This window comes from Benincasa hispida, chromosome 1 (assembly GCF_027475165.1).
Source record: "Benincasa hispida cultivar pf3 chromosome 1, pf3_genome.v1.1, whole genome shotgun sequence".
Classification (NCBI taxonomy): Eukaryota; Viridiplantae; Streptophyta; class Magnoliopsida; order Cucurbitales; family Cucurbitaceae; genus Benincasa; species Benincasa hispida.
The window spans coordinates 9812180-9883519 of NC_143478.1; the positions used below are offsets into that span (position 1 = coordinate 9812180).

The 71340-nt window shown below is 35.0% G+C and overlaps 6 protein-coding genes across 9 annotated transcripts; 4 read left to right on the forward strand and 2 right to left on the reverse strand.

Annotated features, from left to right (window-relative positions):
• Positions 1-12739: 12739 nt before the first annotated feature.
• Positions 12740-15323, forward strand: LOC120070259 (uncharacterized). The gene is made up of 6 exons (XM_039022153.2): positions 12740-12989; positions 13241-13400; positions 13963-14015; positions 14224-14452; positions 14551-14597; positions 14916-15323. The coding sequence occupies exons 1-6, from the start codon at positions 12947-12949 to the stop codon at positions 15116-15118; spliced, it is 735 nt and encodes a 244-aa protein (XP_038878081.1). The 5' UTR covers positions 12740-12946; the 3' UTR covers positions 15119-15323.
• A 92-nt stretch (positions 15324-15415) lies between these two features.
• LOC120070258 (Cytochrome b561/ferric reductase transmembrane with DOMON related domain-containing protein) lies at positions 15416-18153 on the reverse strand. Of its 2 annotated transcripts, none has more exons than XM_039022151.2 (5): positions 17887-18153; positions 17027-17423; positions 16643-16938; positions 15854-16159; positions 15416-15750 (listed from the first exon to the last, which is right to left on the reverse strand). In XM_039022151.2, exons 1-4 carry the CDS (start codon positions 18151-18153, stop codon positions 15884-15886), a joined length of 1236 nt encoding a protein of 411 aa, XP_038878079.1. In that variant the 3' UTR covers positions 15416-15750; positions 15854-15883. The 2 variants fall into 2 exon arrangements, with proteins under 2 accessions (XP_038878079.1, XP_038878080.1); XM_039022152.2 differs by having other exon boundaries at positions 15646-15768.
• A 1872-nt stretch (positions 18154-20025) lies between these two features.
• LOC120070908 (Acid phosphatase/vanadium-dependent haloperoxidase-related protein) lies at positions 20026-22824 on the forward strand. 2 transcript variants are annotated; one of them, XM_039022818.2, is made up of 3 exons: positions 20090-21150; positions 21240-21292; positions 22516-22824. In XM_039022818.2, the coding sequence occupies exons 1-3, from the start codon at positions 20458-20460 to the stop codon at positions 22559-22561; spliced, it is 792 nt and encodes a 263-aa protein (XP_038878746.1). In that variant the 5' UTR covers positions 20090-20457; the 3' UTR covers positions 22562-22824. The 2 variants fall into 2 exon arrangements, with proteins under 2 accessions (XP_038878736.1, XP_038878746.1); XM_039022808.2 differs by lacking the exon at positions 21240-21292 and having other exon boundaries at positions 20026-21150.
• A 1768-nt stretch (positions 22825-24592) lies between these two features.
• Positions 24593-26903, forward strand: LOC120070179 (calcineurin B-like protein 7). 2 transcript variants are annotated; one of them, XM_039022038.2, is made up of 8 exons: positions 24599-24796; positions 24882-24964; positions 25028-25087; positions 25198-25306; positions 25789-25841; positions 25968-26048; positions 26130-26242; positions 26439-26903. In XM_039022038.2, the coding sequence occupies exons 1-8, from the start codon at positions 24703-24705 to the stop codon at positions 26503-26505; spliced, it is 660 nt and encodes a 219-aa protein (XP_038877966.1). In that variant the 5' UTR covers positions 24599-24702; the 3' UTR covers positions 26506-26903. The 2 variants fall into 2 exon arrangements, with proteins under 2 accessions (XP_090172722.1, XP_038877966.1); XM_090316596.1 differs by having other exon boundaries at positions 24593-24796; positions 24882-25087.
• LOC120070178 (uncharacterized) lies at positions 26783-32612 on the reverse strand. Its single transcript, XM_039022032.2, has 5 exons — positions 30151-32612; positions 29451-30070; positions 29069-29278; positions 27416-27630; positions 26783-27323 (listed from the first exon to the last, which is right to left on the reverse strand). The coding sequence occupies exons 1-5, from the start codon at positions 32450-32452 to the stop codon at positions 27281-27283; spliced, it is 3390 nt and encodes a 1129-aa protein (XP_038877960.1). The 5' UTR covers positions 32453-32612; the 3' UTR covers positions 26783-27280.
• Positions 32613-41034: 8422 nt separating this feature from the next.
• On the forward strand, positions 41035-42873 carry CYP703A2 (cytochrome P450, family 703, subfamily A, polypeptide 2). Its single transcript, XM_039022162.2, has 2 exons — positions 41035-42127; positions 42223-42873. The coding sequence occupies exons 1-2, from the start codon at positions 41213-41215 to the stop codon at positions 42871-42873; spliced, it is 1566 nt and encodes a 521-aa protein (XP_038878090.1). The 5' UTR covers positions 41035-41212.
• Positions 42874-71340: the final 28467 nt, after the last annotated feature.

A 71340-nucleotide genomic window follows, 5' to 3' on the forward strand; every position in this document is an offset into this window, starting at 1 on the left:
AAGCATGTAGCAAACCACCGGGAGGTGTGCGTTGCATGAGTGTGTAAGAAAACCTTATTTGCCTAGTGTGAAGCTTTAGCAACGTCTGTCTATAGGCAGACGCAATGCTTGTCTATGAGTAAAGTCAGAAACAAACAACTGCCCAGGAGGGTAAGTGGTTGGTCGCGTTAAGCAATGTAAGCAAGTATTCACTAGAGATAGGAATAATCTTACGTCAACCAAGTTTATGTGGTTACCTTGTCTTATGAGCGCATCATTCATCATTTAGGCATACTTGGAAGAGTAGTCTAAAATCCACATCTAAGACTCAAGAGAGCGGATTGGAACACATAAGCAAGAATGGGGAACTTAGGAATAAGCTCCGTTTGCTTTTACACAGTGTGTGCACCCTACGGAGAGAACATTGCATGCGTTTAAGAAGTAAGATACGGTGACGGTATGCGGTCATCTCGACCCTTTTGCATACACATCGCATACGTCCTAGAAATAGGCTTAAGTGTGTGTAGCATGATCGCATAGCTTGCATTGGCTGAAGTTGTCCTTGCGGTCACTCTTAAGGGTTGTGATGAAGACATCCTTACATTTTATCTATTTACCATCCATTTACTATGCGTCAAAATTTTCGTGTCTCTACCTCTCATTCATATTCTCATTGTGTTGTCTGTTAGTTAGGAGTAGGAGTAGTTGTAGCATAAAACCCCTCCATTATTCTTTTATTCATCCGCCGCAAACACATTATCGCATAGCATCTAGCTACCCTGAGTTTGACCTCGGATCACCCAAGAAACTTGTGTTCGCATTATACTTGGTGTGAGCACAAGAAAATTTGTGACAGGAATGCATAGTCATCGCATACATTTGTTAACACATAGTTCATTCCAACGCATGACCACCAACGCATGATAATCAACACATAACCTAAGACATGCATCGCATATTGGCGCCGTTAATTTTAGTCATCAAGTCTTTGACGGCTAATTTTTCGTCACCAAATTTTTGGCGCCGTTACCGGGGACTTGGCAGCTAATTGTTTGTTGAGTTTTGTGTCTCTGTAGTCAACCTTTTTATCTTGGGAGTATTGTAGCTTATGCGACCAGGTTGCAACCAATATTGAAGTGTAGGCGATGTGCCAAAAGCCAATATTGAACCTGAGGTAGAAGGGCAATCAGTCACATATGCTGAAGGTAATTCTAAGCGCATGACGGCCACATGCGCCCACCAATTTCCAAAAGTTCCAATGGTCAGGGCGAGTCCCTTGACCCAAGCAGTTGAGAGCAATCTCTTACATGGAAGACTCCTTGTGGTGACAACACTCCAATTTTTCCAGGGACGTCTTTCACTCTATCTTTATCTTGCTTTCTTAGTTTAGTTTATTTTTATTGTTATTTTGGATATATGGTTGCTTCCTTGGTTGTGGTGCATTTGCTCTTTGTAGGTGCGACAATAAGTCTCCTCGGTGCGTATTACAGCGGAAGAATTCCCTTCATCCTTCAACGCATGGCTTCGATCGCATGAATTCCAATGCATAATCATATGCGTTATTCCGCCTAAGGTCCTTTCTTGTTATCCTTTATGCATTATCCTTTTTGAAATTCTCCTTGTCTGATTGCGTTCCTTTGTGGTGCATCTATGATGGTACATATAATTCACCACATCCACTAACTAACATCACAAGGCTCACCTTACTTTTAATAGCTTCTTCAAATTTTGAAAGTCTTAAGTTTTATTTTGTGCAAACCTTTGCTCCAACATTTATTACCACATTCCTGTTAAATTTGTTTTTAGCTTTGCGGTGAGAACGTTGCCAACCTCTAAGTTTGGGGGGTGGCAGCGGTCTCGGAGAATCGCATTCATTACATTGCGATCATTTCTATAGGAAAAAAAAAAAAGAAGAAATTTTGAGGATAACAACTCCACTGTCAACGCAATGGGGAACCCATGTTGATAAGAGTTAAGTTGTGAAAGGCACTTACCCGTAGTTGGATGTCCGCATGACACATGTGGGGGTAAGCCAAAACGAATGTAAGTCACCAGGATCAACGCATAAGTGCAACTCCTCCATCTAGCGCAAGCCAAATCAAGCAAGACAAGAGTTGAGTTGAATTTGGAACGCAGCCGAGGTTGGATGCTCGCATGACACACGTGGGGGTAAGCCAAAACGAAGAGCGTAATTAAATTCAACGCCGCAATTGAATAAGTAATCACAAAGTTTTGAATTGTTCTGAACGAATGCATTTTCAAAAGCTAAACGCAAAGTTGCGGTGAATGAATAAAAAGTTTTTAAACGAAGGCTTACCAGATCTAAACTTAGAAAAGATCTTTTTAAAGAAGCAGCGGAAGTGGAGGAGAGCATTGCGACGATGGTTAGAGGAGCAAGGAAATTATATTCTGAGAGGCTGGTCATCGCAAAGGAAAGCCTGACGGTAAGTTAGAATTTCTTGAGTATAACGCATGCTTGAGGACAAGCATGATTCTAAGTTTGAGGGTGTGATGACATGCAGAAATACACGTCATCTTAGGCCTTTATTTAGAATTATGAGGGTTGTTAAGCAGAATATGCGACAATTATGTTAGGAATTCATGAGAAAATGAGTTTGCGGCGTTCTGCATTGAGAATCTCGGCTAACCCATTATTATGCGTTATTATGCATTCAATTGTCTATTTTTGTAGCTAATGCAGGAAGTGGACGCAGACGAGCAAGCCAGACTACCGCATAGACGACCGCATGCGGAGAAATTCTCCATCGCAAACGCAGACGCATATGATCAATGCATGGGTGTTGCGGTAATCAACTGCATGCGTCCATTGCATAGGAGTTGCGATCGTCACGCGATTGCGGTCATCGTGTAGAAGTTGCGGTAATCACGCGAATGCAGTCATTTCAAGATTGCGGCTACACGATAACGCATAATAGTGGGATGACCGCAAGGTTGGTGGAATGAACGCATCAACGCATATCTCGGAAAAATCAAAAGATCATGTTGACATTTCACCTACCACGCCGTTAGAAGCAGAGATTCAGAAAAGGAATAACACGCCGAGAATGTCAGAATCAGAGCAGTTCATTAATGTTGTCGGCGATCAAGCTCTATAAATAGAGGTTGTTGAGCAGAATTGCAAATCATCCAAGTTTCGGTCTTCGGGTGGATCCTTGTGATCCAGATAAACACGTTAGAAGAAAGCTTGAGAGTTCATCATCTCCCTCATCCATTCCAAGTTACGACCGGAGCCATCAACGGAGTTAGATCTCGAGAGAGTTAGCTCCACCGCCCATCTATGGCACCACTGGTAGCCTTCACACACATCTGCTGGAAGCAAGACATTGCTTCCAGGTGGTCCTTTCATTTTCTCCTTTTCTTATATTGTATTGTATTACATTTTGGATTAAGAAATTAATACATTGTGTGTTCAATGCATTTTTATGTTTCCTTCGATTCCATCTCCATCTTTCTTTACTTACCATCCTTAACTTTCATTGCATCACTTAGTGAGATTGCTAGAGTATCGCATACTTAGTCATACAGATTAGAGATATGAAGGATGTAGCAAACTACTGGGAGGTGTGTGTTGCATGAGTGTGTGAGAAAACCTTATTTGCCTAGTGTGAAGCTGTAGCAACGCCTGCCTATAGGCGAACACAATGCTTGTCTATAAGTAAAGTCAGTAACAACCAACTGCCCGGGAGGGTAAGTGGTTGGTCGTGTTAAGCAATGTAAAAAAGTATTCACTAGAGATAGGAATAATCTTACATCAGCCAAGTTTATGTGGTTACCTTGTCTTATGAGCACATCATTCATCATTTAGGCATACTTGGAAGAGTAGTTTAAAATCCAAATCTAAGACTCGAGAGAGCGGATTGGAATACATAAGCAAGAATGGGGAACTTAGGAATAAGCTCTGTTTGCTTTTACACAGCGTGTGCACCCTACGGAAAGGACATTGCATGCGTCTAAGAAGTAGGATACGGTTGTGGTATACGGTCATCTCGACTCTTTTGCATACACATCGCATACGTCCTAGAAATAGGCTCAAGTGTGTTTAGCATGATTGTATAGCTTGCGTTGGCTGAGGTTGCCCTTGCGGTCACTTTAAAGGTTGCGATGAAGACATCCTCACATTTTATCTATTTACCATCCATTTACTACGCGTCAACAGTTGTCGTGTCTCTACCTCTCATTCATATTCTCATTGCATTGTTTGTTAGTTAGGAGTAGGAGTAGTTATAGCATAAAACCCCTCCATTATTCTTTTATTCATCCGCCGTAAACACATTACCGCATAGCATCTAGCTACAAGTCCTTGAGTTCGACTTCGGATCATTCGAGAAACTTGCGTTCGCGTTATACTTGGCGTAAGCACAAGAAAACTTGTGACAGGAACGCATGGTCATCACATACATTCGTTAACGCATAGTTCATTCCAACGCATGACCACTGACGCATGATAATCAACGCATAGCCTACGACATGCATCGCATATTGCATTCACTTAATTTTAGTCATCAAGTCTTTGACGGCTAATTTTTCGTCACCAGTGGATTAATAGGTCCACATGTATTACCTTGAATTTGTTCTAAAAATGTAGGGGATTCAATTCCCAGTTTAATTGGTGATGGTCTAATTATCAATTTTCCTTGAGCGCAAGCATCACATGATAATGCATTAGATTGAAGAATCTTATGTGTCACACCCCCTCCCAAATTATCTTCCAAATCCGCAAAGGCATGTGAAGATCGCAGTCGTCAACTCTCTTATGATAACTACGGTCCAAACTGTTCCTGTGAACCTGTCTCTTTAGTACCTTTTAAACCTTATTGGCAATTCATAATCTTAACATCCTACCACAATCTCATCAACATTTAACTATACTTATATATATATTGCTAAATAGTTATCAAACCAACATACATTAATAAATTCTAGAAACTAAGTTTAATATAACAACAATTTGACACAAGTTCTACCCCTTTCCCCATGACATGTACAGACAAGACAAGGGTCTAAATATAGCAAAGTGGACTATCTAAACTTCAAAATGCTTGAAAGATCCTAAGTAGTGACTAACTGACAAATCTTCTAGACTTCAGGATATTGACCACTACTTGAGGAGAGAAAACATTTTAAAGAATGAGTTTAAAATGTCCAGTAAGTGACTATTTTAAGAAACATGCTTTCATACAAGAACAACATAAACAATGCTTTCCATAAAATATTTAAAAAACATCTACAGTGTTTAAGATTAAAGCTGGAAAAGTAAAAGCATGGCACATAAAAATCCTGAAATGAAACTCATCATCATTTCCTGCAAAGTGCCCCTACTCCTTTGACTAACCATATGGGAGAGCCATTTTACTCAATCCTTAATAACCTTAGTTGAGAGAAAGCCCTTTTCCTTGATCTCATCAACGTCAATAACATAGATCTTACGTGCATGTAGAACTGACTAAGATCTTGTCTACCTTACCATACCTTCGGTAGCGAGGATCTCCCTGTAACTGAGTACCTTATCATACCTTCGATACCAATGTCCAGGAGTAGATTTTGCATACTAAGCATAAAACATTTTACTTTACATGAATCTTTATCATAAAATAGTATATACTCAACATGTTATAGGAAATCCTTGAAAAGCTTAGTTTCATGCATAAACATAGCGTAAAGCTTAGTTGGAATGCATGGAAGTTATATTTAAAGTCTGTTGTTAAACTATACTCATGCATTCAACATCAATTTTCAATACTTAAGTCATGCATTAAGAAAATCAAGTTAAAACTAACTATGTGTTGCAAACTCATTAGTGAAACACCCAGTAAACTTTTGAAAGCTAGTCATTCACTATCTTTGAGTTACTTCCTCAATGGGTTGTAGGTCTCCTCAATATGCGTTTTCCCTTTAAAAATAATAAAATCCTTATTTAATGCCTTTAGCTCCCTCTTGAGCTTAACTTCACTATTCAACTTTAATATATACTAAGTCCAAATCCAATTCAATGGTCATCTTATTCCTTTTTACTCTCTGCATCCCCAACTCCAACACATAGGTACTCAGCGTATTACCATCATTAACCAGATTTTACCTTGTGATTAGTTAAGTGGGTAGCAATCGCGCACTGGTGCTCAATGGCATTAGGATGCGTCTACCTCGCCTATGCGATGGGCGCTTGTGGCCGCAACCCTCAGCATGCCTATTCCATTACATGCAGCCTCTCGCGCACTTTACGACACCTTCTTACTCTATCCATACCCTTGCCTATGCATGCACACGTCCACACTTAGCCTCAGCCGATTAGCTGCTTACTTATGCTTGGGTGGTAGCTGCCTGTTTGTTCATCCAACCAAAAATTCCATATTTAATTTTCCAGCTTGAATAACTTAAGTTCCAGACTTTATCTCATGAGACTTCTTTCTAAGAACTTATTCCCTGACATCTTAAATAACTCACCTTAAAATTTCAACCTCTGAGTCCTCTCCATGAGCTTGAAATTTTTCAATCTTTATAACATGTATGAGTAACCTAACAATCTTGAGCACTAGAGGAATTCTTCAACTTCCAGCTAAATTCCATAAGAATTTCCCTCCGGTAGCCCTGGATTAACTTCTTCATTGTTCAAGCTTCAAGTTGGCAAAAACTCTCCTTCTTTAGCACGAGTAGAATGCCAAAATCGAGCTCTCCATTTCTAACTTTCTTTTATACTAGTGTATGCATGATCAGAGGGCTTAATAAAGTAACACCTAGGCCATTAACTCGAGCTTAAGGCTCTAAACACGCCACATGCCCCCTAACTAGGTGATTATCCTAAGTACTTCAGCTTCACCCAACGCATAGGTTGGGCACACATCGTATTCATCGCTTAAACTGCCCCTCTCTCTCAACCATCGCCTCACTAGTCATTGTCTCTTGCACCTTGCCTTAGGCAATTACGTTGAGACTTGTTGCTCATCAAAGCCTTAGTTAACCTCTAAGGCACACCTCAATGCCCCTTAAGCCAATGTTTATGCCTTTAGTCATCCACATCAACCCAACCTCTCTATCCTTCGGCCAGTGCATACCTTGCAGCCCACCTAACTCTTGCCTTGGCATTTCTCATGTGTTCTCCTAGGCAAGTTTGACTGCACGCTTATCGCATGCCCTGGCCTTCACTAACCTCTAGTGAAGCCAACACATCTTTGATAACCATTCCCCTGGTAGGCTCTGCTAACCTCTTCATGGCCCTCACTGCAAGCCTCACACTTAGTCATTTTTCTATTTGAAATCTTGAACAAATGACATGACAAAACCATTTTCAAGCTCTTTTATTTCTTCTAAGTACCACTTGCACTTATTTCACCCGAGAGCCTCCCTTTCCACACTTAGGAAATTTTTTGCCCTCCCCCAACTCTGCCACACTCCTATCTTCCTATTGCTTTAAACTCTTAAGTTTCCTAAGTGTTGACTGCTCTTCACAACCCGAGAGCACACCTTCCTAATGCTTAGGAAATTTTCCTCTTTTAAACATTATACACAATTATAGCATGCTTTACATAATATTCAACTACATAAACACCATTAACTCATAATCACAGAAAATTAAACACAATTAATTAGTAAAATAGGTTTAGGGGTTTACATTCTGACTCTTCAATTTGTGTCCATTTGAATATCAATAATTATTCTCATCATTATAGACCTTAGATGACCTAATTTGTCATGTCAAATTGTAAATATGTATGGATTTATGAACTTTACGTTCATCGTTGCATATGTTTCAATTGCTCGTGTATGAGTATAATATAATCCAGAAGATAAAGCAGACAACTCTTCCAATATATGTTTTTCATATGAGACAGTAGATATGATATAAAAATGCTCCATATTGTTCTTTCTATCAGTCCCAATATGATAATCATTGCAACATATATATTTAAAACTAAGTAGATTTCTATTTGATTGACTAGAGAAAAATGTGTTGTCAATTGTAAATTTTATTCCTCTAGGCAAAATAATATTTGCTTTTCTAAAGCCTTCAATCAGGTTTGCAGAACCTGATATCGTATTGACTTTTACTTTCAGCATTGTCAGTTTGGAAAAATATGTTTTATTTGTAAGTACTGTATGTGTAGTTGTATTGTCTGTCAGACATAGATCTTCTTTACTCATTTTTTAGTCACCTAACATATGAAAATGATTCAAGTTTCTTCATTAAAAGAAAATAAATACAATAAGAAAAACAACACTTGGAATATATAAAATTTAATACTAAATATTTTCAAAATCAAAAGAAATACTTGTTATGGCATCAATTGTGCCAATTTTCTCTTCAAGAGATTTGAAAAAAATGTGTCACATCCAAATATGTTATATTGGATGGTAAAATATCTCATTATCCTGGTATACAAAATTTGCTTCCACATTTTTCCCTTTTTTCTTCAGGGAGATTTGATAGAGATCAACTAAGTATTTTGATGTACCACAGTAATGTGACTACTGCCTAGTCATCACATCGGGAGCATTTATTTTCAACATTTTTTTGAACTCTTATCTTGTGGATTTTTCCTTTGTGATAATCATTTTGTATCGTTCTTTTGAAATTTGAATGATTAGAACGACTACCACGAAAATAATAATCATTTCTTCTCCTGTCACGTTCATGACCTCGACCGTGACCATGACCTCGACCACGATTATTAACATTCACTGCATTCACTTCAGGGAATTGTGTTGTTCCAGTTGGTTGAGATTCATGATTTTTTATCCATAATTTGTTATTTTGTTTGGCTACGAGAAGACATAAAATTAGTTCAAAATACAGTTTAAAACCTTTCTCTCGATATTGCTATTGTATGAGCATATTTGAAAGGTAAAATCTCTAACATATTGATTTAAAATTTTGGAGCCTCAAGTGCATCTATTTATGATGAGCTTTAGGAAGAAAAACTGTTTTCTGATTATCACATTTTTATGGCATCCAGGTGTATTTTCACATCAAGCACTAATGACAATTAATTATTACCATTAATATCAAATGTTACAAATTCTAATTTTATAATATTTTCATTGTAACACTATTATAAAATATTATATTTATATTAGAAATTTAATATATATTAAATATGTAAAACAACATTTAATTTTAATTGCAATGAAGAGAGAAAAAATTGACACACTTTTAGGACCTACCTTTAGTGAAGAAAACAATAAGAGCTCGTGCTGATAACGTGTTGTGAACTTGAGGAGCACAACGGGAACACGGGTACCAATAAAATATAATATTACAATAAATATAATATAATATAATAATAAAATAAAAATATATTAAAATAAATTAAACATAATATATAAATAACAAAAGTAAATTTATGCAAAATTCTCCAATTCTCCATTTTCTCCAATCTTTTTGGATTGTTCACCAATATGTATCTCTACAAAATCCACCAAATGCCATTATTTGTAAGCAATTTGACAAGTAGGAGGTGGGTTACATGGACAATGTTGAGACACATGGACAATATTTTGAAAAATGAGGGCATGACACATGATCAATAGACACTAAGCATGAATATCTAATGAACATCTATTACCATAATATTTATAATAAATTTTAATTAATTTATCTAATTAATTAATTTTTTTTTAAATAAGTAATTCAGAACTTGGAATATGTATCTCCAAAACATTTCATAATGAATTATTAATTTATAAAACCAACGCTTTAATCTAGTTGGAAAAGCAAAAGTCATGGGAAATCTTCATATTTAGTTTTTTTTAATAATAATTGATGGATCAAATACTTGAACTTGAAATTGATAGTGAAGTTTTATGTCATAGTGAGTATCATGTTGGCATATTTAGATTAGAAACATGTTTGAGAGTGATCATAAAATAGATAAAGTCACTTTTGTTGTGTTCAAAAACCACTCTTAAACATAACTTTAATAATTTAAAATCAAACTTTATAAATACTATTTGCCCTCGCTCCTTCTCCTTTGTTCTAAGAGTCGAGCAAGACCTAAAGTGGGGATGTATAGTGGCGAGAATAGCAAGGGCCAAGAGTCCAGAACTCAGCAATCAATGCCATGTATAGAGATGTTCATTTACTATAAAGACGAACCTGCAAGAACCTACCTTAAACAAGGTTGGGAATGAAGGAGGGAGTGAGACGACAATCTTCATGTGGAATTAATCATTTAAATAAAAAATAATGACAAAAAAATTATTTAATTAAAACTATTCAATAGTAGTTATTTAAGATAATTTATTGTTTTTTGTAAAAAAAAAAAAAAAAGGAAATTTTCTTGTAGGAACCTGTAATCTATGAAACATAGATACAGATACGGCAACACGATATGAATACGATTGGATACGGCGATTCGTCAATTTCTAAAAAACTAAGATACGGATACGTCTAAGGATATATCACTTTTTTTTTATTTTTTTAATATATATATTTCTAATTTTTTTCTTTAAAAAAATCTAGGATATAGATAAATTTAGCATACAAGTTAATAACAATAGCACAAAATAGAATACAAACACTGAAATACAATACAAAAAAAAGCAACATCTAAGATATTGAAGTACAATAGTTAATAAAATGCAATAGAAAAGTAACTCATATTGTAAAGAAGAAGAAGAAAAGATTAGAGAGAGAAGTATGAAGATAAACGAAGAACTTATTGTTGAAAACATCCAAATGGTTTATATTTTGGTGGATTTTGTGAGGACTCAAATGTGAAATGGAGATTAGATGATTCTAGTCTATGGTTTGGTCCGTTATTTATTTATTTTTCTTTTAGTTTTGGACTCGAGTAGTGAGTTTTTTAAATAGGTTACTTAATTTTAGATTGGGAAAGATTATATGAGTTACTTGTTTTTTTTCTTTAAAAAAAAAGTACGCATATAAATAAGTACGTTAAATCGCATATCAGATACGTATCTGAAAATATAGATACGTCAAATCGCGTGTCAGATACGTATCTGTGAAGTATCTGGAAGTATCGGTATCTGATACGTGTCTGATACTGATTCTTTGCGTCACATGAAGTTTTTGTGCTTCATAGCCTCTAATGTAGCAGGTTTGGGATATTTTGATAAAAATAAGTTAATCTTGGTTAATCCTTGATTAGTTAGATTTTATTTACCAAATTAGTTTTTAACCTTTTTAGTTATTCTTTTAGAATTTTTATAATGCTCAATAAATAGAGAGCCCCTTTTATATTTGATATCTTCTCATTCATAATAAAGACTTTGATTTGATTGGAGAAAATTCTCCTTTTATTACTTTAAGTTACATCAATTTGGTATCAAAGCAGCCGTTTGGGCCAACGTTGATTACCACTGGTGGAAGTCTGGGAAACTCTTGGAGACGCTAATCACAAGAGGGGAGCTTCGTGAGTTGTGCTCGTTGCTGAACAACACACATCTAACTATGGGAACCCTTTAAATACAAGAAGATCAAGAAGAATTTTGAGGAATCATCCAAGAATGGAATTTTGTAGAAGATCTAATGCATTTTGGGACAGAAATTATTCATGATATGAAGAATGACCAAGAAAGTTCAAAACATGTTCGAGAAAATTCAAGAATCAGTCCTATAATAATTATGATGAAGAAGCTTATTTAAGAATACCCAATCTGTACATTAATCCTAAAGTATTGGAAGAAATGAAGGAGGTAGCCAAGAAAATCCAACGTTTGTTGGGAAAGATGACTCAAAACACGGAGCATCTTTCCGAACATTTGCAAGAATTTAAAAATAATTAATTCAAGGAATCCACTGTGAGGAAGAAAACAATTATCAAAATTCAGGAAACCCATACAAATTTTCAAACACGTAAGAAAACGCGATCGGAGCTCCAAATGTTGAAGTGAAAATTAGAGGGTACAAAAAAAAAAGGAGAACAACCGAATTGCTAATTCTTGAAACAAGGAGGGAGTTGACATGTTTTGAATAGAAAAATTTTGGGTATTTTAGCAAAATCGCTAGAAAGGCCAATTTTCCCTTTCTGACCTAATCTGAAGGATGCAGACCTAGACCCGACCCGTATTGAACAAATCTCTACCCTATTTCCTTTTTCCTAATTCGACCAAGAAAATCCAATACATTTATGAAATTTTGGGTTTTTCAACCCACAACCCATGTGAATCAACCCACATCTATCACCTCCAGAAGGCCGATCAACAAAAATTGAAAATTCTGACTTTCGATCAAGATCCCAAATCTTCTAAAAATTATGCATATCTTCTCACAATAGATGATTTTTTGAACCAATTAGTTTTTGTGTTTATTGGCTTAAATCATAAAATTTGGATACTATTGATGTTGAATGTTCAAAAACGTTTCCGTTTGAGTGGCTTACATTTTTATTTTTATCTTCATTTTCACTTTAAAACTCGAGTTTTTTTGGGAGGGATAGAATATGATGTAACAGGTTTGGGATATTTTGGTAAAATTGAGTTAATCCTTAGTTATCGTTTTAGGATTCTTATAATTCTATATAAATAGAGAGTCCCCTCTTTATATTTGATATATTATTATTCATAATAAAAACTTTGTTGGTTTCTTGGAGATTTCTCTCCTTTTAACATTTAGACTATATCAACCTACTCTTGTTCATGAAGAATGAAATGAAGAGTGAAAAAGTCATCTCCGACCCTCCCGTCTCAACTCGTAAACATCTATATGTATAGACAATGAAGTCATTTTGGTAATTTCGCATACAAAAGATTATAAAGAAATTAACATAAAATTTGGGTCAACCATGCCATTAATTCTAAAAGTCGAGGAATAAGAATCGTTTCATTTACGCGCGAGAGAGGAGACACAGCACACAGAATTTGGGCAGGGCCCCAGCAGACGCTCTGTCCAATCTGGCATTTCTGCCGCCGGCGCTCCTCTGTTTCAATCCTTCCTTCTTTACACTTCATCTTCTCACAATTCTTTGAATTCCATCCCCTTTTCACATTGAATATGGCCGAATCCAAATCTGACCGATCGCCACTTCTTTCTCCCGGTACCCTCCCTCGTCTCTCAAATTCCTTGTTTCATCTTAAAAACCAATTTTGAATGTTGTGTTTCTGTTTGTTTTTGCTTTGTGTTGTCATTCATATGATGATTCTGCATTGCGATTACATTCTCTTAGGGTGGTTCTTTTTCCTGTTTGACGTGATCACTTTCCATAGTTATTGTAATACGAATAATATTGAATCGGTAGGCTTATGCTGACAGATTGAGAATTAAAAGCATCCAATTCGTTTTACACAGAAATGTTCCAGATTGATAGATCGCCTCGTCATATCAAGGAGACTCATGGAAAGCGTAATGACATTGACGAGACCACCCCGTTGGATGAAGTCAGGGCGCCAAACGTGTTTGAGAGGGTAAAAGAGGAGATTGAGGCGCTTGTTCAAACGATCCACCCAAAGTAAGAGCCACAAATTTATGAAAGGTTTTTATGTACTTATTATGCAACTACAAACATCCAGTTGGTATATATGTTGATATCTGATTCATATCTTACTCAAAAGTGCAATCAAACTTTTAGGTTATAATTTCGTTGAACTTTACTTTGGACTTATATGAGTGAGAACATTAATGTATTACTTCAATAGTCAAATGTTTTTATTACTTACAGATTTGTGTCTAAGGCGTTGATGACGTTTTTTTATGGGGGTTTGTTTTGTGGGTGTATTGTGAGTTTGTTTTAAGAATAAATTTCAATGTTCAGTGCTAGGTTTTGACGTTCTTTTGTTACCTGATTTTGTGCTTGGATTTAGGAGTTTAAGTGGCTGAGTTTGTGCGTTTGTGTTTTCTCTCTAGATTTTGGGTGTTTTGGCGTTGAATTTTAGATGATTTACCAATTGGTTTTAGGACCAACATTTTAGTTTGATTTTGAAGATAGTCTACTCATTCAAGTTCAGGATCCAGTTCAATGAAATTATCCCCATGTATATAAATAAAAGCCTTGTGTTGTTTTCTGATTGCAGGGATGAAACTGCTGCAGCAGAGTCCAAAGAAGAGAAAACAAAGTCTCAATCAGGTGTTTTCCTTGTATCTTTTCATGTTAGAGTTTGCAACTTGTTTAGTAGCATAACTTTTGTCCTCCTCTCTTCGTAAATAAGCCTATGTTCAAATTTTCTCAAGTGGAAAGATGGGAGATCGATGTATAAAAGTTGATCCCTGGGGGAGGCATAACTTCATATATCAAAACAAATATGGAGTTTATTTTCTTCTTTTGTGTGGATCAGATAGTACAGTCATAGCAGCAAAAGTGTTGGGAAGAGCAAAGGATGAGATTGAGAAGATCTTGCACATTAATAAAACAAAGGAAACTCATGGCCAGCGTGATGACATAGGAGAGGATACCCCATTAAATGAAGTCAAAGCTCCAAATTTATTAGAGCGCGCAGTGGAAGAATATGAGGCTTTTATGCAGACCATTCATTCTAAGAAAGAATCTCAGACATTCGATAAAAGGTCTCAATTTACTTGATTTTAATTAGTTTAGGTCGACTAGTGATGAGATAAATTTAGTTTTGTCCTAACTTGTTTCTTTTCCTGCAATTCTTTTGAAGGGATGAAAATGCTGCATCAGTGCAGACAGAAGCAATGCCTATCTCAGGTAACACAGCTTTCAAATTTGCATTCTCCACAGATGCTGTTTATTTTTGCTCTGTTGTTACTTATGTTCTCAGTACTCTGATTTACTTTTCAACCTCCTGAGTTTTGGTTTTGATTGGTTTCATATTAAATGGCCACTGATGCACACATATATGAATGTTCTAACTTTTGTTGTCTTTGTCATTGTATGGTTTGCATTGCTAATGGTCTTAATGTTTTTGCTCTGGATTGCTCGTCAATTATATGTTTCATTTGAAAGTATAACAAAGTTTCAGCTATTTTGCTTCTAACGAGCTTCTTTTTACGAAAAATGGTACAGAAATTAGTTCAAATGAGAAAATGCCAATCAATGAAGTGAAAGGGCCAAATATTTTTGAGAGAGCAAAAGATGAAATGGAGGCACTTGTTCATACCATCCGTCCTCAGGAGGAAACTGATTCACAAGCCAGAGAAGGATTTCTTTCAAAACTCGGAAAATGTTTGGAAATAATATGCTCTCCATCGAAAAAGAAGGATGATTAAAGCCAAAGTTTGCACAAGTTGGTATATTGCCTCATCACCACAAGAAGAATTTGACAGTATAGTTTCTAAGCCTTTTCATCTGTATTGTCTCATTGCTATACTCTTCTTTGAAAATCATCCACTTTTCTGCCTGCATTATTGTAATTCAGGAGCTTTGTACTTTTCCAGTTTGGGAATGAATAAATGTGTATCCATTAAGCTGCAATTTGTACATTGCCACAAAAAAATGCACAGTGGATTGAATTCTTAAATTACTTTCATAAATAGTAAAAGAAATGAGATGAAAAAGGTAAAAAATTGCCTCCACAAATATAAGCAGCATTGATGATTGATAGACAATCACAAAGAAATATCTGTTTCCATACTTTACAAAAATGCATTGTCTGAATATACTTTGAAACAGAGTTAACAATACAAGGGCTTCTTCATCCTGCAAATGATTCAGCACTCCAAAAACTTGCAGTTGGGATAACAAACACCATCAATTGCCAAACATATGAGCTAATGTAATCATGATCAATCATCGAGAGAGCTTCGTCGTTGAAAGGCTTCTGCTTAATATAGAAGAACTCAGCATACTACAAGGATCCAGCCCTCAATGAAAACCCAATGAAACCAATCTTCTGTTAAGTCTGAGAATGCAGATTTAGCTTCACCATGAGGTTAGTTTTAAACAGTAAATAGTAAAATATACTCTTATTTAAAGACAGTAGATTAGTAAGAGAAAGAACAGACCTGAAAATGAGATATCCAAACAATGCTTAATTATGGTACTGGATTCATTTGAAATGAATTCATGGCAGCTTTATCTGATCTTTTCATCCATGCCAATGCTTCCAAAACAATCACTGCAATAAGTATTATGCTAAGAAGAAACCCATAGCCTACTTTCCATTCATTTCCTGCTCCTCCAATTTGAATTCCCAACACTATATTCAATGCTCCAAAAAACAGAGCAATCCTTCCAAACCAATGGTGATACCAATTCCAGTACTTTCTGATTTTAGCTTCCTTGTTGGGTCTCAAAAAGAATGCCAGCACCTAAATTTCCCCCAACCCATCAAATCAATTACTTCAATTCCCATTACTTTTCTATTTTCTCAGAAAAGATAAATCAATATTGCGTTTTGAAATTTCTGATCTTGAAATGTAACTTCTTGTAAAAAGTTAGGAGCATTTGCAAATATAGCAATTAGGCCCAAAGTATCAGTAGATATAGCACAATGCAAAATAATTTGCAGATATAGAATTTATATCCAGCTTTAAGGGTCTATCAGTGATAGACTGTAACGTTGATAGATAGATAGAGTCTGTAACTGATAGATTTTACTATATTTGTAATTCTTTAAAAATGTTGTTGTATACTTCATTATTAGCCTTAAAAATGCTACTCATTGTAATTACCCAAGTTTTTGTTGTTACTAATGACGGTCTCTTGTTTATGAACACGTGCAAAAGATGTTTATAGTTCTTGATGTGCAGAGCCAAATTAGAGAAATTGAAAAACATCAGATTGAAACAGACCTGAAGAATGCTGAATACAAGAACAAAGATACCAATGCCTCTATGAGTTGGTACATTGGCATTAATTTTGTTGTAAAGTTGTCTTCCAAGTACAACAGTAGTAAGTCCAATGGCAAAGCCCACAAACTGAATTACTGAATGAAGATAGTACCAAAGAGGATCCTTATGTCTGAAGTATCTAGGAATGATTGCCCCAACTGGAAGGATGAGACCCCATCCAATGATCCCCAATACACCATGGTTTTTCTTTGTCTGTTCAATGTCACTGCCTACTGCTGCTGCTGAAGACTTGGAACCTGTGTTAAAGAGCAATACAAGAAACTCTTAATGGTGTAAAAACAAACAGTTAACACACAAAGTTCTGATGTGGGCAGCTTAAAAAACCTGCAGAGAAGTCAAAAACAACAGCAGTTTTATCACTGTGAGTAGTCAAGTGATTATGTCTAGGATAAGCATTCCCAAAAGCCAAGAGGATTGGTTGCTGAGAAACCATGACACTGAATTTGAGCTGAAATGCCAAGTAAATGGTGGCACCATGCAATACAACTGAGGAAGGAACATTAGTAAGTGGCAATTCTCCTTTGTCTTGAATTACTTCTGATTGTTTTCTTCCTTGCAAGTAATATTGGTGGATTCTTGCATGGCCTTTCTTGTTTACCCATCCCACCATTGCACTTGATCCCACCATCATCCCATCTCTTGAAAACCCAATCCCTACCCACCCTGTTGTGTATAAAGCTGATACAATGATGTTCATTACATTCTCTTCATTTTGTGTATACTGCACAATCCAACACAAAAATCCCTTTAAATTTCCTTTTCTTTCTTCAAAACATTAAAAAGGACTTTAGGTTTAAATACTACTTTGGTTCCTATACTTTCAATATTGTTCATTTTGGTTCTTGTACTTTCTAAACATTCATTTTGTTCTCTTTGTATTTTCTAAACGTTCATTTTATTCTCTTTGTACTTTCAAACAATTCATTTTAGTCTTTTTATTTTTAGAAAGTAACCATTTTAATTCCTAAAAAATGAAATGGAAATAAAAATGAAGGGATCAAAATAGTAACTTCTTTAAAGTACAAGAACCAACACATTTTGAAAATATAGGAATCAAAATGAACTAAAGTTGAAAGTATAAATACTGAAACTAACATTTTGAAAGTATAACTACCAAAATGGATCAAAAGTGAAAGTACTAAAGAAGTATTTAAACCAAACATTTCAGATCAAATCAAACTTACCCGTAATACAAATGTATTCCAGATGGGTTTGCAGACGACATTGGTTAAATTACCATATGGTGGTGGAAGAAAGCTTCTCAAATCAGTATCACATTGCTCCGATACACCGCCGCTATAACCGCTGTAGCCGCTGCTATCTACTGCAACGTAATCATCATCTTCATCATCGGCCACCACGGGCGGTGTCTGCAGGTTCAAAACATGGAGTAAAAAACAGAATCCAACAACACATTTGGGAAGGGATATAAGAAAACCCCATTTTGCCATTAGGAGAAGGGGTTTTGAAGGAGGGATTGAGATGGGAAATTAATGAAGGGAGGAAAATGGTGTTGGAGAAGATGAAGAAGGGAATGAAAGAAGAAGAGTTGATTGGTGAAAAAAGGAATAGGAAGGGAGTTGAAGGGTTGCAGTAACTTGGGTTCTAAGGATGGATTGATTGAAAAATGTTAGTTGGTTTGTGGTGGTGATAGCGACTTGGGACGACAGTGGTTGGTAATTGATGGCAAAATCATCATTTTCCCGCGAAAATCCACCTGCCATTTCCCTTCTTTTCATCTATATTTCATTCCTTCCAAGCCTTTTTATCTCTCACTTGTATTAAAAAAACAATTTTATGAAAATGTCGATGAAAATAGTGATGTATTAATGTCGATAGATATTTTAAAAAATTTTAAAAACAAAAAATTTTAAAAATATTCAAAATAATAAAAAATCTATTTTATACATTTTAAACAAGTTAATATGTTGTTATTTATATTATGTTTACATTGACAATATTTTTTTAATTATATTTTATGTTTGAAGAACGTATCATGATATAACAAAAATATTGATTCATCCCTTGAACTCATAATAATGTGGACATGTTGATAAAAGTTTAATACTATGGAGTTCATTAATTTTAAAGGGGAAATTAATTTTTACCCTAGTAGTTGTATCAATTTAGACTCTAAATTTAAATAAGTATTGGTTTTTACCATGGTTTAATTTTTGTTAATTTGTACATGATTTTAACCAAAAAAAAAAAAAACAAAAGAAAAAGTCAAAACTTTGAATAAAATTAAGTTTGATCATTGCACAAATTAATCATTAGAATGCACAAGTTTTGCCAAATCCATAAATTTCAAAAAAAAAAAAAAAAAATCAAAGCTCTAGTGCCCTTTTTCTCTAAAAGTTTATCGATTTTATATGGTACATATATTTTATAATTTATTGAAGGCATAAGATATATTTTTTAATGATATTTAGAGTTAGAACTTATTAAATGGTTAATATCACAACATTTTAAAAGTTTAAGATTAAGATTGCGACATTTATCCAAGTTTGAGATACAATTTGATAAATTCAAAACTAAAATCTTTAAGATAAATATATTTGCAAGTGTTTGAAGTTGAATTAGATTAGAGGGTCTCAACTAATTTCACCAAGCCAACATTTTGATAGCAATAAACTTTTATAATTTTAATATTATAATTAGTAGGTGCTTGTTTAAAAGTTTGAATTCATTTTTCCAAAAAGTTTCACTTATTTTTTCTTTTCACATGCTTCAACATCATCACTAAACTACTAGGGCATTTGAAACAGAATTTGTGTTTGATTGGTAATTAAGTGCTGATATTTAAAAGTTCAAAGAGGTTGGCTTGTTTTGTGTTGCAAGATACCATAATTAGGTGCTTGCTAATTTCAACAGCTCAATAATCATTAAACCTTCCAATAATGTGTCTAATTATCCAAAAAGGTTGAACTTTTGGCTGTACTAAAAAGAGGGATAGAGAACTAAAGATGGTGTAAATTTGAAGGGTTTGAATCTTAGTCCTCGATCTCCTTGGCATTGCCTTGGCTCTTGGGACTCTTCTCAACTTGCCCTTTCTTTTCTAGAGTTTTGGGTCAAATTTGATTTGGGTTTATGTGAACTAGATTCTTAAATTCATGTGTCTCATTGTACCATTTTTTTCGATAACATATTAAAATATTCTGAGAAAAAGGAAAAAACAAAACAAAATGTATCATATACGAAACTACGATTGAACAATTTGGTGGGATGTAAAAAAATAAATGAAAGTGTGTTAGCCCAAATAAAAATATCTAAAATCAAAGCACACTATTTTGTATTTTAAACAAAATGAAGAAATTAGAAAAGAAAAGTGTTGAAAATATATGGATGTGGTGAAGGATAAAAGATTATAGAAATGGCATATGCTTTGAGAACCATAATCTCAACAGGAAATGTAACAATGGTACCGCCGCATATTCCATCCCCGCCCCGGCCCCAATCCAATGTCTGCAACTCCACCACTTGATTTTAGGGTTTTTATTTTCTTCCCTCGTAATCCTCAAAGTTTTTCTAATGGTTATCTGTAATTCAACATCAAGAGAACATTTGACCAAGTATTGGATTTGTATAATCCGACACTGGGAAGTCCAAGCTTAAACAGTGTGTTTTTAACTCCTAGAAGGCTCTCCAAAGTTCTAAAACGTCACAGCGATTCGAATTCCCGAGATTTCTCTGCTCCATTTCGTCCTTTTTCCACTTGAAATGCTCATTGGACTCAGAAATCAGAACCCCTTCTTATGGAAACTGTCACTGTAGGACTTATATCGAGTCCCTTCGTCTTCTACGGCTCCCCACAATCAACTAGGCGTTGTTCTACCAACTTCTTGTCTTTTGGGTTTATTCAATCCAAAAAGCTTCGAAGATTTCCCCATAATTTGTCTTGTACTACTCGTTCAACGTCTAGAAACCAGAAAACTGAAGACGGTTATCGCAGTTTTCGTTCGAATCTCTTCTGGGTTTTGGTTCCGATTTTGCAAAGTATCAAAGGGGTTGTGTTATCCAAAACCCACAAAGCTCAGAGTGTTTCAGAGGGATTTGTGGATGGGGGATTGAATGAAAATTACTTGCAAAGCGGGAGTTTCGGGATTGCTTTGTTAAGTATAACTGCGACCGCGAAGCATCGGATTAGTCCGTTCGTTGCTACATTGGCGACGAATCCGACGTTTGTTTCGGGATTGTTCGCGTGGTTTTTTGCACAATCGACGAAGGTTTTGTTGAACTTTTTCGTTGAAAGGAAATGGGATTTGAAAATAATGTTTGCTTGTGGTGGGATGCCTTCGTCTCACTCTGCATTGTGCACAGCTTTGACGACTTCGGTGGCTCTTTGTCATGGCGTAGCGGACTCTCTTTTTCCTGTTTGCTTGGGCTTTAGTCTTATTGTTATGTACGATGCAATTGGAGTTCGTCGACATGCCGGCATGCAAGCTGAGGTACAATATCTTGTTGTTTTACTTCATCTCTTGCAAATTTCCATGAAATCTCCTCTGAAAATCTTTGAGTTTAGAGTTCTCTTTTGTAGTTGCTAAGTTTGTTGAGGGGTTTTCATCAAAGTTGCATCATCCATTGTTATGGGTTAGTTCTGCTGCCTGTGTTCTTGGTGTCGGTAAATTTACTTTTGATTGCTTAGAATGAACCCTCCATCTGTTTGTTAAAAGGACTGCTCTGGTTGACAATCCATGGGATGTTTTGCATTCTCTCTCTGTGTGTTGGGGAGAGGAGTTTCCATTGCTTTATCTGGCTTATGGTTCTTTCTTGTTTGCTTCGAATTTATATCCAACGGTCATTAGGGGCATCCAAATTTTTTAATCTATATGAGGCAACCACCTTGTGGCGGCCTTCATTGAATAGCTTCTTCTTCTTCTTCCCCTTTTTTTTTTTTTTTAATTTTATTATTATTATTTTTATCTCTTTAGAGTTTTGTTAGCTGTTGAGCCTTTGGGTTTATTCTTCGTAGTTTTGTTGTACTTGGTAATTTGGTATACTTGTAGTCTTTCAACGGTTTTCTTGTGTATGGCAATGGACAATTGTGTTGGATTTTGATGATCAATGAGGAAGCATGGTCTTAGACTCCTAGTCCAATAGTCAAATAGGAAAAGTATAGATTTAATCATTGTTTATGTCACTTTGTTCAAGTTTCGGGATGAAATGTTGTAAGATCAGACAACTATTTCATAGTGATGAAAAGAAAACGAACTTGTGAGTTGAATCATGATAGTGATTCTGACTTGTGGTATGGTAGCAGCCCTAGGTTGTTGTATGTGCCACCACTGGCTGATGTTAGCTTGCATCTTCCCAAAGTTTATCATTCATAAACAAAGACACTAAAAATTTCAAGTTTAGTCTCTAAGTTTCAAATTTGTCTATTTAGATCTTGAATCTTCAATTTTGTGTTTACTAAGTCACGTAACTTTAAAAATATCTAATAGGTTCTTGAACTTTTAATCTCGTGTCTAACATATTTCCTTACATATTTGAAAATTTAAAAGTTAATGCCTAATAGAACAAACATCAAATAGGTCGAGAACTAATTGGATATGAAATTGAAAATCCAAAATAGAAAGTTTGAAGACTCGGACACTTTTTAAAGCTTAGAGACTAAAAGTCTAGGGACTAACTTGCAATTCAACTTTTAATTTATGGACTCTACAGATAATGTAGTTTTTCATAAGTGTTGAGCTGCATACTTTATGACCCATGAGGTCTAAATCACCCTATATGTAATTACTTTCTCAGTGAATAAGGTTTAGTTTTGCAAGGATTTGTACTGAAACCATATGGAAAATGGGTGAATGCAGGTTCTTAATCTTATCGTTGAGGACTTGTTTGAAGGACATCCCATAAGCAAAAGAAAGCTGAAAGAGCTGCTTGGCCACACGCCATCGCAGGTTCTTGCTGGTGCTCTGCTAGGAATTGCGGTTGCTTGGTTCTTTTGTCAGGGTTCCTTCATCCCATGTTGAACTGAACTTCTATGGAATTCAACCCTTTTCACTATGGAAATAGCCCATTTCTTTTGCTTCATTGTTTACAAATGGCATCAAGAAGTAAATCACCTGCTAAATAGAAAAAAATATCTCCATGTTTATAAAATATGTTTTGTTTCAATATTTCTTTTGATCCTTTATAAACGGAGTAGAATTTTTCTAGAATGCTTGATGGAAAATTATGGTGACTAGGACACTAGTTTGGATTAAGTGAAAAAATAACATTTAGACACAAACTTTTATTCAAAATACTCCAATAAATTTAGAAACATTTATGTAATATTGTTATATTTACAATTACAATTGTTCTAATTTTGTAATTTTAGAAAGAATAGAGTTATCTTTGGAAAAAGTGGCAAAATTGAAGGATCTTTTTAAAAATATAATTCAGCTTAAATTAATTAAGGGATTAACTCATAACTTTATAGTTTTCTTCTTTGTTCATACTAGCCTAAAACAGGGTTGCCAAGTCCTTCATCTCAACCAAAAGAAAACAGAGCATTTTTTTTTCTTTAAAGATAACTTCATTAAATCGCGTCAAAGAGTGAATTACAAAACATCAAATAGCAACTCGCGTCAAAGAGTGAGTTATAAAATTACAAGAGCGATTATATTTAACAAAATTATAAATACTCATCCGATTTGTAAGATCCAACACATTCTTAATCACGTTCTTTGTTTTAGAAATGTTGGATAACAGCTCATTAAGAGCATGAATGATAATTGCTTAATCAAATTCTATAATGAGAGGTTGAGACAACTCACCTCTAAGCTGGAGAAGAGAAGATAAGCTAGTTCTAATAGTCTTGCCCTCCAAAATCTTAATTGGTCATCTCTCATCAATGTCGGTGAAATAGGAGATCCTTGAGAGTAACGAATTACCTATCCAAAATCGTGAATCTTTTTATCCTAAATATTGTATCTAATTAAGTTTACATGTAATATTTTCATTCACAATTTTACTTATTTATTTTTTGAGTTTGTGATAAAGTATTGAGATCGAGCAACCTTCGTGTCCTTATTGGCTCTATTATTAATGTAATAAGCTTTAAATAAATCATATGTGCAATCGTACAAAATTATAGCTATCGTTGAGCTAATCTATGAATTATGACGACGCAACAAGCGCAAAAAAAAAAAACTTGTTTCACGATGTTGATGAAGATGCTGACCTTTCAATTTTACAAATCGATGAATATTTTTTTAAAAAATTCCAAGAAAAATATTAATTTATATATTCTTTTAAAACTTTATGTTGTATCACTTTTTTCTTTGGATGTACGGTTGGTGGTGAGATTCGAATCATAACCACAAACTTCTTGATCATTAACATATATATTATATTCGATCAAAGTTAAGATCACTTTTTAGATTATATCAATCAAAAGTTCAAACTAATAATTATATTAATTTAATCATGATCTTTAAAATATACCAATTTACACTTTTCTTTAGATTTGATTTGAAAAGAAATATCGTGTGGAATTATAATTGTTTCCATGAAATTGTTAAATTGTCATAAGTAAATCGATTTAGACCTTTTACTAAAATTTCTCTTAAAAGTCGTCAATGTTTCGATTCTTACAACTTTTTTAATTGACGAATTTATAAAAAAAAGATAATTAAAATTGATGTATAAATGATTTTTAAAGAAAATCATATTTAAGAATCTAAATCAAACTATTTATGAAATTTTTAAGATTTAATTAATAAACTTACAAGTCGCACCAATCCAAGGTAATGGAACGTAACAAAGGAGGTAAATCAAAAGAATGTGATACCAAGATTTACCTTTCACACATAAGGACAAAATACAAAGTCGGTCTAAGATGAAAGTAAGAGTCAACGGTTTGTGCTTCAGTTCGTTTGGGATTTGGGTGAATAAAAATCGATTACAGCTTCCTATTTCCTTCATAAGTCAACAATGGCGGTGATGATGATGATGATGAAAATAAAGTTAAAATATTTCCTTTGATTGATTCATTCCATGGTTTAAACTGGATGGGTTGCAAATCCTCAAAACCAGCTCCATTGGAGGAACCAACTCCCTCTAATTCCTTACATGATACCTCTGCTTTTGCTTCTGATACCCCTTGTCTGTCTCTAATCTTCTCTCCTCTCTTTCATTTCCCATTTAATTTCTTCTTCTGAAATTGATTGTTCTCACTCTGTGTTGGCAGTTTCAGAGAGCGATATAGAGTCTTTACATAAGCTATTTCAGAAACTGAGTGATTCTGTAATCAAAGATGGCCAAATACACAAGGTATCTTCCTCTTCTCTTTGTGCATTTATCTTTCCTGTGATTCTGATTCCATTTCATTTCAAGGAAGAACTTCGGCTTGCAATTTTCAAGAATGTCAATGAAAGGAACCTCTTTTTGGACAGGGTACGTCATGTTTGCCTGCTTCTTTATTCACTCAAAAACCCCTGTAGAAACACCGAGTTTTCAGCCTTTTTCTTGTTACAGTGAGTTTCTTTTTCTCGTTTGTTTTGCAGATTTTTTATCTGTTTGATGCTAACAAAAATGGGAGAATTGGGTTTGGGGAATTTGTTAGGACACTGAGTGTCTTTCATCCCAACACTCCAAAGGCAGTCAAGATTGCACGTAAGAAGATGGATTCGATGACTAATAATGCTACGTTTTACGGAGGTTTTTTGTATGGATGATCTAAAATTGACTTGACTTTTTCAAAACGATCTATCATTTTATTGGCATTAAGAAACCTTTTTCTAGAGTTTCTTTCTTCCTTTCCTTTAGCTATCTCCCTCTCTCGCACTCTCACTCTTGCTTGCACAGTCATTACATGCGTTCGTTGGACATTGCATGAAAAAATGTTAGACGTTGCCATTGGCCGACCCGCTTTGTCAATTGTCATGTTCATGCACCATTGATAGACTAGCATTGTGCTCGTTGTTGCCGGAGGAACGGTGCTAGACACATGAGAAGTGGAAGAAAATGATGGTTTTCTGATCAAATCTTATTTTAGCTTTTTTTTTTTCCTTCTTTTTTTGACATCTATCAAACTATTCCATCCTTTATTGTATGGTTTCTTAAAAGCTGAGATTGATTCAATGTTCAACTTCCAGATGCATTTAAGCTGTATGATCTTAGACACACTGGCTTCATTGAACGTGAAGAGGTAAAATCCATATTACAAATATCTGGATGAGTCTAGCTCTACCTACAAATATAAATCTTATAAGAATTAATAATACATGTAGACAATTAAAGTAAATATAATAGAAAGTTTGTCGTTCCATGATAGCTGAGAGAGATGGTGTTGGCTCTTCTATCTGAATCCGATCTAGTTCTACCCGACGATGTAGTTGAAATGATTGTCGACAAGGTAAAGATGAGCCTACCGACTGTTCTGCTACTTCTTGTTCCCAAAACTTTAGTTTGCTTCAACTTGCTGCTCTGTTTGCAGACTTTTACTGAAGCAGATGCAAAGGGTGATGGTAAGATTGATGAGGATGAGTGGAAAGCGTATGTAGCACAAAATCCTTCACTACTAAAGCATATGACTCTTCCATATTTGATGTATGTTTCAAGTCTTTCCTCTAGTTATTTACTTCTTTTTCCTCTTCTTAAAGAGGGAGTTTTGAACCGTGTCTACAATCTTTTGTTTTCTTTTGTTACTTGTGCTGTATGTATAGGAGGCTCTCTATGATGTCATAATAAAACATTTGTTTTATCAATGGCAAACATCATAACTATAAGTTCTATTTGCTAACAGAGACATGACACTGGCATTTCCCAGCTTTGTGGACAGTGGAGTGAATAGCTCTAATCTTAAGGCTTGATCTATGAAGGTTCTCAAAATCTTTGGCTTGACAGATGGCTGTGGTAGTTTGTAACCATTTCTTTTGCATCGGTCGAAACCAGATGGTTTACAATCCTTTGCTCCAGTGATCCTGCAATTTGGTTTTCATTCCCAAGCGCATCTAATTCATCAGTCAGTTTTTGGTGAAGATGATATCTCCATTAGAAGTTCCATGGATGAGCTTCACCACTTCGGCTTGCTTCTGAAGAAGGGGGCACAAAATGGCTCTCGGCTTCACATCCGAGTCATACTGTGTATTTGTTATCAAACCTTGGTTAAGGAACTACCATATAATCTACAGATTGTAAAATGATAAATAAGTTACAACTGCATATTCACAAATCTAAAAGAAAACTAATTAGTTTTGCAGTACACAAAGAAGGCTTTGATATCAGCTCTGGAAAAAATATATCTGCGACGTTGTCATTTGTGATGACCGAGGGTGAGATACATCAGTTTGTCATATCTTAATATGAGGTGAAGGGCAGCTCTTGACAGGAATCTGTAAGAAACTTATGCAGCGAACAAGACCTCCATGGCCACCTCAGAAATGTGAGTGAGGCTATTAGATTGGAAGAATGCCATCAACAATGTATTCCGAGAAAGGCATGAAACAAGACTGAACCATAAATTTGACCAGATGATCAGGGGTTAGGAGATTTTTTGACCACATATGCTGCTCGGGATACCATTCCAACCCTCAGTGTCATCGCACAGTTGAGAGTCCATCAGCAAAAATGCGCAACTTCAACTAATCACTTTTCCTTAAGTTTCTTTAACTTTCGTTTTGACCTTCCTCTGAAAGGATAATTGACAATCAAGATAGAAAGCAAAGTCAAATAAACTATTTTATGTATCATATATGATATACATCAAGGTTCAGAAGGTACCTCCTTGGTGTGTTTCTCAAACCAAATACACCCTTCATCAAAGAGCTAATATCCACAGAACGATCCTTCATGATCTTATCATGGTACATTTTGCTACCGATTTCAGTGATTTGTTCCTCCACTTCTTCCAGTGTTTGATCCACGTTGAGCTGAAGTTCCCCTTTTCTAATGACTGTAACACCAAAACCATTCGCTTTGGCTTCCCGAAATGCATCCTTATGAATATTTTAACAAAGGTGAGACAGGGTTATGCTAGTGAACTTGGTAAATACCTGGACACAGAAAAACTAGAACCAACACCGGAACTACAAGAAAACAAGCATAGTCAACGCAATGCAAATAACACTTTCCGTTTTGAAATGTTCCAGAGAAATGCAACACTTCCAACACATGAAATTGAGAAGAGTATCAGAAAGCTAGAAACTCGAATGTAAGGTCCTGTTTAATAACATTTCTATTTTCTGTTTCTGTTTCTTATTTTCTAAGAAATAGACTTGTTTGATAATGGTTCCCGTGTCTTATTTCTAAAATTTGAGAAATGTTCCTTAAAAAAAAGGGCAAATTTTGAGAAACAACCAAAAAATAGTTTCCCCTATTCTGTTTCTATTTAATTTATTTCTATTTCTAGGTAACCAAAACTGGCCTGGTGGTAGGAGGTGCTGCTCAAATGAAGTGAAGCTTTTTGGGGTGTGGCTTCGACTCCCATTGAAGGCAGTTCCTTTTTTTAAAAAACCTTTTTCCCCAATTTTTGTTTTTTTAATTTGTCTTTCTTGTATTTCATAATTTTACTTTATATATTAGTTGAATTTGAATTTTAAAAAAATCTCTTCATATATTATTTTAATTTTGAATTTTCAAAATTTTAATATGTAAATTTCCTTTAATTTTGAATTTTGCAATATGAATGTTATATATTATTTTAATTTCAATTTCAATTTTCATTGCATTTAAAACTAGTTACAATTTTACAACATATTATTTTTTCACTAAGACACTGATTTTGCTTCATTTTAATTTTTTTTTTTTATCATAGACTTAATCAAATATTATCAACAAATGTCTCCTTACCCACTCAACACACAAAAACTATACTAATAGCATGTTTGCTATTCAATTTCTTTAACAATGAATCAATGATCGTTGAAGATACACAGAGTTTGCTATACAATTTGCAAAGTTGTATAATTAAGTTAGATGTAAGTTGAAACAATTCAAAACATAGTTATTGTTTTTAATCGAAATAATTTACAAATGACTCAAGGGAGAGATAACATTGCCAATCAAATTTGGGCAACATTTGAAGGATAGATGCAATTTTGTTATTGTTTTTCGTTGTGCATCGAGACTTATTTTGTATTAGATGGTATAAATTTTTTATAATTTCTTTTTTGATATTTGATGTGTGGCATATCTTTTTTATATTATATTATTACAAAAAAAAAACAAATAAAGAGAGAAAAAGAGAAACAAGAAACAGTTATCAAACTTGTTATTGTTTCTGTTTTTTTTTTTTCAAGAAACAGGAAACAAGAATAGTTATCAAACATATTCAAGTTTCTAGTTCTTAAAAAGCAGGAAACAAGAAACAAAGAACAAAAAACAAAAAACATGAAACGAGAAACGTTATCAAACAGACCCTAAGTAATTCCATACCTTAGGCGGACGTGGAACAATAAATGCATTACCAGTCCCCAACATTTCCATATGAGATTGAATGATATGGCAAAAGTTTTTGCAATCACCAGCATCCTCAAAAGCAATTACATGGCATGGCTTTGGCTCAAGTTCAAGGTCTGCAGCCATCTCCAAGGAATAGAATCCTATTCTATGCTCCCCATCTTCCATCGTATAAAGTTCAATGCACTGAAAGTTAAACAGTGATCAAAATCAAATCACAAAGACTTTCATAGTGAGCATATGAAAATTGACATCAAACAATGTTCCAAAAGTATTCATAACGTCATGAGTTCAGTTTTAATTTGGGCATGGGATAGTTATGCTCAGGCTATCAGAATCGTAGAAAAATCATACTCACGAGTACATGACGAAGATCTAGCCACCACAAATAATCTTCTTCTTTTTCTTCTGCATACTCACGGTACTTGCTTACTACAGCCTGTGGTCCAAACATTTCCATCTCTCTTTTGAGCTTGTTCAATTTCTCTTCCATGAATTTTTTATTTCTATCAGGTAACTTGTCCATCAAATCAGCAGCTTCTTGCACTTCTTTCTCAGTAATCCACCGATCAAGATCTTTTCCAATATCTTTCATAATGGATTTGACTTCTGGATCTGTCTCTGCATTATAAGATTCCAAAAATCCCTGGGACCATTTCTTTGTGTGTTGCCAAAATTCCTTCCCTTGTTTTCTACCAGGTCTAACAGATCCATCACTACTTTCTATAATTGTCATAGAATCTTTTCTTTCTTGATTATGAATTTCCATATTGGGATCATCGATATTTTCGATGCTACCATTGGGGTTAGAGGAGTTCTGCTCATATTTATTCATAGAAAGAGGCAGGCCAGCTTTCCCAACAAAAATTGCCTTTCTTTGCTCCAGGAAGTCATTGAAGAATTCAGGGCTCTTTTCAAAAGGAGGACCCTTCCAACGTGGAATGATTTTTTCAGGTGGATCGTATAGACTGATGCCATCTAGAGGAAAGAAAAAAGGGAGAGGGGATCAGGACAAGAAAAAACTACTAAACATAAAAAGTTCAAGAACATTCAAATACCTGCCCCATAGTCAAGATTTTCAATGTTGGAATGAAGCCACTCATGCAACTTCAACAGCTTTTCATTCTCTCTCTCAACTTTCCTCTCAAGACCATTGAAGAATGTAAGCTTGTCCTCAGGATCCATTGCATAGAATGGATCTCGATTTGCCAATTCATTTTCTCTAACCTTAAAAACAATATCTCTAAGGTTTTCGTCTTTCATCCACTCAAGCTCCTCCTCATTGTCATTTTCATACTGTAGTTGTGCTAATGTAGAATTGGCATCAGATTGCTGTTCACCTTTTTCTCTAGCAACTATATAATTATCTCTAAAGCCAACTCCGATCTTTCTAACAAAAGGCTCAACTTCATCAAAATTATCTTCTATCCAGTTTTTCTTTTCTCCATATGGCATGGTATCTGTATCACTATCATTACAGTCACGATTCAAGGACTTGTGGAGATTTACTCTGCCACCTACTGAGTGTCCTTCCACAGAGCTTTTAGAGTGGTCGTCCTTCACTGAGATGGAATTTTTATCCCTAAGTGCAGAATCAACATTGTCACTGACCAAAGATGAAGAATCTGACGCCCCAAATGAAAAGGAAGATTTGAACGGTATGTTTTTTGAGTCTGCTTCCTTGTTTGTCTCACTTTCCAATACATTATCGTTTGGCAGCCTTGGAGCAGCAGAAAATTCTTGGGTAGTTCTGCCTTGAATTTTCTCCTCGGGCTTTTGTTTTTGACGTCTTTCAGAAAGATACTCCCTAGCTTCCTTCACTGTTCTTATGATCTTTAGTTTCTTTTGTTCTGAATCTTTTTCTACTTTCTGGGTCTCACAGTAAGAATCAGATTGCATTGAATCCATAATTCCTAAAGAAGTCTTACAATCTTTAACATCCCATGTGATGCTCTTCCCACGATGTGGCACTACATTTGAAGTGCTTGAGACTTGCAAATCCTTCGTCTCTACTGAAGCTACATTGTGAAGCAAACCACTCTCCACATCTTCGAGAACGTGATTATCATGTTTTAAATTATCGGACAGAAAACAGGCACCCTCATCCATATGTTCAATGGTTTCATCTTCATTGGGCAACCTTCCGTTCACAGACAATAGATTATTTTCATCAGAGAAAGACAAGGGGTCTTCTTTTGCCTCCATTCTCCGTGCATCACGGGCCATGTCTCTTATTTCCTGAATTTTGTTACTCAAATCTGCAACACCTGAATTCAGATTGCCAGTAGACTCTCCTAAAACCAGTTTGGTAATGGGTACTTTTGATTTTTCTTTTGCTATAGTACGCATAAGTTCTTGTTTATCTAAGCTGGGCTTTTCAAATGACACCTTAGGTGGCTCTGCACGTACTTGAATAATTTCAACTCTACCATTCTCCAGAACCTCTTTCTCCTTTCTAGATTTGATCTTTCTCCTCATCATTTCTTTCTCCAGTTCAGTCAATTCAATATCCTCCTTTTTGAAAGTGAACAACTTCTTCAAAGAAAAGAGTAAGAGAAAACTACATAGAACTAAGCCCCCAACTCCCGAAAACTTGGAAAAAACCTCGGGCCTAAAACTGAAACCCTGAGCAGCCTTAAGAAAGCTAGACTCGTCATCTCCTTGAATTACGAACTTGGCAACTGAACTATTCCTTGGAAGCACATTCTTCCCATTCTCTATTTCTCTAGCAATCCTTTTCGCGGCGGAGATTTTATGATTCACACCCCTTGGATCGTCCAAATCCACTGGCTCAACCTGGCTTCTCGTTAAAATTTCGTCCTTGTTGATAGAAACCCATTTGACATTCCCATTTGAATCTTGAAAAATCGTAAATATAGGACCAGAACCAATCCCCCAAAGCTCAATATCTTTCTTATATTGATCAACCCAATTCTCCAATCTATTCCACAAAACAGATTCACCTAAACCTTTTGGTCTCGTCTCAACGGAAGTATCACTAACATCACTACCAACACGACCAGAACTCTCACTACGTTCAGAAATTCTTTCAGGCAATTGAAAATCAGAATTTGGATTGTTGGGAATGTGAATTCGGCGTACCTGTTGTTCCTGAGCGAGTTTCTTCCTCAGCGAGTTTCTGCGCCTGGTCGGACGAGAAAAACTGGCAAAAATCACCAAGTTCCTTCTACATCTTGGAAGATTAAGTCTTGGGTATCTGTAAATTTTGGAGCTGGGTGCTTGAATTCTGAATGGGTTTTTCTTATTCGAATTTGGAATTGAAAATCTGGGAGAGAAGAGTGAAAGGCCATTACTAAGGATTGGAGATTGAGAAGAGGAAATGGGAGAAAGAAGCTCCATTTGTGAAGTGGGGATTCATAAGAAACGAAGAGCAGTGAACACAGCCAAATGTTGAGCTGCTGGGGAGTTAGCTAAAAACCCTGAATCACCGCAATCCGGAAGATGACGCATTCCTAAACGGCGTCGTTACCTGCAATAACTTGGATTTTGAATTACAAAATCACTCGACATTCTAACTAATAACGATGATAAAAATACCTTTTTTTTGTTACAGGTTTGGGTCTCATTTTTGTTTCGCCCTTAAAATTCAAAATTATACATAGTTGTTTTAATTTAATCTCTATATTTAAAAATATTATAATTTTATTTTTCATATTTGAGTTTTATTTGAATTTGGTCTTTAAACTTTAATATTTACATTTTTAACTTTAACTTTTCACTAAATACTCATTTTTTGTTAATGAATTTAAAATAATTAATTAAATTATAATTAGATAAATTTTCAAAGATAGAAAAAGAAGAGAAATTATTTATCCAAAATAAACAAAATTAAACTTTTTTTTTTATAGAGAATGATAGAGATTGATAGAAGTCTATGAAAATTTTGAAATTTTTTCTTGGATAATTGGTGAATTGATTTGGAAATTAGAAATTGTACTAAAATTTAAATAATTGTGTAAGATTTTGATAAAATATTTGGTAAAGATAACCAAAATTAGAGAAAATATGGAAATATATAAGATTTGGTAGATTATAATTTGAAAATATATAAGATTTAGTAGATTATATTTAAAAAAATATTAGAATCTCTATCTTTAATTTAACTTACCGAGAAAGGGCCAAAAGAGCAAAAACAATGGATGAGCTAGAAAAAAAAATAAAAATAACTAAATTTTAGTGGTAAATTTCGCTTAGAGATCAAAAAACTAATTTAACGAGTTTTAAAAAATGGTGCTAGTTTTGAAAGATAGAAACTTGAGCGTGCTATTTTTGAAAATTTTCCAAATTTCTTCTTCTCCCCGATTCTAAGATTTGTTCGTCGTCTTGTTTGTTTTTTGTTTTTGAGAATAATGACGACTTGAAGAACCAAGAGACGTTATATTAATTCAAAATTATAAAAATCATCCTTGAAGTATGTGTTCTAATTCTTACTTATGATTGATAATTAAAGTAAGAATTAAATGCTATCTTGACATTGAAACCATTTAAGTCATTGATATTTAAAAGTTTATACAAACCATTTAAGTTATTGATATTTAAAAACTTATAAGCCATTCTATTCGTTCTCTTAATTGGGCACAGTGAAATTTACAACACTTACTTAACTATGATTATTACATGAATAATTATATTTTTCTTACGAAGCTAATTCATCAAAGATAAAAATAAAAATTCACTACATAGTGGATACTAAACTTCATGGTCAATTATAGTATTTTAGAGTAAAGTCATTTTTGTTTTTGTTTTTGTTTTTGTTTTTTTTTTTAAAAAAAAAGAGGGAAATAATTGAAAATTGAATTGATATACGATGCATATGCAACAAACAAAAAATAAATAAATGAAAAAAAAAAAAGTGGAAAAATGAAGGAAGCTTGAATAATGGACAATAAAAAATATTTGGATTTCATATTCAAGAGTGATTTTGAAATGCTTTAAATTACTTTTTTTTCATATTAAAAATTATTTAAAAATATGTCTTTAATTAATTAAAATTTAAAAATAATTAACATAATTATTTTTTATAATTTTAAAATCAATTTTCACGTGATAAAAACTGGTTTTCATCCTTGGAAAATCACTCTATGCACTAAATCCATTGACACAAACTTCAAAATTTAGGGACAAATCCTCAGAGTGTTGGAAAATAAAACACGAGACCCATTTTCATTTCCCACTCTTCTACCATACAAAGATCATCTTACTACTCTCTCTCTTAATATTAACAAATAAAATGCAAAAGTTGTATTCTAATTTTCTTTTTCTTTTATTTTTTTCTTTTTGAATCATATATGTATTTTAATCTCCAATATAGGATAATGAAATAAGAAGTTTATATGGGTCTTTAAATTTTAGAATAGGGTTGAGATAACTTTTGAGTAAAATAATACTCCAATAAATACTTAGAATTTTTTAAATCATATTTGGACACATAGCTAAATAATTTTAAAGGAAACACTGTTTGCTTTTATATAAAGGTAAAAAATTTATCCTCACTTATCACAAAAACAGGGGTCATCTTTTTTTTTTTTCTTTTAATTTTATTTTAATTATCGGTTTCTAAATCAATAAAGGATTGTAAATGATTTGATTCATTGTTCAACCAAAAAAAATAAGCGATACTGAAAATTAGGTTCACAAGATTACACAAGATAAATGGAGAAGAAGTTCCAAACATTAATCATAGATGGTTTTAATAATAACAATAATAATTATTATTATTATTTCTAAAATTAGGTTCATTAAGCTCAATTTAATAATCTTTTAGTTTTCTTTTTTTAAAATCACTTCTCATGTTTTCAAAAAAAATAAAATAAAATTGATAACTAACAAAATTTAAAACTTGTTTTTGTTACTAAAAAAAATAATTCAAATGTTCTTGTTTAAGAAATGAGAATACTAAAGTAAAGGAAGCAATGATAAATTAAAATAACAAAAATAATAATATATTATCAAATGAAAGGAAACTTTAAATGAGATGAAATCAATCAAACCTACTAAAAATAACCAAAACAAAAATGCTACTCTAATAACAAAATCATGGCTAGAACTCACTAATATGCACATTTATGGTGAATCTGCCATGTTCTTCTTTGTCGAGTTAATTGTCCACTTTCCTAACATGAAAATCCTCATCAGTCCGTGTTCCAGCAGGAACAATGGAATCAGCTATGTTATTAAGCTCTCCATCTTGTTCTAATATTGACTTGAAGAAGCCTTGACTCAAATACCTTAGTTTTCTATTTGATAACTAACATTTGTAACGGTCAGCTAGTATATTTTTATAAATACCACCGATTTCAAATTCGATTTACAGAATTATCATCATTTTCTTAGTTTTTCTGCAAACACCAAATCTATAAGCAATCTTCATTAAGTAAAAGAATTCAGATCTTTCCGTGAATGTAAGCATTCTTGCCGAACCACGTAAATATGTGTCTTTTTTTTCCTTATCTTTCTTGTTCAATCGAGTAATTTTTTAATGCAAATCGCACGCCAATCGTTTACATTTCAAATCGCATTGAGTAATAAGATTATCAAGACAATCGTGCATCGATTCATCGCTATCAAGTAGCTCCAAGTACATCGTTTTCACCTTCGAGTTGCACCGAGTATCGTTCAAGAACCATCAAGTACGATCGAGTATTAGTTCTGTTGTCATTGAGTTGCATCAAGGATTTAACAGAGACTAGTCAGACGAAGAAGGAAATTTTGATCGAGGATCGAGCAGCACGCAGCCGAGCATCGAGTTTCGAGTATCGAAGATTTAGCAGAATTGTTCTAAGCCATTTCTTCATCTCTCCAATGTTGATCTTAAGTATTTAGGACTTGTGAAGGGCCATCAGCCCAACATGACTCTTCCTTATCTATCTTGAATTCACATACTTTTTGACTTGAGACCCCTTGGTCCCAAACTACTGTAAAGAATAAAGCAATTTTAGTTCCTTCCAAAGTTCGCTGGCACTCATTGTTTTCTTTGTGTATGTATTCATTAAGAGATCAGAATGTTGAAGCGACACATGTAGTGATTAATCATCCATTTTTGTTCAACAGCCTGGGATTGAGTAGCATTTCCAGAGCTTGATTCTGGCCCAACCACGGCAGTAGGACATTGATCAAAAAATACCAGAACTAAACTATACTTGATCATAAACTAAAAACATAATTAGATGGTTATCGAATGAACATACAAAAAAAAAGTAAAAAGTGAAAAGAGAAAAGGGGAATGAAGTTAAGTTACCAGAACTCACATGATATAATTGAATCGAGTTTTAAAAAAATTTCCAACATATTACCTCAGCCAAATGTGTTATGTGGAAATAAGAAGATTTACCATAAGACTAGAGGAAAGGAAAAGGCCAATGCATAAGCATAATGATCACCTGTGGTACTAGGAAGCTGCTTTCCATCTTCTTCGTAATACTCCTTAATTGATACCATAGTTGCCCCTCCTCCAAATTTATGCCTGTCACACACTTGTTATTAGATAGCTGAAATAAACCAAAAAATTCTTAGCTAATAAAATGATATAAAAATGCAGACAGGTTATAAGAGGATCATGTAATCGACAGTTTTAGGTCCCATTGGGGAAACATTACAATGATGCAATGATTTGCATCTTTCTTAAGTGCCAAATTCCAATAACAAAAATAAATTTTTAAAAGTTATAAAAATTTAGCTTTGTTTTACATATATATATATAAAAGCAATAACTTTCATGGAGAAAAAGTGAAAGATACATGGGCATAGAAAAGAACAAGCCTGCCAAAATACTCCAACTAAAGGAAGGGGCTCCAACTAAGTTAAAATATTTCCAATGGAATAGTTACAAAAGGTCTCCAAAACTGAAACCCGAAGGGACACATGAACCCTAATTAAGGATTTCACTTTGGATTTGATAAAGAGAAGATAACAAAAGGAAGAGATTTGGAGGTTGAAGTAGTATTTATAGGCTTAATTTTTTTTTAAAAAAAAAAAATCAAAATAATTACAAATGGTTAAAAAACAGTGCCTTAACAACTGAAGTGTTATCATTTGATAGAAAGAGGATGTAATGTTGTGAAGTTCTTTAAATATTATGTTCAGAATTAGTGCAAACTCAGTTTGCAAGTAGTTAAATTACTTTTATTTTTAATTTATGTTAGTGGGTTAATTTAGAGTAGAGCATCCTAAGTAGGAAGATGGTGCCTAACGGCTTAGTGGAATTAATGAAGGAGATTTTCAAGGTTAGTGATAGATTTTTAAGTTCAGTACATAAGTGGTTAGGTTTCCATTTGCATGTAGTTGTAATGTTTCCACTTTAATACATATCAAACTCAATTCAAACAGTTGATTATGTGTAATATTTCTTTCTTGTTTTCAACTTCTGTTCTCTTTATTTATTGTTTTCTCGTTATATATTACATTCATTGACCTATATTATTCTATAATTTATAGAGGCCAGAGAATACAGACCTGAATTTCTTTACCTTGCATGATCGTGAACAAATAATATAATATATAACAATCTATTCTAGCCATAGAAACATATATGGCTAATCGCAGAAATCGAACCGTTTCTAGAAATTGAATCGAACCGAAAACTCAGTGAAATCGAATTAATTCAGTTCGGTTCGGTTTCAATTTCAAAATCGAATTTAAAACCGAACCGAACCATTTTTAACTAATATATATATTTATATATTAAAAAAAAAAGAGTAAAACCGAACCATTTTTAATTTAAAGAATAAAACCGAACAAAACCGTTTTTTAATTAAAAAAATATAAGAGATTTTTAAAAAATTTCAAAATCGAATTTAAAACTGAACCGAACCGCATATATGCAATTCGATTCGATTTGATTTCACATGTTAGAAAATTCGGTTTAGTTTAGTTCGGTTTGCACCATTAAAACAACTATCCAATTTACTGAAGAACCTGATTTTATAAAACTAAGTTCACCAAATATATACAGAACCCCAATCTTTCCCCTTTGTTTTCAAACTTACTACAGCTGTTTTAAAGAATCGAGAGGGGCATAGATCTTCACCTTACCCGGCAAATCACTTGGTCGCCGACATCGCTTATCTCCTTCGGAAGCTGCTCCATCCACTCCGATGATGAAAGTAAAAAGCTCTCACGTTAACTTATATAAAGGGAAATCGTAAATAACCAAGTTTCAATTTTTCCAAATAGCCGCAGCCGCTTTTTTAAAACTGTTAGTAAATATAAATTGGACTCGAGATTTACAACGTCAGATTTATATAAGATTTGGGCCGGATTAGGAAAAGATTATTCGATAAAATTTGAGAAGGAATAATATTGGTATAGGATTTGGAAAGATGGGATGACACTTGAAAAAGAAAAAGAAAAAGGAAGATTTATAAAATTAGTCTAGCAATATTTTTGTCCTAAACTTTAATTATATTTTATAACAAGATTTTCAATCTTTTTCTTTTTCTTGACCATTTAAACGTTGTAATACACTCTCTTGATGCCAAAAAATGGATCAACCATAAATTTACTTTTCGGTGAAAAATTGTCCGAGTACCTACAAGACAAAAGTGAGATCTTTTTTTGTTGAAAATTTATGTGAAATATAAATAAATACGAAAAAAACTAAATTATATCTCAAACCCCAACTTCCACATGTTAGAGTCAAATAAGTAATCGATCATAAAATATCAAATAAATAAGATAAAGAAAAAAAACGACACCGAAAAATATACTGGTTCGCCTCAAACTTGGGACTACGCCCAGTCTTCTACCATGACTAGTTATACTATAATGGAGATTGCAAAGACATCTAGAAACACATTTACAATTTCTTCCTAAATAGCACAACACGAATTATTTGAATCCAATCACGACTCGGTAACTTGAAATAAACAATAAGGGTATGTTTGATGCGTGATTTGAGTTGAGTTGGTAATTATGATTTGAAGAGTTAAATTATTTGGGGAGTTAAATTGTCTGTATTTGTTTGCAGAGTTGAGTTGAGTTGGTAATTATTGTCTGTGTTTGTTGTGCAAAGTTGAGTTGAGTTGGTAATTATTGTCTGTGTTTATTGTGCAAAGTTGAGTTGAGTTAGGGATGTGATGCAGTTTTTTGTGAATGAGATTAGTTCTATTTTTTATTTCATTCTTTTATTTTTTAGTTTTATGTTTTGCTATTGTTGATTAATTTTCAAATATACACATATTTTCTCAAATCATTTATGATATAAACTGAACAATCTCAACTTTTTCTCAATTTATAGAATATAATAGATTATTTTTCATATATTCTTTTCAAAAACTGTAATAATTATAATTCTTTTCAATCGGTAAAACATACCAATAAAATACATTTCATATTACTGTTCAATTAATTGGTATATTGTATATTGTATTTATATATATTGAATGTATGTATATTTATTGAAGGTAATTATCCCAATTACTAATTGGTATATTGTATGTATATATTGAATCTTGCTACCTTAACATTATTATTTTACATATCATACAGTTTATTTTTATATAATATGGATAATATATTTGGAATTAAAATTGTACATAGGATAATTACCTTTTATTTGATTATGATAGTGAGAATGTGATGTAGTACAATAACATTTTTCATAAGATCACAAAAATAATATAAAACGATCGAACATGTGGCAGTTTCAAAAAAAAAATAAATGTTCTTTGCATACTTATAATATAACACAGTGATGGCCTCAGGTAGAACATAACATAAGATAAGATTGATCCAAGAAATCCAACAAAAACAATTAACTAAATCATCATATCAAATTTTTGTAAAGTGACGTTCCAAAGGTTTGATGATTAAAAAAAAAAAAAAATCACCCATAGTTTTTGTTTATGAACTTAATAAAGGGAATAAATACCTACCAACACAACAACTTATATCCATCTATCAAAAGAGAAACCATAACATAAATAATAATACACACTGAAATTTAAAGAAACATTCTATTGGTTAATCATTGTTTATGGGTTAAGTAAAACGGGTTTGGAGTTTTTTACTCAATAATCCCAACAAATTTTATCCTTGAATTCTTTCCTAGGTCCATCAAACTCTCACTAAGCTCTCTTGTGCTATTGTTAATCTCTTTCCTATATTCATCTGAACTCTTCTTGGACTATTTTTTAGGCTCCTATAAATTTCACTAAGCTCACTTAACAACATTTTTCTTCGGAAACAAATGCATCATAGATGAAATAAAAAATTATATACTAGAGTATTACTTTCACTAAATCAACATCACTTTTCATATAAAAAAAAATATCATTTAAAATCATCATGAAGGCATTCTTCCTCATGTCTCACCAACCAATTAATTAGCTCCATAGCACAATTTTTGCCTCTCACAAACAACCTCTAACACTTTTTAAGCGCTTGAAAAGTCATTTTATACATTTTCTTAATTGGGCACATTTAAATCTAAAACATTTTACTTAACTACGATTATTTTTTGAATAATTATATTTTTCATAGGAAACAAACTCATTAATAATGAAAGAAAAATTTATATACTAGAGTATTACTTTCATTAAATAAACATCATTTCTCATTTAAAAAAAATCAACATCATTTAAAACTATCGTGAAGGCATTCTTCCTCTGTCTTACCAATCAAATAACTATCTTCATAGACGATCTTTGCCTCTTACAAATAACCTCAACATTTTTTAAGCACTTGACAAGTTATTATATACCATCTCTTAATCGTACATATTGAAATTTACAATATTTTACTTAACTATGATTATTGTATGAATAATTATATTTTTCTTAGTAAACAAACTCACCAATGTGAAAGAAAAATTTATATACCAGAAAATTACTTTCATTAAATCAACATCATTTTTCATCAGGAAAAAACAATAATAAATGAATAAATAAATAAAATCTAACATCATTTAAATTTAAAACCACTGCGAAGGCATTCTTCCTCGTGTCTCACCAACCAATTAATAGCTCCTTCCATAACATGATCTTTGCCTCCCACGACAACCCCAAAAAAGGCAAGAACATCCAAAGAACATGGCATGCAAACTCAATTGGTATGATTTAAATTTAAATTACTACACTCTCCAAAATATACCAATCCCATCTCATGGATTTCATCGCTTTTGCTCTCGCAATTCTCTTTACAGCACTTGTAAGATCTCTATGCCTGAAAGTATTCACAAACCCCAAAAATCTCCCACCTGGCCCCCGCCGGTGGCCCATCGTCGGCAACCTCCTCCAACTCACCCACCTTCCCCACCGCGACATGGCGGAGCTCTGTCGAAAGCACGGCCCACTCGTCTACTTAAAGCTCGGCAGCGTCGACGCCATCACCACTGACGACCCCGCCACCATCCGCGAGATCCTCCTTCAACAGGACGACGTTTTCGCCTCCCGGCCGAGGACTCTCGCCGCCGTGCATTTGGCCTACGGCTGCAGCGACGTCGCTTTGGCCCCTTTCGGCCCTAATTGGAAGCGGATGAGGAGGATTTGTATGGAGCATCTTCTAACAAGCAAACGGTTGGATTCGTTCTCGGCCCATCGGGCCTCGGAGGCCCAATATTTGGTCCAAGATGTCTGGGCCAGGGCCCAAAATGGAAAGGCTGTGAACTTGAGGGAGGTTTTGGGGGGATTTTCAATGAACAATGTGACTAGGATGTTGCTCGGGAAGCAATACTTTGGGGGTGGATCTGCTGGCCCAAATGAGGCTATGGAGTTTATGCATATAACCCATGAGTTGTTTAGGCTTTTGGGGGTGATTTATTTGGGGGACTATTTGCCATTTTGGAGGTGGGTGGATCCTCATGGGTGTGAAGAGAAGATGAGAAAAGTGGAAAAGCAAGTGGATGATTTTCACACCAAGATTATTGAAGAACATAGAAAGGAAAGGGAGAGAAGGAAAATTAGTGGAGAACAAGATGATGGTGATGGAAATATGGACTTTGTTGATGTTTTGTTGTCATTGCCTGGTGAAGATGGGAAGGAACATATGGATGATGTTGAAATCAAAGCCCTAATTCAAGTACTCTCTTTATAAAATGAACCCATGTTCATGTTTTTTTTTTCCAGTTTGAGTTTTGATTTTAAGTGGTTATTTCTGTTGTTTGTATGATTTAGGACATGATTGCTGCAGCAACCGACACGTCAGCTGTGACGAATGAGTGGGCAATGGCTGAAGTGATTAAACATCCACACGTTCTTGCGAAGGTTCAAGAGGAGCTCGATGTTGTTGTAGGTCCTAATCGATTGGTGTTGGAATCTGATTTGGTTCGTCTTAATTACTTGCGATGTGTCGTACGCGAGACTTTTCGTATGCATCCAGCTGGTCCGTTTTTAATTCCTCACGAATCGTTGGGTGACACAAAAATCCATGGGTATGATATTCCTGCGAAGACTCGAATCTTCATCAACACTCATGGGTTAGGTCGAAACACTAAAATTTGGGACAATGTGGAGGAGTTTAGGCCAGAGAGACATTGGCCAACAGATGGAATTGCGAAAAAAGTAGAGATAAGTCATGGAGCAGATTTTAAAATTCTTCCATTTAGCGCGGGCAAGCGAAAGTGTCCTGGCGCTCCACTTGGGGTAACTTTAGTGTTAATGGGCTTAGCTCAACTATTTCACAGTTTCGATTGGACTCCACCAAAAGGAATGGAACCAAAAGATATCGATACCAACGAGGTATATGGGATGACAATGCCCAAAGCTCATTCCTTAATAGCTATTGCTAAGCCACGTTTGGCCCCTCATTTGTATCAATCAAAATGAAATACATCTTTTTATTTTGACATGCTTTTATATTTCAATAATGTATACATTGTATTCTTATTATTTCAACTCAATTAAATTAAGCCATATAAATAGGGAGATTTGGTTTCACAAAAAAAATCAATATGGAAAATATTTTATTGAGTTGGTTTTTTGTGATTAATTTTGGTGAAAATGTGGGGTCTCCCTATCAGCAAAAGGTATTGTGAAGTGTGATATAGAGACGTACAAAAGGTACAATCAACCCTACAAATCTAGGACGTTGTTTTTATGGCAAGGACAACAACCATTGTCAATAATGTAAAATAATAAAACCATTCATTTGAGGAAAGTCAACTTGATTACACACAATGTGACAAACAATAAAGGGGGAAATAATAATAATGAAAGAAACAATAATAAAATAAAAACACTATTTTTGGCAAATATTTGGATGACATGTTTGTATGGCTTTGGCTCATTCACATTCCTATTATATTGATGTTGATATTGATATTGATGTTGATGTTGGTTTGATGCGATATGGTTCGATCTTTAGTATTTGATCATTTAATTCTTTCTCAGTTGAATGCGTATGCTTGACTTATGGAAGTGGAGCACGTGATGTTCTCGAAGTCGAAGTCTTGGAAGTCTTGGAAGAACAGCTAACCCCCACAATTGAAGAGAACCCCTTTATTTATAGAGTTCTCTGATGGGTTTCATGGAATTGGGCTTGATTAGTCCATGCGAAAGAACCCGAAGGTAGCAGAAGCAGGGATCAACCCAATTTCAATTTTATCACGGAATACAAACTTACATAACAAAAATTATGCAATTTAATAGAATATAAAGCATGCTTTTAGAGAATGAATAATTAGGGTTCGAAGAATTATTTACCCTTGAAGCCAAGAAGTGAACACCACCACAAGAATTTCCTCTGTATTCTCTTTAGGATAGGGTGAGAATATCAGGAGTTGTGGGCACTGAATATTTTTTGGAGAGGGAGAAGAACTTTCTTTTTAGATGATTTTTCAAGGAAGTATTCTGTAAGAAATACACCACACACAGGGAGATCTGTTTTCTTCATTTGAAACAAAAATGAAAACGTGAAAATAAAAAACCAACCCCTACACGTCTTCCACCAGAGAGAAAAGACGAGAAGGGAGTTACAACTCCCTCCTTAATTAATTTTCAAATAAAATTAATTAAATTTAAAATTATTAATAAATAAAAATTATTTGATATATATATATGATAACTACCTTATCATATATATTAAACTATATGTTATATCAAATATAACACATAACCTATAGTTTTTATATTGTATCAAATATAATATAACCTATAGTTTTTATTTCTCTCGATAATGTATGGTATTTAATATAAATCACATTCATACAAAATATAATTATATGAATCTCATCCATATAATTAATACTTGAATCATATTCAAATACTTAATTCCTCTCAAAATGAACTTTATATTATATTGTATCAAATACATTATATTAATTATATCACATACAATTAATTTAGATTAATTATATCATATATAATTGTTGGATTTTATGTCCTAAAACTCGTAGTTTGAAATTAATAAACATATTCTGTTTTGTTTTTCGATAAAGTTGTTATTGAAATTGTAATCTTGAATCCTATAAACTAAGGTCCTAAGGCTATTTAATGTAGTTTGAACTTTATGTAGTGACATAAAGGTGGATCAAGTTCAAATATATAGCCAAAATGGTCTATAATATACAAATAAGGTTGGGCGTCTTGTTCTGGGGACACTATGGATGCGACCCACTTTGTAGTTAGTACAAACGATGTGATCCTGAATCGTTCATATAGAGATATGTGAGTGAGGGTATCCTATGCAATGAGTTTGCATAAGACTAAACCATGAAATAGTCACTTTTTACGTTCTAAATGCCGTTTTATGTATAAAACTGACTATTTCGTTAATTGATGACCTAGGTAACTTAATCTTAATCCTGAGCTAACTATGAACTCCTATTCACTTGGAATTATCCTTAGATCTGCATAGGCGAGGGTAGCTCATTATCGCTGACCCAATAAGCCTCCCATTTCAAGGGTAAGATCAGGTGGATAGCTGGGAACATAGGGTGCAAGATGGAATTCACTCCTACCCGTTATAGGGATAGTAGATAGGTTGTTCCCTTTAATACTGAATCCAGGTCTTGAACAAGGGGCCCCATCCTCTCCTTGGCCCGAGAGGAGTTTGGTTTATAGGTTGGACCTTAAACCAATTGTTCATTAGAGGATCAGTGAAACTTAAGGAACAAGATGTAGTATTGGGGGTAAAACAGTTTTTATGACCCAGCTGAGATTACAAATAATCTGTGAAGGATTAGCTTACTAATCACGGTTATATCAAATGGACACAAAGATATCTATAGTGAGGGGAGTGCAACTACGGGACTATAGTGGAATGACCCGTTAGTTAACGAATATTGATTAGCTCCGTCTAAAGAGTTTAGCCAGCTAATCTCGGATCGTTGGAGCCCATGATCTATAGGTCCATTAGGTTCCCCTACTAGCTCATATGGAATAAACTTAGAATAGTATGATAGATAATTCGAATTGTTCGAATTAGGTGAAGAGAGAGAAACCAACAAGTATATGTGATATAGTAGTCGGTTCTTCAATTTAGAGATACAACTTTAATATTTAAATGTGATTTAAATATCAAGAATATGAATACGTTCATATTCGGAAGCTCGGAAATAATGGAAATGATCAAAGATGTAAAAAGTCAAATGGTTGACTTTTGACTTTGAAAAGTCAAACTTTGATCGACCTTATATTCAAATGTGATTTGAATTTTGAAAAAATGAATGCAGATTCATGCTCGGGAGGTCAAAATTAGTCAACACGGGAAAAATAATAAAAAGTCAAAATGTTGACTTTTTGGTCAAAGTTTGACTTTGACAAAATAACTATTTTGCTCTTTGACTATAGTTAGTGAGAAAATCCAAACTTTTGTTGGATAATTTCACTAACAAAATAGTGGGCTAGATGTTGGCTTATAGTGGAGACATTAAGCCCACTTAGATAGTGGATTATAGGTGTTGGGTTTTTATGGATTTGTTTCATGCAAATGTTGCATGGTTTTTTCTATAAAATGGACTTTTGAATTTGGATAAAAACTTTTGAATTTTTGCCAATTTTAGTTTTCAAAATGTTGCTGGAAAAATAAAAACCCAAACCACAAAATTCCATTTATTTTCCATCTCTTTCTCTCTCTCGGGTTCTTCATTCATCGGGTCCCACAACCCGGTTCTGAGTCCAGAGGATAGTAGGTCAACTCTAGTGGTGGTCCGAAAAAGTTTGGGTCGAGATTCAGCGAGGAAAAGCGTTGTTCGGAAGCTACAAAGGTTATTTCCTATCCACTTTTATTTACCATTTTTTCCTCCATTTGCATGCTTATTTCCTTTAAATTAAAAGCAATTAGAGTGTAATTAGGTCATTTTTCCACTACGTATGTCTCGTGTTCCATCATGTGGTATCAAAGCATGCTTTAATTACGCTCAATTGCTTTTGGTAGGTGTTTTTTTTCCTTTCTATTCAAAGGTTGAATGAAATATGGACTAAAGTGAATTTATTACGATTTTGGCATTGTTTTTCTTTAAATTTTTTGTGGAAATTTGTAATTGCTCACATGTTTATGAGCATTATTGTGTGACAAAGGGTCTGTAAATTTGTTGGAGTCATTAGAGTTGAAATTAGGCTGTAATTGCTTGATTCCAGGAGAAAGAACAGCAGCAAAAATGGAGAAAAATTGATCACAGACCCGGAATTAGCCTCCAGACCCGAGAGAATGCTCCCAGACCCGACCCGAGCAGTGATCTGACCCGGTTCGGAGAAGCCTCGTGCGCGCCAGCTGTCGAAGAAGTGCTCCGGCCTGTTCCGCGACCCGAAAGAAGACTCTGACCCGGATTTCTCGCACGTGCGCCTGTCTCGCACGCTGCCCCACCCGGATTCGACTAGTGCGACCCGCACGCCCGTGCGCCGTGTGCCAAATCGATTCGTTGCCCGCCTGTTCGCGCCCGCGCGCCCGCTCCACTTTCGTTGACCCGCCCCGCGCCTCCGTTGACTGCGCCAGCAAGAGTTGACTAGCCGGTCCAGACGGTCTGTACCAGTTCGTTTGACCTAGTTGAGCCGGTTTGACCGGTTCAACTTGGTTTTTTGGTGTTTTTGGGCTGGTTTTAGTGGTTTTGAGCGATTCTAGATAGTTTAAAGTGTTTGAAGTCAGTTCCGGGAAGCTGGTTGCTATTTTTATTAATAAATTAGTTATTTGTTTGTTTTTAATGCCAAAATCGGTCCACTTTAGTGTTGTCTACCTATTATGCATGTGATGTATAATGTTGTATGATTATGTGTGCATATAGTATGCCATATAATTTTAAAACCCCACCATAGGAAAAACATGTGACATGCATTTGTTATATCTTATAAGTGTTATAAAATATATACTATGCATGCTTAGTTTTAATATAAATGTTATATTAAAGCATGTTTGATTGAAGGAAGCATGTTATAGATGAATGCTCTAGGGTTATAATTTTTATAATTTATTTTATAATTGTTATAAAATAACCTAGACTTCTAAAATCTATAACAAAGATAAGATGCATGCTCACTTAGGCTTAACCATCGAGCAATCCCAATTCTCATAGAAAATAAGTCAATATCTTGTAAAACCGAAGTTACAAGAAAACTCACCCGGCAAGATCTTGGCAAAAAGTCAGATAAAATGACTAAGGTTGAAGGTATTTAAGTTGAAGGTTCACGGAACACCTATTACCTGGAGATCGAACTGGCATCTGAGTTAGGTTAAACCGGTTTTATGAGCATGTGTGAGCGGTGTGAGGTAATAAAATTTGTTTATCACCTAGACATCGTAGGTTAAAAATCCAATATAAAAGTTATACTCGGATGAATCACCTAGACTTAGGATATGTTTAGTTAGCCGAAATATATCGCTAAGTATTTTATATCCTAACCGTCTAGAACACTTCAGCTGGAGAGAAGTAATGTACTTTTAGCTTTAGCGTCCCTAAGAGTTCATACAGTGAGATTCATGCTTGGCTTTAAGCTGCCCTGGGAGTGGACTCCATTCGGAGAGTGTTTGCATGAGTCAATTCCAAGGTGAATAGGGGAAGTTGTTCCTAGTAAGTGGGAGAAGGAAGTGTGTCAACACATCCTATGGTCTCTTCCATTAGGTCGCATCGTGAGATTCTTATAATGCGCTTGCATGTCTGCCCTAGAGCGACCTTACCAATCGGAGGGCTGTATTATAGGATTCGGAACTCCACGAACTCTAGAAATTGATAGGGTCTCTCAGGTCTGTTTTCATTCTTGTCTTTCCAATTTCAGGAGCATAATGATTTCAATCTTTGAGGTCTGAAAATGGAATGTCACACTTACGAGAATTACTAAGTGTTGGTAAATTCTTGACCAAAGAAGCAATAACTAAGTTACTATAAGAATAATTATTCTGGTGATAGTATCTAGTCAAGATAGTCTTGGTTCAACGGAGGAATAGTCGATCACCCCTCGGTGAAGGTTATTCTAAACCGTTGAAATATCGTTGCAAAATATAATAATGAAGGGTACATTATTAGTTTTTTTTTTTGCCAAACCTGATTGGATTTAAAAGATTAATGTTTTTTTTACTAAAAAGGATTTGTTTTTCTTTTCAGCATGACTAGCTCAATAATTCATCTCTTAGCTTCCAAGAAACTAAACGGCGATATTACTCAACATGGAAAAACGATCTGAATTCAACATCAATAATAGATGACCTGAGATTTGTCTTAACTGAGGAATGTCCTCAGGCCCATGCCTCGAAAGAAGTACAAGGTAAATATGATTTACTAGTTGCTGAAACATGTTTAGTGGAGCATGATACCTCAACTTGGATATTGGATTCAGGAGCCACTAATCATATTTGCTTCTCTTTTCAAAAAACTAGTTCCTGGAAAAAGCTTGAAGAAGGCGAACAGGAGAGGTTGTCTCGACCGAAGCAATGGGAAACTTGAAGTTGTTTTTTCAATGATAGATATATCATACTTAAAGATGTTTTGTATGCTCCTAAAATAAGACAAAATTTGATATCTATCACATGTATATTGGAACAAATGTATAAAATATCTTTTGAAGTTAATGAAGCGTTCATTTTCAGAAAAGGTATTCAAATTTGTTCTGCTATACTTGAAAACAACTTATATAAGTTAAAACCAACTAAAGCAAAATTTGTCTTAAATACTGAGATGTTTAGAACAGCTGAAACTCAGAATAAAAGAAAAAAAAGTTTCTTCCAATGCCTATCTATGGAACTTAAGACTTAGCCACATAAATCTCAAAAGGATTGAGAGATTGGTTAAGAATGGACTCCTAAATCAGTTAGAAGACAATTCTTTACTTCTATGTGAGTCTTGTCTCGAGGGAAAAATGACTAAGAGATCTTTTATTGGAAAAGGTCTCAGAGCCATAATACCCTTAGAGCTAGTACATTCGGACCTCTGTGGACCGATGAATGTCAAAGCTCGAGGTGGGTATGAATATTTCATCAGTTTTATTGATGATTATTAAAGGTATGGTCATATTTACCTAATGCATCACAAGTATGCTTCTTTTGAAAAGTTCAACGAATATAAGGTTGAGGTTGAGAACCAGTTAGGTAAAACAATTAAGACACTACGATCAGATCGAGGTGGGGAGTATATGAACTTAAGATTCCAAGACTATATGATAGAACACGGAATCAAGTCACAACTCTCTGCACCTAATATGCCTCAGCAGAATGGTGTATCTAAAAGAAGAAACAGAACCTTGTTGGACATGGTTAGCTCAATGATGAGCTTTGCTAAGTTACTTGATTCCTTTTGGGGACATGTATTAGAGACTGCTGTCTATATTTTGAATAACATTCCCTCTAAAAGTTTTCAGAAACACTTTATGAGCTATGGAAAGGCCATAAGGGCAGTTTACATCACTTTAGGATTTGGGGATGCCAGACAAACGTGTTGGTGCAAAATCCTAAAAAATTGGAACGTCGTTCAAAACTATGCCTATTTGTAGGTTATCCAAAAGAAACAAAAGGTGGTCTATTTTACGATCCTCAAGAGAATAAGGTATTTGTATCGAAAAATGCCACATTCTTAGAGGAAGACCACATAAGAAGTCATCAACCTCGCAGTAGACTAGTATTGAATGAAATTTCCAAAAACGCTACAGATAGAGCTAGTTCATCTACTAAAGTAGTAGATAAAACTAGTACATCTAGTCAGTCATATCCTTCTCAAGAGTTGAGAATGCCTCGACGTAATGGGAGGGTTGTTCATCAGCCTGACGATTACTTGGGTTTAATAGAAACACAAATCGTCATACCTGATGACGGCATAGAGAATCCATCAACCTATAAACAGGCGATAAAAGATGGACTGTGATCAGTGGATCAAAGCCATGAACCTCGAAATGGAGTCTATGTACTTCAATTCTATCTAGAAACTTGTAGATCAACCAAATGATGTAAAACCAATTGGTTGTAAGTGGATCTACAAGAGAAAATGAGACTAAGCCGGTAAAGTACAGACTTTTAAGGCTTGACTTGTGACAAAGGGTTATACCCAGAGAGAGGGAGTGGACTATGAAGAAACTTTCTCTCCCGTTCCCATGCTCAAGTCGATTAGAATACTCTTATCCATTACCACCTTTTATGAATATGAAATTTGGTAGATGGATGTCAAGATAGCCTTTCTAAACGGCGATTTTGAGGAGAGTATCTATATGGCTCAACCAGAGGGGTTTATTGCACAGGGTCAAGAACAAAAGGTTTGTAGGCTTCAAAAATTCATTTATGGGTTGAAACAAGCTTCTAGATCCTAGAATATAAGGTTTGATAATGCGATCAAATCTTATGGCTTTGAACAGAATGTTGATGAGCCTTGTGTTTATAAGAAGATCGTCAATTCTACTATAGCGTTCTTGGTTTTATATGTTGACGATATTCTACTCATTGGGAATGAAGTAGGTTACCTAACTGACATCAAGAAATGGCTAGCAACGCAGTTCCAAATGAAAGATTTGGGAAATGCGCAGTATGTTCTCGGGATTCAAATTATTCGGAACCGCAAGAACAAAACACTAGCCATGTCTCAAGCAACTTATATAGACAAAATGTTGTCTAGGTATAAGATGCAGAATTCCAAAAGAGGTCTATTACCTTACAGATATGGAATTCATTTTTCAAAGGATCAATATCCTAAGACACCTTAAGAAGTTGAGGATATGAGACGCATTCTCTATGCTTTCGTAGTAAGGAGCCTGATGTATGCAATGTTATGTACTAGACCTGACATATGCTACGCAGTAGGGATAGTCAGTAGGTATCAGTCCAATCATGAATATGATCATTGGACTGCCGTTAAAAATATCCTCAAGTATCTTAGGAAAACGAGGAACTACATGCTCGTGTATGGTATTAAGGATTTGATCCTTACTGGATACACTGACTCTGATTTTCAAACCGATAAAGATGCAAAAAAATCTACATTGGGATCAGTGTTCATTTTGAATAGAGAAGCAGTAGTGTGCAGAAGTGTGAAGCAAAACTGTATTGCAGACTCCACAATGGAAGCTGAATACGTAGCTGCTTGTGAAGCAGCAAAGGAAGTAATATGGTTGAGGAAATTCCTGACAGATTTGGAAGTCGTTCCAAATATGCATCTTCCTATCACCCTATATTGTGATAATAGTGGTGCAGTTGCAAATTCAAGAGAACTAAGAAGCCACAAGCGCGACAAGCATATTGAGTGCAAATACCATTTGATCCGAGAGATTGTACATCGTAGAGACATTGTAGTAACCCAGATATCTTCTAAGCAAAACATTGCTGATCCTTTTACAAAGGCCCTCACGGCTAAAGTGTTTGAAGGTCACCTACAAAGTCTAGGTCAACGAAGTTTGTAAACTAGGACAAGTGGGAGAACTTTTGGGTATATGCCCTAGTTTATTGTACTCATATGTTTCTCATTTAAATTCAACATTGTGATACTCCACTAGGAGTTTTAGTCCAAGTAGGAGTTTGTTGGATTTTATGTCCTAAAACTCGTGGTTTGTAAATTAATAAACATCTTCTATTTTATTTTTCGATAAAGTTGTTATTGAAATTGTAATCTTGAATCCAATAAACTAAGGTCTTGAGGCTATTTAATGTAGTTTGAACTTTATGTAGTGACATAAAGGTGGATCAAGTTCAAATATATAGCCAAATGGTCTATAGTATATGAATAAGATTGGGCGCCTTGTTCTGGGGACACTATGGATGCGGCCCACTTTGTAGTTAATACAAACGATGTGATCCTGAATCATTCATATAGAGATATGTGAGTGAGGCATCCTATGCAATGAGTTTGCATAAGACTAAACCATGAAATAGTCACTTTTTACGTTCTAAATGTCTTTTATGTATAAAACTGACTATTTCGTTAATTGATGACCTAGGTAACTTAATCTTAATCCTGAGCTAACTATAAACTCCTGTTCACTTGGAATTATCCTTAGATCTGTATAGGTGAGGGCAGCTCATCATCGCTGGCCCAATAAGCCTCCCATTTCAGGGGTAAGATCAGGTGGATAGCTGGAAACATAAGGTGCAAGATGGAATTCACTCCTACCCATTATAGGGATAGTAGATAGGTTGTTCCCTTTAGTACTGAATCCAAGTCTTGAACAAGGGGCCTCACCCTCTCCTTGACCTAAAAGGGGTTCGGTTTATAGGTTGGACCTTAAACCAATTGTTCATTAGAGGATCAGTGGAACTTAAGGAACAAGATATAGTCTTGGGGGTAAAATAGTTTTTATGATCCTGCCGAGATTATGAACAACCTGTGAAGGATTAGCTTACTAATCACAATTATATCAAATGGACACAAAGATATCTATAGTGAGGGGAGTGCAACTACGGGACTATAGTGGAATGTCCCGTTAGTTAACGAATGTTGATTAGCTCCGTCTATAGAGTTTAGCCAGCTAATCTCGGTAGTTGGAGCCCATGATCTATAGGTTCATTAGGTTCCCCTACTAGCTCATATGGAATAAACTTAGAACAGTATGATAGAATAATTCGAATTGTTTGAATTAGGTGAAGAGAGAGAAACTGACAAGTATATGTGATATAGTGGTCGGTTCTTCAGTTTAGAGATACAGCTTTAATATTTAAATGTGATTTAAATATCAAGAATATGAATACGTTCATATTTGGAAGCTCGGAAATAATGGAAATGGTCAAAGATGTAAATTGACTTTTGACTTTGAAAAATCAAACTTTGACCGACCTTATATTCAAATGTGATTTGAATTTTGTGAAAATGAATGCGGATTCATGCTCAGGAGGTCAAAATTAGTCAACATGGGAAAAATAATAAAAAGTCAAAATGTTGACTTTTTGGTCAAAGTTTGACTTTGACAAAATGATTATTTTGCCCTTTGACTATAGTTAGTGGAAAAATCCAAACTTTTGTTGGATAATTCCAGTAACAAAATAGTGGGCTAGGTGTTGGCTTATAGTGGAGACATTAAGCCCACTTAGATAGTGGATTTTAGGTGTTGGGTTTTTATGGATTTGTTTCATGCAAATGTTGCATGATTTTTTCTATAAAATGAGCTTTTGAATTTGGATGAAAAACTTTTGACTTTTTGCCAATTTTAGTTTTCAAAATGTTGCTTAAAAAATGAAAACCCAAACCACAAAATTCCATTTATTTTTCCATCTTTTTCTCTCTCTCGGGTTCTTCATTCATCGAGTCCCACAACCCGGTTCTGAATCCAGAGGATAGTAGGTCAACTCTAGTGGTGGTTCGGAAAAGTTCGGGTCGAGATTCAACGAAGAAAAGCGTTGTTCGGGAGCTACAAAGGTTATTTCCTATCAACTTTTATTTACTGTTTTTTCCTCCATTTGCATGCTTATTTCCTTTAAATTAAAAGCAATTAGAGTGTAATTAGGTCATTTTTCCACTGCGTATGTCTTGTTTTCCATCAATAATTAATTTCCTCAATTAATTTGAACAATTCAAATTAATCCAAAATTAATTCTTAATAATCCCAGTTGAGCTATAGAGGGACCTTATGTGTAAGAGTTAGATAACATGCAACGAAAGTATCAACGATTCATAAGTATTCAGATTCACTAATTTTGGTAGAAACTAAAGCGTTCTTTTCTAAAAAGAGGTTTTTAAGATCATACCTTTGAAGAACTCTTCAAGAACTTGATCAATCAGCAGCAGTCTTCATTAAAGATCACCATGAACCACCTCAAAATCTTCCCCACTATCCTCTTGAAGCTTTAGACCGAGTTCTAGGACTCAAGAATAACTTGAAATGATGAAGAACAGAAAGATACTCATAGCAGTTCACTTCGAAGAACTCTTTCTTCTCACTGAAATTTTCTCTCAAAATTTCAATGTAATGCATTTCTACAATTCACTCCAAAGAAGAGATGAACATGCAAAGAAGAGATCTGCATGGCTTGCAGTTCATGCTTGGAGCTTCAATGAAGAAAAAGAACTGGACTTTTGTGTGAGCATGAAGAAAATGATATTGGAAAATCAGAATTTTCCATTTTGATGCATGCAAAACGATTTTTCCAATTTTTATTTAAAACCAAAATTTGATTTCAAAATTCAATTTTTATTTTAATAACTAAAAAATCATTTTCTAAAATTAATTTAATGTCAAATATTAAATTAAATTTTGTACAATAATCATCTTCATATATTTAAATCATATTTAAATATATATTCTCATATTCCGTTTAATTTGAATGTTTCAATTTAATTCCTCAAACTACTCTAAAGCTTAACCATTTACGAGCTAGTGGGGGGACCTATGGACCTACAGATCATGAGCTCCAACGATTCGAGATTAATCGGCTAAACTCATCAGTCCAATCTAACCCCCATTCGTTAACTAATGGGACACTCCACTATAGCCCATAGTTGAACTCCCCTCACTCTAGATATATTATGTCCACTTAATAACTATAATCAGTAAGTCGATCCTTCATAAGTTGTTCGTAATCACAGCTAAGTCAAAATTACCATTTTACCCCTATAAATATATCTTGTTTCTTAAGTTCCTACCGACCCTCTAATGAACAATTCTAATTCATAATCTCTATGAATGATTATGAATCAAATTCTTTTTCTATCATGCAAAGGCGGGGCCCCGATTGTTCAAGACCTGGAATCAGTACTTAAGAGAACAACCTATCTGCTAACCCTAAATAGGGTAGGAGTGAATTCCATCTTGCAAGGCTATGTCCCCAACTATTCATCCGGTCTTATCCCCAAAATGGAAGCTTATTGAGTAGTGCTGTTGGACTACTCTCACCGTTTGTAGATCAAAGGATAATCCCGAACAAACAGGAGTTCATAACTAGCTCAAGATTAAGATCGAGTTAACCTAGGTTATTTGATAAATGAAATAGTCAGTTTTAACAGTAAGTGGTCATTATAAAGAAAAGTGACTATTTTCGTGGTTCAGTCTATATGCAAACTCATTGCATAGGATGCCCCCACTCACACGTCTCAACATGAACGATTTGTGAATCACATCGTTTGTAGCACTTTACAACTTCTTGTAATAACTACATAGTGGGTAGCATCCAATAGTGTTACCAAGATGAGATACCCAATTTCATCCATATACTTAATAGACCATTTAGGCTATATACTGTCAATTTGATCTTGTTTATGTCACTACATAAAGTTACAGTATTCAGACTATAGCCAAAGATATGTTTATTGGATTTTCATAATAAGATGTAAAATCAACAAGTCATTATTATTGATAAGTAGAATGTTTAACACGAACTACAAGTTCTAGGACATTCCCAACATTATGGACTTGTAGATTGAAGCTCCAATGATGCTTAAATAATTAATTAAACCCCTTTAATTAAAAAATTCAACATCCATTAACTGTCGGTCACTCCACTAAAGATTGACAGCTGCACTATTCAGACTACAAATATATTTCTATATCTATTAGATATAACCAGTCAACAGTGCGATGATCCTTAACAAATTGCTCGTAAGTACAACTAGGCAAAAATTATCGTTTTGAACATGTAGTTACATCTAACTTCTTAAGTACCACTGATCCTTCTAATGAATAATAAGCCATAGTCCAACTATGACCAAACCCTTCTCAGGCCAAGAGAAGGTGTGGTGCCACATTGTCCAAGCCTCGAAACTAACCTTTAAGGGAGCAATTTATCTACTTACTCCAACATTAGGGAATAAGTGAATTCCGTCTTGTATAGCTGTGTTCCCAGCTACACAATTAGACGAATCCTCAAAATGGTAGGCTTATTGAGTCGACAATCTGGCCACTTTCACCCATAAAGGACCGGTTTCATAGGCAGGAGTTCACAACTCACTCAAGATTTAGGTCATGTCACCTATAGTCATCCTGGTAAAATGTAAGTCTATTATTAACAGTGTTATATAATGAGACTATTCATTTTGTGCTCCAGTCTTATACAAACTCCTTTATATAAAATACCCACGCTCACATGTCTCTACATGAATGATCAGGATCAGATCAGTCGTAACACTTTACAATAATTGTAACATCTACAAAGCAGGCCATATTCGTAGTGTCACTAGGATAAGGTACCTAACCTTATCCATCTATTATAGACCATTTAAGTTATCACTTAAACATGATCCACTTGTATGTCTCTACATACATGTTTAAGCTACGGAAGATAACCTTGGATGTTAGTTTATTGGTTTGTGGGTTAATGCTACTAAATATCGAATAAAATATCTCATATTTTATTAAATAAATAAAATTATTTGTACATTACAATTACTAACTACAAGAACCAAGAGATTTAGGGCATCAACTCCAATACCATAGACCTGGCCCTTGGCCCAATTAGTTGGATTTGGGCCAAATTATTTGGGCTTAACTAAACTTTAGCCCAAATTATAATATCAAATTGAACCAAATTAAAATGTTGGAGCTAATGTCCTAAATCAAGTGTATCTTGTAGATTGTAAAGAAAAATGATATATCTAACAAAATAAACGACATTTTATTAATGTTTAGACTGCATTAAATCAATCCAATAAACTAAGATCCAATGTTATTTTATGAAACTTAAACATGTATGTGAAGACATACAGGTGGATCACGTTTAAGTGATAACCTAAACGGTCTGTAGTAGATGGATAAGACTTAATACCTTATCCCGGGGTATTCTATACAAATGAGTTCTTATAAGACCAAACCGCGTAATGAATAGTCTTTCTATATAACATCGTTGCTAGAAGAGACTTACATTTCACAAGGATAATCATAGGTGACTTGACCATAATCCTGATTGAGTTGTGAACTCCTGCCTATGAAGATAATCCTTTTATTTGTATGGGTAAGAGTAGCCTTGTTAGACGACTCAACAAGCCTACCATTTTGGAGACTTGTCCAAGTAGGGAGTTGGGAACACAATGACACAATATGAAATTCACTTCTTTTGTGACTTTAGGAAAAGATAAATTGCTCCCTTAATAGCTGATTCTGGGTCTGAACATTGAGGTCTCAACCTCTCACTGGCCTGAAAGGTGTTAGTTTATAGTTGGACTATAAATTGTTTGTTCATCAGAGAGATTAGTGGTATTTAGGAAGTTAGATGTAACTACAAAGGTACAACGGTATTTTGACCCAGCTATAGTTATGAGCAATTTGTGAAGGGTCGACTCACTGTTGATTGGTTATATCCATCGACATAAAAAAAAAAAAATCTACAGTGCAAAGAGTGCAGTTATCAGTCTTTAGTGGAATGACTAGTAGTTAATGAAAATTGATTGTTTTAATTAAAGAGTTTAATTAATTAATCTTATATCATTGAGGCTTCTAATCTATAGGTCCATATGGTTTCCTTGTTAGCTCACTAAAGAATATATAAGAAGAATAGTTTGAATTGTTCAAATTAATTGCATATTAATGAGATTAATATAATATGGTTAATTATAGATGTGATCTATAATTAAGATAAAAAAAATTATTTGAATAAGATTCAAATATAAAAGAGATGTATACATATAAATATATGATAATTATATGTTGAGTAATTCTATATTAAATATGATTTAATATAGTCATTTAATTGATTAATTAATGGTTAACTAATTAATTAATTAGTTTTTTTAGATGTAGAGATAAATAAACATGTGATGTTTATTTATTTATTTATTAATAATATATATTAAATTGGATCTAATATATATGGTTATTAATTATTTGACTAATTAATTAAATAAAATTTAATCAATTAAATTAAAACTAGAGTGGGAATAGGAAAGACTAGAAGAAGGGGTCACCTCTCCTCTCTATAAATAAGTCCTCATGAGTCATGTTTGTGACAGTTGAATTGGGAATTCTAAATTCTAGTCCCCTACTACTTCTTCCAAAATCTCTCTTCTTTTCCTTACTAAGTCTTCTTCCTCTTTCAAGTATTGGAGACCACACACATCCAATTCTTGGGATCCTAGAGAATCACAAGGTTTCACTTATGGTGTTGTCCCTTGATCATTGAAGAGATGTTCTGGAGAAGATGTAGAGGGAATCGTGAAGAATTTGGGAATCTACAAATGTAAGGTTTAGCTATTCCCTCTTTTCTTCTCTTAAATATATGCTAATCTTGATTGTTTATCCATTATGTTATTATTTTTATACCGTATTTGCTTGGTACCAGAGTCCAATCTACAAAATTGTAAGGCAACCACACGCTTTTGCTTGGGATTCAATCCATTCAATTGGCACCAGCGTCCAATTTGTATAATTTTTTATTTTCAGTTTTTCTAGAAACAAAATCAGAATAGAATGGTGGGTTGTTTTTGAAATATATGCGTGAGATGTGTGTGATTTTAGTTGTGGTTCGCAACTTGACTGTTTAGGCTTTTAACATTTAGATTTACAGTTTTAATTAATGAGATCAATGTAAAACCCAATGTTATGGGTATTTTTTTTTTTTTTTTTTTACTGTAATTGAGTCTACAAGTCCGTGTCTTTTGTGGCAAAAAGATGTTGTGAAAAGAACTGGGGAAAACAAAGGCAAAATTGCAGTGCGGTTCGATTTTTCAGAGACTACTTTTACAAATTTGTCAATAACTAGAGTTCTAACCGTTGGATCGTGCTCAAATTTGATCAGTATGTTCATGATACATAGGGTCTCATTTTGAATGGTTGGATCATTGTTTTGAGCTTTGATTTATCCTTCGTTACCACTGAACAGAAGCAGTTTTTTTTTTTTTTTTTTTTTTTTTTTTTTTTTTGTCTTTTTCCATTTTCTTTTAGGATTTTCTAAAATTTAGGGTTTTAGATTTTATTTGATTTTCTAGGAATGTCAATAGCTGATCGACTTTGCTATTTTTTAAAAAATTTAATTATGCATGAGATATATGTTTTAAATTATTTTTGAATGGTGCATAAAGTATGCCATTTAGATTCGAAATCTCACCTTAGGATAAACATGTTCATGCATCATATCAAAATGTAAGTGTTATATTTTTGGGATGCATGATTAAATTAGCATGCTCATGCATCTTAATATAAGTGTGATATTATTTTAGATGTATGGTACATTAAGTGTTTATGCATCATGCTACATTATAATTGTTATAATGTATGATCACATGATGGATATGTGTGCTTAATAATTGTTAGATATAAGTGTTATATTTTTCAATTAAAATAAATTTGGCATTGAGCATGATATTACTTAGAAAAATATAAATGTTATATTTAATCAATGTCTTTGAATGCAATTATAGATTTTATTTTTCATTATTTCAAAATGGTTACAAGTATAATGAAATTAGAATTAAAATCTATAATAAAGAGTTGTATGCAAATATAGGTCCAATTTAATTTTAAATGGTTTAAAATTAATTCACCTAGACTTATGTTAAACACGTTTCTAATGAGATTTTAAATAGGTTAATCTTTTAATTCGTTTTAATATGATTAAAATGAATTTCAATAAGAGATTAAATTTATAACATAATTGCCCATAAAGGACCTTTGTCTAAGGAAAATTCTATCGAGGCTGAGGTATTTAAGCTGAAGGAAATGGACACCTTTACCTGGGTACCGACCTGGAAGGTGAATTGGCAAATATTTTATAAGCATGCAATAAGTGATTGACTTCGTTAAAAGGTTTAACAAATGAAGTCACATATTGCTAAAATATTCAATATAAGTGTTATATTGAGAAAATTAACAAAGACTTAGTTAAAATTAATTTATTGGTTTTTACTAAGTTAATAAACCCATTTTTGTAAAATACTCAGTGGGAAGAAAAAGATATATATGATATGTCTATTTTTTCCACTCACGTTCTCTCTAAAAGTTCATACCGTGAGACTCATGCTTGGCCTCGAGGTACCCTGGGAGCGTCCCCCTTCGGATGGTGTTTGCATGGGTCAATATCAAAGTAAATGGAGAGAGTATTTATAGTAAGTGGGAGAAGGATATGTGTCAATATGTCCTACAGTCTCCTTCATTGGTTTGCGTCGTGAGACCTTCTTGCACGACCTCGAGGCGCCCTGGGAGCATCTCTTCCTTTGGATGGTCTGTGCATTAGGTTAACATTAGGGGCAAACTTCATAAATGGTTTCTGGATTGGATCGCTTTAGTTTTTTCCCCAATCGGCTTTTCCTTTCGGTTGGCTCATTGGGACGAAACTCTAGGATCTAAAATGAAGGGTTGCACTTATAAGAAATTGTTAAGCAAGTTAATGATTTCTTGACCAAATCAATGGTCACTAATCGATATATGAATGAAGTTATTATGGTGTAATGATTGGTTGAGAAGTGTCTCAATTCAGTGAAGTTTTTGCTAAACTAGTTGGAATAAATCACTGAAGCATCATTGCAAAATGGAATAATATTGAGTTCATTATTAGTTTTTGCTAAACTAGTTGGATTAAAATGAATTTTTTCATAAGTTTCTAAAATAAGTATTTTTTTTGTATCAGCAAAAATGAATAGCACTTCAATGAATCTTATTAATGCTGAAATATTGACCAAATTCAATTACACAACATGGAAAGAATCGATTAAAACTATGTCTGTGGTTAACGACCTTAACTTCGTCTTGACTAAGGAATGTCCTCTAGTTCTAACCCTTGATGCAACACGAAATGTTCGTGATGCGTACAAAAGGTTGACGAAAGCCTATTTTGAGGCTTGAGTTCACATTTTGGCGAGCATACCTGATGCCTTGGCCAAAAGATTTGAGAGCATGGTCACTGCACTTTAGATCATGCAATCAATGCAAGATTTTTTTGAGTGAGTGTCTTCACAATTCAAGCAGGATGGAGTTGATATAGACGAAACTAGTAATGTCAACTCCATATTTGAACTTCGATTTGTATTAAATGTCAAGGGACAAATAGAGGAGGCAAAAGTTGCTAACTTTAGCGAAGTTTATCAAAAAGGTTTGACCTCAGAGGAAAAAATTGGATTTCATAATAAAGGTGTTCAAGTTGATCCCACTACTCTCCAGAATAGGAAGAGATCCAATGACAGTAAATCTAATTTACTTGTCCTGGAGTCGTGCTTAGTAGAGAACAATTATTCTGACTGAATAGTTGATTCAGATGCTACTAATTATGTATGTTTTTCCTATCAGGGATTTAATTCTTGAGGACAATTGGAAGTTGGGGAGATGACTCTTCGAGTTGGTACTGGTGAGGCCGGTTCAGCTGTTGCCATAGGCGGGCTTATGTTACTTTTGGACAAGAAACAATATATATTATTAGATGACGTATATGTATTTCCTAATATGAAAAGGAATTTAATCTTTGTTTCTTATTAATTGAATAAAATTATTCTCTCTCCTTCTTTAGATGTTTATTTTCAAAAATGGAATGGAGAAAGGATTTGCTTCAAAAGAAAGTAACTTATTTGTACTAAGGCTGTTAGTTACAAAGGTTGTCCTAAATACTGAAATGTTCAGAACGGCAACAACTGCTAAGAGACCAAATACTTCTCCTAAAGAAAATATCCACCTTTGGAATCTAAGGTTAGGTCACATTAATCTCAATAGGATTGAGAGATTGATGAAAAATGGACTTTTAAATAGTATAGAAGAAAATTTTTACTTGTATATGAGTCATGCCTTGATGGCAAGATGACAAAACTATCTTTTACTGGAAAAGCTTATAGAGTCAAAGAAGCCTTGGAACTTATACATTCAAACCTCTATAGTTTGATGAATGTAAAAGCAAGAGAAGGGTATGAATATTTCATCTTTTTTATAGATGATTATTCAAGATACGGTTATCTATGCCTAATGCAACACAAGTTTGAAGCACTTGAAAAGTTCAAGAAAGATAAGACCGAGGTTGAAAACTTATTACGTAAAAAGATAAACGAAGGAAATTGGACATGAGGATTTCCATGAGTAGCAGAAGGATCGTTTCAAATGTCAATCGCTTATGAACAACTCAATTACAATCACAAAACGGAAACAACAGGCTATGCGCAAAACAGAAATTATAGCATGCTTTTATACAAATCAAGGGATAGAATAATACATATCTTTGAAGACTCATCTTCAAGACCACTTGATCATGAACGCTCGACCAATCTGCAAGACTGCAACACAAGAACGTTCGTACACCACGACTGCTATACTGCACGATCACAGCGAACTCGAACAAAGTGATCACCAAGGTCACGAACACAGCAAACGCAATGAACGGCCTCCACAGAACCTCGACTATTGTCGAGTTGAGTATGACACCACCACAATGGCTACCTTGGTATTCTTGTGTGAGAATCTAGAAGTGTGAGGTATGTGTGGACTTGGTTAAAGGCAGAGGCTGGAGGAGAACGATTGTGTAAACGATTGAGCAAGTGGGAGATGACAGTGTTGTCTATCGTATAGACGATGCCCAATCGTTTAACCAAAGCTATATGATCGTTTAGCTAAAGCTGCACGATCATTTAACTCATCGGCCAGCTGAGTGTCTATCGTATAGAAACACTCCACGATCGTTTGGTCTCTCCAAGCTATCGTTTAATAAATCGTGTTTACTTGACAACCTTTCCATGAGTAATTTCCGAGAATGGAAACTCAAATCAACATTACACAAATCTTTTTAAATTTAGGAAAACATTTTTCCTTTTATCTCACTGTTATCATGAAACCACCAATAACCCCCCACTCAATTGGTTATTAGAGAAAAAGAGATAGTTATCCAATAATTAATATTATTATAAATATATATGATAACCAACTTACCATACTATATTTATAACCTATAGTTTTAATATTTCATCTCATGAAACATATAAACCATAGCTCTTTTTCTATTCCATGGTCCTTAATGTAAATCTCATTTACATTAACCCTCCACTTGATGTAACTCATACATCACACCGATCATATCATATATAATCGAATTATCTCTTGTCAATTTGAACATTTCAAATTGACACCAAGAATTGATCCTCAACTTGAATCCATTGAGCTACCAAGGGGACCTTATGGACCTGTAGCTCGAAGCTCCAATGGTACGTGAATAACTGACTAAACTCTTTAGTCACAGGATCCACCATTCATTAACTACCAGGCACTCCACTAAAGACCGACAGCTGAACTCTCCTTACTACAGATATATTATGTGTCCATCTTAACTAATCAACAGTGTGATAACCCTTCACAAATCGCTCGTAAGTGCTGCTCGGCCAATAACCGTTATGCCCCTATAGTTACATCTAACTCCTTAAGTACCACTGATCCCTCTAATTAACATAAGTCATAGTCCTACTATGATTGAGTCCTCCCTTCTAAATAGAAGTTATGGCCACTATGTTCAAGCCCCGGAATCAGCCTTTAAGGGAGCAATTTATCTAGTTGCCCCTGCTTCGGGGAAGGAGTGAATTCCATTTTGTGTAACTGAGTGTCCAGCTCCCAAATCAGACAAATCCCCAAAAAGGTAGGCATGTTGAGTTGGCAATCTGGCCACTCTCACCCATACTAATCAAAGGATCACCTTTAAAGGCAAGAGTTCCCAAAACACTCAATATTGAGGTCATGTCACCTATGGTCGTTTAGGTGAGATGTAAGTCTCCAGTATCAACGATGTTATATACAAAGATGAATCATCTCGTGGTCCTATAAACTCTTTGTATAGGACACCCTCGCTCGCATGTCTCCACCTGAATGGTTAGGATCTACCATCTGTAATAGTTCACAACACTTGTAAACCTCTACAAAGCGGGCCGTATCCGTAGTGTCACGAGGATCAGGTATCCCACCTTAATCCTTATACTACATACCTATTTAGGTTATCACTTAAGGCATGATCCACTTGTATATCTCATATACATGCTTAAGTTTACATACGATAACCATGGAGCTTTATTATTAGATATGAGTAAATTCCAGAATGAAATAACTCTTATTTTATTCATAACAATCTGTATATACTACAAACTACGAGACTCTGGAGAATTAGGATACCAATCTAACAATCTTCCACATGTCCTAATGCCTCGGGAGACTAATGTACAATACAAGATAAATACATATATAATATACAATAAACTAGGGCATACCCTAGTATCATTTCCCACTTGCCCTAGACAAGATGCTGCATGTCCCGCAGACCAGACCCTCCAGGTGACCCCCAAATACTTTAGTCGTGAGAGTCTTTGTAAAGGGATCAACAACGTTGTGCTCCGACATAATCTTCGTGACTATCACATCACCGCGATGTACAATCTCCCTGATCAAGTGGTATTTTTGCTCTATATGTTTACCCCGACGATGACTCCAAGACTCCTTCAAATTTGCTACAACCTCACTGTTATCACAATAGAGAGTGATAGGTAAATCCGTGTTTGGAACAACTTCCAATTCTGTAAGGAATTTTCTCAGCCAAACAACCTCCTTAGCTGCTTCATAAGCGACTATGTATTCGACTTCCATAATGGAGTCTGCGATGCATCCTTACTTGATGCTTTGCCATACTATAGCCCCTCCATTCAAAGTGAACACTGACCCCGATGTCGATTTGCAAGAATCTTTATCGGTCCAAAAATCAGAGTATATGTATCTTGTAAGGATAAGATCCTTATCTCCATATACGAGCATGTAGTCCTTCGTTCTCCAAAGATACTCTAGGACCGTCTTGACCGCCGTCCAGTGATCAAATCCTGGATTGGACTGATACCGACTGACAATCCTTACTACATAGCAAATGTTGGGTTTGGTACACAACATTGCATACATTAAGCTTCCTACAGCTGAAGCATAGGGAATCCGTCTCATCTTCTCAATTTCTTGAGGTGTCTTAGGACATTGATCCTTAGACAAAACGATTCCAAGCTTGAAGGGTAACAAACCCCTCTTAAAATCCTGCATCCTGTACCTGATCAACATTTGATCGATGTACGATGCCTGAGATAAGGCTAACCTCTTGTTCTTACGATCCCGAATGATCTGGATCCCTAGAACATACTGTGACTCACCCAAATCTATCATTTGGAACTGGGCATCTATCACTTCTTAATGTCAGTCAGATGCCCTACATCATTCCCAATTAGTAGGATATCTTTCACATACAGTACCAGGAAAGTTATTGAGTTGTTGATGATTTTCTTGTAAACAAAAAGCTCATCAACGTTCTGATCAAAGCCAAACGACTTGACCGCAATGTCAAATATAATATTCCATGATCTAGATGTTTGTTTCAGCCTATAAATGGACCTATGAAGCTTGCAAACTTTTTGCTCTTGATCTGGAACTATGATGAAATGCAGAATTACATGTAATCTTAGGCCTTTTACTCACAATTATGAAGGTTGTTAGGCAGAATAGGCGGCAATTATGCTAGAAGTTCACAAGAAAGTGAGCTTGCGTCGATCAGCATGTTGAATCTCAGCTAACCCGTTATTTTGCGTTAATTATGTGTTCTATGTTTTATTTTTGTAGCTAATGCAGGAAGTGGACGCAAACGCGAAAATCAGACCACCGCATAGACGACCGTATGCAGAGAAACTCTCCATCGCAAAGGCAAACGCATCGATCAATGCATAGATGTTGCAGTAATCAGCCGTATGCGTCCATCGCATGGGAGTTGCGCTCGCCTAGCAATTGCGATCATCGTGTAGAGTTGTGGTATTAAGCGAATGCGGTCATTAAATGATTGCGGCTACGTGACAACGCATACTATTGGGAGCAATGCAAGGTTGGTGGAATGAACACATCAACGCATCTACCTCGAGAAAAACCAAAAGATGATGTTGATATTTTACTTACCACGCCGTTAGTGGTAGAGGTTCAAAAAGGACTAATGCACAGAATGTCAGACTTAGAGCAGTCCATTAATGTTGTAGCGACCTAAACTGTATAAATAGAAGCCGATGAGTAGAATTCCAAGTTGTCCGGGAATTACCCCTGTAATCCGGAGATTTTCCCCACGATCCAGACAAAATGGGTGAGAAGACACTTGAGAGTTCTTCACCTCCATCATCCATTTCGAGTGACGATCAGAGCCTTTGACCGGAGCTAGATCTCGAGATATTCGGCTCCTCCGCCCATCCATGGCACCACCGACACCTTGACGTATATCCGCTGGAAGCAAGTCTTTGCTTCCAGCTGGTCATTCCATTTTCCTTTCTTTTCTTGTACTGTATTGTATACATTTTGTGATTAAGGAATTAATGTATTTTGTGTTCAATACATTTCTCTGTTTCCTTCGATTCCATCTCCATCTTCTTTATTTAGCATCTTTACTTTCATTGCAACACTTAGTGAGATTGCTCGGGTATCGTATACTTAGTCATGTGGATTAGGGATATGAAGCATATAGCAATCCACCGAGATTGTGCGTTGCGTAAGTATGTGAGTAACCTTATTTGCTTAGTGTGAAGCTGTGACAACGGCTGTCTATAGGCTAACACATTGCTTGTCTATGAGTAAAGTCAGCAATAACCAACTACCTGGAAGGGTAAGTGGTTGGTCGCATTAAGCAACGTATGCATTGGTCACTAGAGATAGGAACAATCTTAGGTCAGCAGAGTTCATGCGGTTACCTTGTCCTATGAGCACATCATTCATCATTTAGGAATATTTGGGAGAGTAGTCTAAAACCCAAATCTAAGACTTGGAACAGCGGATTGGAACACATAGACAAGAATAAGGATCTTAGAGATAAGCTCCGTTTGCTATTACACAGCGTATGCACCCTACAGATTGGATATTGCATGCATCTAGGAAGTAGGATAAGGGGTTATGCGGCAACCATGCTCATGCGGAGGGAGCTAGTGAGCTGGTTATGGAGGTCTAGGCAGGCATAGGCTTTTCGACAAGATCGCAGATACACCGCATGCGTCCTAGAGTTAGGTTCACGTATGTGTAGCATGATTGCGTGGCTTCCGTTGACTAAGGTTGCTCTTGCAGTCACTTTTAAGGGTTGCAATGAAATCATCTACACATTTTATCTATTTTCCTATACATTTATTTCATGTAAAGTGTTGTCGTGTCTCTACCTCTCATGCATATTCTCATTGTGTTGTCTGTTAGATAGGAGTAAGAGTAGGGTTAACTTAGCAACCTCCCTTCCATTCTTTTATTTAAACTGCTGCATGCACATTACCGTATACATACAGCTACAAGTTCCTGTGTTCGACCTCGGATTACTCGAGAAACTTGCGTTTGCGTTATACTTGGCATGAGCACAAGAAAACTTGTGACAGGACGCATGGTCATTGCATACATATATTAATGCATATTCATTCCAACGCATGACCATTGACGAATGACTATCAACGCATATATTAGGAACATGCATCGCATACTGCGTCCACGGGATTTTAGTTGTTGAATAATTTGACTTCTAATTTCCCGTCACCAAACTATGAACCCTTCTGGTTGAGTCATATAGATGGTCTCCTCAAAATTACTATTAAGAAAGGCAGTCTTAACATCAATTTGCCATATCTCATAATCATAAAATGTGGCTATGGACAGGACTATCCTGATAGACTTGAGCATGACAACAGGTGAGAAAGTTTCCTCATAGTCAACTCCCTCGACTTGGGTATAACCCTTTGCTATGGTCGAGCCTTAAAGGTTTTCACCTTTCCATCTATACCTCTCTTTCGCTTATAGATCCACTTACACCCAATAGGTCTTACCCCATCAGGCGGATCCACAATCTCCCAGACGTTATTGAAGTACATAGACTCTATCTCTTGGTTCATGGCTTTAATCCATTCATCTTTGTCAACATCCTCCATTGCTTTCTTAAAAGACAATGGATCCTCGATCCCATCATTATAAATGATGTTAAGGGCTTCAATTAAACCCATGTAGCGATCCGATGGTTTCATAATCCTCCCACCACGTCGAGGAAGTCTTAACGCTTGAGCTAGTTGACTAGATGTACCCACATCAACAAATCTTGTTGATCTATCAGCCTGTTCAACAACTCCTGTTGAACCCTCAGTAGTCTCAGTCTCACTAGAAATCTCACGTAAAATAAGTTTACTTCGTGGCTTATGATCTCTCATTTGGTCTTCTTCCAAGAAGATAGTATTTCTAGAAACAAACATTTTGTTCTCTCCCAGATCATAGAAGTATCCACCCCTCGTTTCCTTGGGGTAGCCTACAAAGAGGAAAACTTTCGAACGTGGTTCTAACTTCTTCGGATTAGCCACAAGCACATGTGTCGGACACCCCTAAATCCTGAAGTGGCGTAAACGACCTTTACGGCTTCTCCATAACTTAAAAGATGTTTCAAAAACACTTTTCGAGGGAACGTTGTTCAAGATATAGCATGCAGTCTCCACTGCAAAACCCTAAAACAAGTCTGGAAGATGAGCATAACTCATCATAGACCGAACCATGTCCAACAAGGTTTTGTTTCTTCTTTCTGATACACCATTTTGCTGAGGTATACCTGGGGCAAAGAGTTGGGATGCAATCCCATTTTCTATCATATAGTTCTGGAATTGGAGGTCTATATACTTTCCACCATGATCAGATCGTAGTGTTTTTATCTTCTTACCTAACAAGTTTTCAACTTCAGCCTTATACTCCTTGAACTTGTCAAGAGTTTTGATGCTTATTTTTATGAAGTGAATTATGGATAATATGCAATGGTGAAATTGCGTTGTGCACTCAAGTTTCCTCAGCAAAATCCAAGTGTAAATTCCACTGAGTTTCCTGGTAAGTCCAGGGTCGAACTTAGGGATTTGTGAAAATAGATTGCGATGGTAATTTTTATGAAAACTTTGCGGTAACCGGTAACTCAATTAATTGTGGGTTTGTTGTTGATTGCATTAATGAAAAATAAAAAATGCGGCGGATTTGAGAAAACTCAGTTGTGTGATAGATGCATTGAGTATGCGGTGAACGGGTTGAGAAGATCTTTAGCTAGCGTTACTTGGGAATGCATCAGACTACGCGATCATGCTACAACCATGCACAACAAGTCATTTTCCAATGAAAATGCGATGCTTCTAAGTTTAGGACGCATATGTTGAATGAAAAAGTATCCATAGAGCTTATCCCTAAGTCTCTACTCTTGTCCTATGCGATTATGCAAAATGCATAAAAGCAAGATGACCGCATACAATCATATCCTATCTCTAGGATGCATGCAATGCGTTGACAACAAATAGTGCTTATTCCTAAGCTCCTATCTCTTGATTATGCGTTCTAATCTGACTCTCCCGAGCCTAGATTCTAACCTGACCTTCCCGAGCCTAGATCCTGTCCTTAGACTACCCTCCTGAGTATCTCTAATAGACGAATGAAGCATACATAATACAAGAAAATCACATAGAATGAAGATTCCCTAGTTGTGCTAGCTAAATGCTTTTCAACCCATTCAACTGATTTAGCTACTCATGCGTAAATAATAGAGAGTGAACAAATATAGAGAAGTAGATTCCATTTCAATAAATGATTGGAGTACAAAATAACAATGGAAGTTAAAGGTAGAGAGCCTGGTAGCAATTCCTTGCTGACCGAGGCTTTTACACTGAAAATCTCTATTTGGTTCCAAAGATGTTCTACTTCCACAGGCGTCAGCCCTCTCTCTGTCCTTGAAGCTTCCAGCGCTCTCCCAAGCTTACCGAAACAATCTGTCGGCATAACCTTCTCTCTCGCGTTCTCCTTAAAAGGAAAGAAAACTATGAACAAGGCTAAACTATGAACAGACTTCTGAACTCATGGAATGGTGAACCCTATTTCTAAAGGATGCCTCTGGTATTTATGGAACATCCAAGGTGAAAGATGGCTTCTCTCTCATGATTGTACAGATGAGACGGCTTTAATTCCTGACTGATGCGCTGAATATTTGTCACCGAAAAGCTGAATGTACTTGTGATCGTTATTGGCTGTCAACTTAATTTGGATCCGACTTTCATCAGCTTTCTGTCCCATCGCGATTAATTAGCCTTTCACCTAGATGCGCCCACCATGTTGTACTGACCAAGTTGTGGTTATCCTTCTCGAGCAAATGTTTGCAAGCATGATAACCCTTAGAAATACAAGTTATTTATACTGTTTTATTTAGATATTGTGGCCAAAAGGAAGAAAAGTTGCGTCGATAGTATGAAAATTGGCTAAGAAATGCGAGAATTATAAATTGTCGTCAATATACCCACTGACACCATTGCGATGGTAGAAAAGAATGTTTCAAGTCTTTTTTGCAGGAAATCAAGTCACTGCATTCGTTCATGGCTCAAAGATAAACTGAACAACGCATCTACATCGCATTGCGCTCGTCAATCAATAATGAAGAGACGATCAATGCAATGATGGCGCATGCAACAATTGATCAAGAGCTTCGCGATCAACGCAATTTCAACCGCATGCGAGCAAACGATCGAAGATGTAAAGAGCAACGCAATTGCGGAGGATTCTGACGCGTGTACAATTGGCCGTTGTGCATTACTGACGAGATTGATTGCGTAATAGAAAGAATATTCACTCCACCATTTCAAGAACTGCCTTAACAATAAAGTGGGGACCACAATGCAAAGAGTCAAAGCTTCGCCTTTAAATAGCTTTTGCAATTCCATTGAAAGATATACACGATACGGGAGAATTGATACATTGTATATACTCAATACAAGGAGACGTGTATATACTGATCTGAGAGAGAGACTGGTTGAGCAATTGATCAGAGTAGATCCGGGATAATCAAGAGACAAGGCCGAGAGGTGAGTCTCCGGGCAAAGAATCCTTACAATCCCCACCGTTGAAGCTCTATACGAAGGTCACTTCTACCAGACGAGTAAGCCTGAGAGGGAAGCTCTTCTCTTCATCCATTCCACACGCCGACAACCAAAACCTCCGTCCAGATCTGTGTCAAGACGTTGACACTCCTCTGTATTTGTTTCTATCTCGTTTTCATCACTT

What these genes read in the sequence shown, in the direction of transcription:
- LOC120070908 (XM_039022808.2), top strand. Translation starts at nt 20,458, where the DNA reads ATGGAAACTGTCACTGTAGGACTTATATCGAGTCCCTTCGTCTTCTAC. An exon ending in ATGCCGGCATGCAAGCTGAG is followed by an intron (nt 21,151 to 22,515) that starts GTACAATATCTT and finishes GGGTGAATGCAG; the next exon opens with GTTCTTAATCTTATCGTTGA.
- LOC120070178 (XM_039022032.2), bottom strand. Translation starts at nt 32,452, where the DNA reads ATGGAGCTTCTTTCTCCCATTTCCTCTTCTCAATCTCCAATCCTTAGT. An exon ending in AAATCTTGACTATGGGGCAG is followed by an intron (nt 30,071 to 30,150) that starts GTATTTGAATGT and finishes TCTTTCCTCTAG; the next exon opens with ATGGCATCAGTCTATACGAT. An exon ending in TTGTTCCACGTCCGCCTAAG is followed by an intron (nt 27,631 to 29,068) that starts GTATGGAATTAC and finishes AATATTCATAAG; the next exon opens with GATGCATTTCGGGAAGCCAA.
- LOC120070259 (XM_039022153.2), top strand. Translation starts at nt 12,947, where the DNA reads ATGGCCGAATCCAAATCTGACCGATCGCCACTTCTTTCTCCCG. An exon ending in GTTCAAACGATCCACCCAAA is followed by an intron (nt 13,401 to 13,962) that starts GTAAGAGCCACA and finishes TTCTGATTGCAG; the next exon opens with GGATGAAACTGCTGCAGCAG. An exon ending in GAAAACAAAGTCTCAATCAG is followed by an intron (nt 14,016 to 14,223) that starts GTGTTTTCCTTG and finishes TGTGTGGATCAG; the next exon opens with ATAGTACAGTCATAGCAGCA.
- CYP703A2 (XM_039022162.2), top strand. Translation starts at nt 41,213, where the DNA reads ATGGATTTCATCGCTTTTGCTCTCGCAATTCTCTTTACAGCACTTGTA. An exon ending in AAATCAAAGCCCTAATTCAA is followed by an intron (nt 42,128 to 42,222) that starts GTACTCTCTTTA and finishes TGTATGATTTAG; the next exon opens with GACATGATTGCTGCAGCAAC.
- LOC120070258 (XM_039022151.2), bottom strand. Translation starts at nt 18,153, where the DNA reads ATGGCAAAATGGGGTTTTCTTATATCCCTTCCCAAATGTGTTGTTGGA. An exon ending in GGAATACATTTGTATTACGG is followed by an intron (nt 17,424 to 17,886) that starts GTAAGTTTGATT and finishes TGGATTGTGCAG; the next exon opens with TATACACAAAATGAAGAGAA. An exon ending in TGTTTTTGACTTCTCTGCAG is followed by an intron (nt 16,939 to 17,026) that starts GTTTTTTAAGCT and finishes TCTTTAACACAG; the next exon opens with GTTCCAAGTCTTCAGCAGCA.
- LOC120070179 (XM_090316596.1), top strand. Translation starts at nt 24,703, where the DNA reads ATGGGTTGCAAATCCTCAAAACCAGCTCCATTGGAGGAACCAACTCCC. An exon ending in TTTTGCTTCTGATACCCCTT is followed by an intron (nt 24,797 to 24,881) that starts GTCTGTCTCTAA and finishes CTGTGTTGGCAG; the next exon opens with TTTCAGAGAGCGATATAGAG. An exon ending in GCTTCATTGAACGTGAAGAG is followed by an intron (nt 25,842 to 25,967) that starts GTAAAATCCATA and finishes GTTCCATGATAG; the next exon opens with CTGAGAGAGATGGTGTTGGC.